At 35.5% G+C, this 50,618-nt stretch overlaps 4 protein-coding genes across 6 annotated transcripts; 1 reads left to right on the top strand and 3 right to left on the bottom strand.

Moving 5' to 3' along the window:
• Nucleotides 1-6,810: 6,810 nt before the first annotated feature.
• LOC113724574 (uncharacterized) lies at nt 6,811-7,653 on the bottom strand. Its single transcript, XM_027247462.1, has one exon. It carries the CDS (start codon nt 7,651-7,653, stop codon nt 6,811-6,813), a length of 843 nt encoding a protein of 280 aa, XP_027103263.1.
• Nucleotides 7,654-11,203: 3,550 nt separating this feature from the next.
• On the top strand, nt 11,204-13,291 carry LOC113727561 (histidine-containing phosphotransfer protein 1). Its single transcript, XM_027251791.2, has 6 exons — nt 11,204-11,597; nt 11,701-11,831; nt 11,949-12,017; nt 12,518-12,589; nt 12,772-12,844; nt 12,921-13,291. The coding sequence occupies exons 1-6, from the start codon at nt 11,535-11,537 to the stop codon at nt 12,966-12,968; spliced, it is 456 nt and encodes a 151-aa protein (XP_027107592.1). The 5' UTR covers nt 11,204-11,534; the 3' UTR covers nt 12,969-13,291.
• Nucleotides 13,292-22,418: 9,127 nt separating this feature from the next.
• LOC113724573 (pollen receptor-like kinase 1) lies at nt 22,419-23,135 on the bottom strand. Its single transcript, XM_027247460.1, has one exon. It carries the CDS (start codon nt 23,133-23,135, stop codon nt 22,419-22,421), a length of 717 nt encoding a protein of 238 aa, XP_027103261.1.
• A 1,552-nt stretch (nt 23,136-24,687) lies between these two features.
• LOC113727559 (uncharacterized) lies at nt 24,688-30,569 on the bottom strand. Of its 3 annotated transcripts, XM_027251790.2 has the most exons (5): nt 30,240-30,569; nt 28,159-28,221; nt 27,031-27,679; nt 25,824-26,934; nt 24,688-25,736 (listed from the first exon to the last, which is right to left on the bottom strand). In XM_027251790.2, exons 3-5 carry the CDS (start codon nt 27,674-27,676, stop codon nt 25,028-25,030), a joined length of 2,466 nt encoding a protein of 821 aa, XP_027107591.1. In that variant the 5' UTR covers nt 27,677-27,679; nt 28,159-28,221; nt 30,240-30,569; the 3' UTR covers nt 24,688-25,027. The 3 variants fall into 3 exon arrangements, with proteins under 3 accessions (XP_027107591.1, XP_027107589.1, XP_027107590.1); XM_027251788.2 differs by having other exon boundaries at nt 25,824-27,679; XM_027251789.2 differs by having other exon boundaries at nt 25,824-27,679; nt 30,260-30,569.
• Nucleotides 30,570-50,618: the final 20,049 nt, after the last annotated feature.

The following is a 50,618-nucleotide window of genomic DNA, read 5'->3' as shown; positions in this document are numbered from 1 at the left end:
ATGATTAATTAAGCTTAACAACAATAATAGAAACTTGATTTATATAATATTTTTAAAACCCTAATACATCTAAATTTGATTTTATTTTTCAAATTTATAAGATTTTTATTTAAAAAAATGGGATACGGATAAGATATCCGGTTGGTTCGATTTGCATAGGTGCATATGAGAATATCCGAATACTCCTGAAACCCGCAAGCGGGATTCTGTGTTTTTTCTATTTCAAGGTTAGCTCGCATGCGGGTTAATGTTATATTTGAGCGCGAGAAGAAAAAATTGGTAATTAGGCTCTTTGGGCATTATAAGTAAATATTTAAATTAATGGCAGTTTTATTACACCAATATTATTGTATTATCATTATTATGATTATTGTATTATTTCTTATGCAAATATAACATTTAATTATCCAAGCAGTTTGATTTTATTTTTACAATTTATAAAATTTTTATCACTTATATAATATTTTTAAAACCCTAATACATCTAAATTTGAATCTAATTTTCTACAAGTCATACTTATAAATGCGAAATCTAACTAAAAAGTTAAATACAATTTTTGCAGGTCAAATTTAACAAATGCGAGCTATTTGCAAAATTTTAAATATTTGCAACATTTTTTAAAACAAAAATTAGAAGCTTTCTGCAAATAATTCCCTACCTCTCAAAAAATACCAAAATAAAAAAGATAAGAGCTCGCATTTGCTTCCTAGAAATAATTCCCTAGCTCTTAAAAAAGGAAAAAAAAAAATTGAGAAGAGCTCGCATTCGTGGAATGCGAGCTCAATAACCAGAGCTCGCATTCCACGAATGTGAGCTCTTGTAAGCTCGCATTTGTGAAATTCACAAATGCGAAGACCCCCCTGACGGAAATTAAACCCAAAATCACCCCTTTTGTAGAATTTTTTTAAAATTCATCACAAAGTTGGAAATTTCTCAATATAAATACAACTTGTCTGGATTCCTTTCACTCTCTGATATCATTACGGTTGCTTTGCGATTACAGCGGCAAAACCTGTTTTTAATGGAGAAAGATGTAGGTGAAATCCATGATTCTCCCCTATGGCTTGAAGAGGCCATGGTTGCAGCTAAAACTTTTTACTCAGAGCTCTAATTGTAGCACAGCAAATGCACTTGTTATCACTCCAAATTAGTAGCAAAGAATGTTAATAGCTTGAAACCTCAGAGGTAGTTAAGTTGCTTTGCTTTATATGCTATTGCTACTGAAACAGCAAACCTTCTGGCCGTTGCAATTTGCAGCTAGCCGTTGCAAAATCTGCCAAATAACTGTTGCATGGCACATCTGGTGCATGCAATTTTTTGTATTGCACTTACCCCCCCTCAACTTTACTAATTAGTCCAAATCATTTATTCTTCTTTGAATCTTCTACTAATACAACTTCTGCAAAGGGTAGCTATGGAATAAAAATACCTTCTCACACATGAAAATAATATTTTAATCTGATTTGGACTGGATTGTTACCACAAAATCAAAAGCAAGGGAGGTAAGTGAAATTTTGAGAACCTCAGGGGATGTCAGTGAAAGTGTCAGAAACCTCAGGGGAGGTTTCTGAAATTATCCCTTCATTTTAGGAGAACTTCTTCCAGTTGTGGTGACGTTTACATATTTCTTCGGAATTTTTTAGAAATGCAGGTTGAAGGGTCTTTGTCTTCCACAGGTTCTTCTTATAGAAGATTGGTGGTCTTGGGAAAGTGAAGTGAAACAAACAAACATAGGTTCAGATAAGAAAGTTTATTAATCAAAGCACGAGAACTAGAGAGGACCAAATAAGACCTGTATACGATAAGAAGGTTTACTATTTCCTGATCGAAAGGAGCCTATAACCGAAGGAATTGAGACACAATCGAGATGAATGGCTGATCTGACATAGCTGGGAAGACTGTCCTCCGACGTGACAACCCTAAATGAGACGAAGCTAATGCATCAACAGCCGAATTAGCCCGCCTAAAGACATGATGCAGATAAACTCCAAGACCCGATAGCAGAGCCCTTATCAGTCGCAGCACACTGCAAAGAGGCCAACGTGCCAAAATATCAGACGAGACCATTGTAACTAATGATTTCGAATCCACATCGGCCATAAACCCTGTGATGTTTCTTTCCTGGCAGTAGATCGAACCAACCAATAATGACATAGGGTTCAGCAAAAACAACACTAGCCTCCCCAAACTCCTTGTAAAAAGCAAAACTAACTTGCCCTCATGAGATGGCAGAAGACCCCCTCCAAATGCTCCAGAAGAAGTAACACTGGCATTCGTATTAAGCTTAAAGGATTGTCCAACTAGTTAGGAGATTATTTGAAACATTATTAGGAATAATTAACCATGGGATTGTAAGAGTTTTTAAGATATGACGTATGTAGGATATAAAGGTATTTGAAAGGATAAAAAGATGATTGAAAAACATGTCTGTTGTGGTGGGAATAAAATAATATTTGAAGTAAAATTGATACCCAATCACACTCAAATATTTTATGTACATGATGTAAATAAAAGAGAGGCAAATTTCTACTGTCGTCACTCCTATCCCCATTCACCTTTGGACGCCCACAAGCTTGAAAAATGTTGGCTGCGCATGCTGAATGAACAGCCATTTTTGCTGTACATTTTTGTATCCATTAGGAACGCCCATCATAATCTATTCATGGCTTTTATGCTGTGGTGAATGCTTAGGATACCTACTCAGTCCTAAAATGCTGTGATGTTTTGGCTTCGAGTGGTGTCTCCTACATTAAACTGGGTCACATCTTCTTTCTTTGGTGTCCCATTAGATGCCCTTCATGTCACACCAGTAGCAAGACTTAACATACAAACACCAGAAGTGGTCCCCTAAACTCCTGTAGTCCTATATCTGACTGGAGGTACAGAGTCATTAATGGATCTCTGGCTATCCATGAATCCAAGGCCTCTTCAATGGAGGGATTTTTCCTCCTGGGTAAAGGGGTAGAAAAGATACTTACATGTGCAAGACCAGCCATTTTGTACTCCATAACTTCTTAATGGTCTTAAAACATTTGCTAAATTGGGTTCATTTGTTTTTTTCATGGGATGTAAAAACTAAAATTATGTAAATTCATCTTAAGACTAGATACCACTTTCAAGCTTACTTAAAGATGAAAAAACATGAATGATCTTGAGTTGTATTGCTTGAAGTACTGCTATGCAGCTGTAGTTTTCAACACTTGTGAAAGGAATGCTCCTTCAGTTTCTGTACATATTCCCTGAGAACTTGCACTGTAAATTAGGAGAATTATTTCTACTAATCTCATATTAAGTGTATCCAAGATATGTTTTTTTTTTTTTTTTTCTACTCAGGGTATCCGGACTTTGGGTATGTCGGACCCGACTAATCTCCCTGAGTCCCGAAAGGAGAGGCTCCATCCCCTCGAACCGGTAACCACTGGGACTCGATCTCTGATGGGGAAGAATGAACAACAGGGCCTTAGGAGATTTCCTGTGACCAACTGAGCTGCCTGGAGTGACTAGGAGTGACTACGTGTATCCAAGATAGGTGCTTCGGGCAAACTTGCCAGTTACTATTCACTCAAATCAGTGGGACAGTGGTTACTACATATCAAGGATGTGGACATAGGTGAGTTGGAATGCAAATTTGGCCTCAGTCAAAATTACCCACATTTCAACTTCTTTTTAACTTGTTAGGTTGCAAGAAACAGACGGAAAAATAGAGGGATTGAAGTAACTCTTTCACGAAAAGTAAAAGATGACTATTAGCAAACAATCCCTTTTTCTTTTACTAAAATGGCTGATCGCTCTGTGGTGTCAAGAAATGTATTTCACCTTTTACTCCCTTACATTTTCTGAAAATCTAGAAAGTAGTCTTTTAGACTTTAAAGGTTAGTAATAAAACAAAAGAAAAAAAGGTTGGACCACCTAGTGTTCTTTTCTGTAGTAAATCCTGAAGAGGGACTGTTGCACATTCTTTAACATTGACATGTGAACAAAAACAAAATAACAAACACAAATCTGTAAGAAGAGTAATGAGACCAAGTCAGAATAGTACTGCATTTGCTGTCAATTTCAGGGTTGGGATTTGGATTTGGATTTGCAGCCAACTGCTCTAATTTGCATTTGCATAGGGAGTTATATCCATAATCAGAATTGCTGTCATCATTCTGCTTTGAATGCAAAATGCAACCAACCCCTGTGGCAGACTGGCAGGCATTAGCCATATATGTAATATATGTCCCCTACAAAATTCACTCAACATAAGACACGTTCTCACTTCTGACAAAACTACAGAATGTGAAGATAAAAAGTATCAACACCAAAATGAATATGATGAAACTGAAGGGTTTAACTTTACACCCTGGTTGAAAGTGTCAAGCCAAAACCAGATGCTGCTAGTGGCCTTTGGGGGGGCCATCTTATATAGCAAAAGTCCCTCTCAGGATAAGTTAAATGCCAACCGCTTAATCCATATACCAAATACCAACCAACCAAAACATAACACCAATAAACCACAAAGGAAGCTAGCTACCAAAAGATTAAAGGCGTTTTGTGAAAATGTCAAGAGATAAGATGAAAAGAAAGAGTAGGTAAAGGGAACATAATTCATGTCTGTTAAGAAATTGAGTTGATGGTGATGGAAGTTCCAGAACATTTAGTATAGAATCGGTTTTTAATATAATTAGAAACGGTTCTCATCTGGAACTTAGCTTACGCAAAAAAAATAAAAAAGTTATTCTTGGATGAAAGTGTTTAGATTGCACATTGAAAATTGAGTCTGTGAAGTGACGCACATTTATAATGGATCAAAATGAACTGTTTGTGTAAAATCAAGGACTTTTAAGTTTATGCTTTAAAATATGGGGATAATATCAGAAACCTCTCATGAGGTTTCTTGAAATATCACTTAGCTTCCCTCACATTTTGGAAATCTCTCTTACCACCCTTTGAATTGACATTTTCTTAACAATGTCAGCCCCTCTAAGCAAAAGTAACAATAGAAAATGCATTTTGGAGGAGGGAGAGTATTTTAATTCCCTTCATACTCTTAGTTTGACTGAATCCTGTGACATGAAAAAGTTGCAGTAGGTGGAAAATGTGAATTAGAGATAATTTTTTCTGGCATGAGCACTGTTGCATGACCGTTGGACATGCAACGGCTACTTTGAGTGCTTCTAGCGGTATTAAAAGGTGAGGGAACCGCATGAAATAGCTGCAAAACTTAAAGAGGTAACTGGGCAAAGAAATGGCTAGCTCATCCTTTGAAGGGCAGTCATACAAATCACCTTCATCATTAAGCATGAAGAACCAGTATTGTAAATGCAACCGCAAGGCAACATTACGAATCTCAGAAAGTGAAAGAAATCCGGATAAGCTATATTTTAGTTGTTCAAAGTGCAACTACTTCCAGTGGTATGAAGGAAATGAAGGTAACATACAGAGCCAGAGCCAAAGAAATGAAGGTGAAGAAGTGCAGCGTACAAGAAATGAAGCTGATTCTGTAGTGCTTCCATTGAGGAAAGCAAATCAGGAATGTAACTTTGTGTCTCAACAGAATGCATGCATCACCTTCTTGTTCATCATCAATCTTGTACTCTTAGCAATTTATCTTTTCATTCAAATCGTTAAAGCAATGACACTTTCTTGTTCTAGTAATAGTAGATGTGTTCCAAGCTGTTTGGAGCCTTACTGGTCATGCATGAAAGAACCAGAAGGCATGTGTAAGTTGGACAAGATGTTAAGCTAAGTGAAAAAGAGTTGAAGATGTGTTTTACTTCATACGTATGCCCCCCAGATTTGTTGCATTAATGTTATACCAAAAGTCATACTTGACAGAAAATGCATTAAGCACATGGGTGAAGTTCCTAAAGGTAACAACAATACTTTACTGCTAAGTTCATTGGAAAACAATAGTTCATATTCAGTACATAATCCTAAGGAATCAGAGTCATAGAGTTAAAAAAAAAAAGCACAGCATGGCATCTTTGAAGTTAGCAAATTCCATACATAAAGGTAATAATTCATATGTTCCAAGATCTGTGGATACCAGTAGAGCATACTTGGCAAGAGTAAATTGCAATTTCCCAAGCAAGTACCAAAACATATGTCTTTTAGTTGTTCACTGGGACTGGGAATGTAATTAACCACTTGGCATACGTTACATATACAACTAATCAAAAGTATGTAGCAATCAACAAGAATCTCAGAAAACATCATCTAAAAACATCATTCTAGATGATGAGGATTGCTAATACCAGATCAGTCTCCCTAAGCAAAACTCATAATACTCGTACTAATTAGAACCACATACTGATGCTGCTATTGTCAATGTGAGATCCCGTATTAGCTAAAGTGGATATTGAAGATGCAGTGACTGTTGGAAATCTTGCAGATGAAGTGACTGCTAGAGTTTGTTGTGGACAAACAGCAATGGAAGGTCTGGCTCTCTTATTGTTGTTAGCAACAGTAGTTCCAACCCTTGCATTTGGCCCTCCTCTCTGAAGCATGCAACAAATTCTATTAATCTAATGGCCTTGACAGTTAGAATAGTTAGCAATAGGTGATGAAACTAATTTCTGGTTAACTATACCTTTCTCGTATTAGTACTAGTGCAGGCAGAATGATTAAGTTGAACATTAGCTCCAACAACATGATTTTGAGTGCTTCCATTACTGCCTTGACTTGATACAATGACCGGGACATTTCCTTGTGCATGTTCCTGACAAATCATGACCAAAAGCTAAGCTCATTTGCAAGGAATTAATATACATAAAGATTCAGTAATTTGACATTGCTACAATTACCCATAGAACAGATCCTGCTAATTCAGTATTGGCAATGCCTCTTCCTAGTCTTCCTCTTCGACTTGCTACCTAATTTGTAGAAGTACTGCTGCCTCTTTTTTGAGCAGCAGGAGCTCCTTAACAAGTTCCTATTATGTCCAAATGCACCACACTTAGAGCACCTGAAACTGATTGATCTCTTGTGTTGAGATGCAGGAGCTCCTTCATCAGGTGCTCTTCTTCTATTTCTTTTTGGTATGCCAGCTCTTCTTCTAAGTGGTGGTGGCAAAACTATTGCTGGTGTCACATCTTCCATAGGAGGCCACCTATTCATATGTGGAATTGGGTTGATCATGAATGCATATGTTTTCAAATATTGATCATTGGGAAAGGCTGCATCACAATAACTTTCCAGTTTCTCCCTTCTATAAATAGCTCCTAGTGCAGCATGCATGCAAGGAATGCCAGTCAACTGGAAAGCCCTGCATTCACATGTCCTCTCAGTCAACTTGACTATACAGGACTTATCGACATCTGCTACTTCAAATGTGTTCTCACTTGCTATTGTTAGTGAACACCTTCTTGATTCAGCTGCAATATCCTTCAACTTACCAATAACATGTGGAGTAACACTAGATGTCCATGTGCAACCTTTTTGATACCTATTATGTAGTTTCTTCATGAATTTTTGCCTCAGTCCATCAGCCAGAGCAAGTATATTCTTTCCTCTCAGTTCTCCAACCCATGCATTAAAAGATTCTGTGAAATTATTGGTGACATGATCACACTTAATTTTAACAGAAAATGCATGCCTTGCCCAATTACACTTAGGAATGTTTCTTAAATATCTCCAAGCATCTATGTTAACATTCATTATTCTTTCCATAGCCTCATTGTGTCCTATCAGATCATAGCTTTTAGTTGCTTGCTAAAAAAATCTCCTTAGAAGCAATCCTAGAAATTTCACTTTGAAGTTGCAGTAGATGTGCCAATAGCAATATCGTGCAGCAGCTTCAGGCACTTGTTCCTCATAAGCAAGGTTGAGTTCCTATACAAAAGTTTTAGAAACAAATTCCTTCAAATACTTGATTCAGCCACTACAACAGCAATGGAAGAAATCTGAAACATGAAGCATACAACCAGGTAACATACTTTCTGTCTATCACTCATGAAGATGAGTGGAATATTGGCTGGAAATGGTCCAAAGAATTCCTGAAAATAGTAAAAAAATCAACTCCAAGCTTCCTTGTTTTCACACTCTACAACAGCAAAAGCTAATGGAAACAAACTGTTGTTCCCATCAAGAGTAACAGTAGTCAACAGAATGCCCCCAAATGCACTTTTCAAATGGCAGCCATCAAAGCCAATAAATGGCCTACAACTTGCCAGGAAACCATCTCTTTGTGCCTTGAAAAAGATGAACAATCTCAGAAATTTAGACTCTATAAGAAGGTTTGGCCTATCATAGTGAATTTTCATGATGCTTCCTGGGTTGTGCATCCTCAAAAGGATAGCATATTTTGGTAACTTTCCATAGGCCTCACTGTGTGATCCTTCTATCTGTTCCAAGGCTTTCTATTTTGCCCTGTAAATTTGCATTCTGCTTGGCAAGACTCAATGCTTCTGCATTTCAGCCTTTACTCCCTTACTTGTCATCTCTGGGTGATCTCTCATAACAGAAATTAAGTTCTTTGCAATCCAATCTAATGTTGCTTCTGAATTTTTCCTATTCATGACACACGTATGCTCAGGTGTATATGTCTTAACCATAAATGTGGTTGTATCAACAACTGGGGATGCATGAATCCTCCAATTACAACCCTCAGTCCCACACTTGGTAGTGCACCTGCTCTTTTCATTTTTCAACCTCACCAACCGAAATCCTTTCTGAATAGCATAGTCCTTTAACACTGCTCTAAATGCATCCACATTGGTAAATAGCATCCCTTTCTCAAACTCAATGTCCCCTCTTGGATTGTAAGTCCACATTTTTGACTGCATGATTGCTCTCATAGGATCTGATTCTTGGTCAGATTTTGAATTAGGCACAACTTGTGCATCCTCAATCTCCTCATAATCAGACAAGTCATTTTCCTCCTTATCACTGGAAGAAATTAAGGCCCTATCTTCAGCTATGACATCTTCCAAGTCACTATCTATGTCATCCTTCCAAGACTCATCAGAACTAGAAGCATAAATCTCATTATCACCCTCACTGTCAACTATAGGAATAGGAGCTTTTTCGATTCCTATGTCTTTCTATATTAGCTGAAGTTGGTTATTCCTGTTGTCTACCATATTCTCTTATGTAGTAGGAATAATATCCAGGTGCAGCAAGAACAAGTTTATAAAAAGATCTTTTTCATGAAGTTTGAACATATTAAGGACTGATTTGTCACTACTGATGTCCATAAAGCCTGTTGTCCTAGGAATCGCACATTTCATATCCATAAGCATGTTCAAATTTCCAGGCAAATCATTCATTGCCTTATCAGTAACATCACCGAGAAGGTCACTATACTGGTAGTTTTTTGGATCAACATTAGGAATTCTGACAGTGTTTCCCAATGTAATGGACTACAATATCACGTGCAATAATTTTTTCCATCCTACATATCAGTGTGTTCACAAGAAAAGTTTCTATCAGTTGCTATAAGGATCACATATTCTCACAAAGGACATAGTATAACACACGCATGCTTATTCAAAGTCAAACTCAGGTTACAAAATAGAACCTTCTAGCAGCTTCTTTTTCCTATTCAACTACACCAGCTTTTCATTTCTAATTTCACTTTTGTCTACAAACCAACTGTATACACTACACTTAGAGCTTGTCATATGTATTGTAGCTTTAAGCTACAAAGCTAAGCTGTTCTTATGTATTACAACTTAGCTTCAACTCAATATTCATCAACTTTTTTGAACCAATAAAATAAAGGTCAAGCATAGTTCATCAAATCAAACATTCTTTATAGCATCGAACATCAACAATATTTAATATAAGGATCACATGCAAAGGCTATGGTTGGATCTTAAACTTGGTCATCAAGTCCAATAAAACACAAAAATACAAGGAAAACAGAGATGTTATAGGCAAATCATGAAGAACAGTTCATGACACCTGCATTTTCTCCCGTTACATGTTGATCCTATCAACTAGCAATGGAACTCGGTCATCAAGTCCAACAAAACACAAAAACACAAGAAAACAGAGATATTATAGGCAACTGATGAAGAACAGTTCATGACACCTGCATTTTCTCCTGTTACATGTTGATCATATCAACTAGCAATGGAAGATTTTTACTTGTTGTGCATCTTAGTTTTGACAAAATCACTTTCACTCCAACCGAACGCATGCAATTCATTGGAGTGCCATATTTCTCCTCCTTTGCAATATCCAGCGAGAGATTTCCAGAAAGATAGCTTCAACTTGTTCTCCAAGCTACAAATAACAATCACAGTTATAAGTAGTATTTCATTCCTCTTCAGTTCCCGGGCATTTAGACGTCTTATCAGAGCAAAATGGCGCCATGCAATACGTACGAAACTCAACTTCTAGGCGGCAATTGTTTCCCGGGCTTTATACAGTTGCATGCTTGCTTTTTTTGTCATTTTTTTCCTTTTATTAGCTGAATAAGGTAACAGCAGATCAAAGGGTATTATTGGCAGCTGATGAATTTTCTTGTTGACTTCTGACCCATTATCACTTGAGAGGTGGTAAGAGAGATTTCCAAAATGTGAGGGGAGCTAAGTGATATTTCAAGAAACCTCAGGGGAGGTTTCTGATATTATCCCTAAAATATATGTGCATTCTTAGCAAATGGCATTTTAATGTAAAAAAAAAAAAAAAAAAAAAATCTCCAACTTGATTTAGATGTATTAAGGGTCAAATAAAAAATTCAACCAATTAGGTTGCAGAAAACACTTGATTTACATTTCTTACTCACCACATTATATGTTCGAGTATTGAAAAGACAACAATGCACTTTCACAGCATTTTAGTTGTTGAATTTTGCCGTAAAGACAGAATCTGCCGAAGAAAATCTTGGAGATATGATGTGACATAGTTTAGCACGCTTGGCAATTCATGCCCATATCTCCATGTACAGACAAATTAAGACGTTGGGAACTAAAATTAAGAGAAAAAATTCTTAAAAAAAAAGTAATGTGAGAGAAAAATGACAGATAGTTTGCATTTTAATTGAGAGCTAATCTTATATATATTGTCACAATCGTATATATATAAAATTTGATTTCAAATTTAATATAAAATTAATTATTATGTATCCAATGATGGGTTCATGGCTTCAATTTGCTAAAAGGAAATGGTTAAAAGAAAATGTTAAACAAAGAAGTGGTGGCATGATGGCATCATATTCTGGATCTTGCAAAACAGCTTTTAATATTTCGAACTTCTTTGTTGCTACCGAAACATTATGAGGTGAGACAGAGAGGAAGGAAGGAAAAGAACAGAAAACAAATCCGGGAGAGAGTGAAAAAGAAGGGGTGGAGACAATCCTACAGACACAGAGACAATACTGGATCAATCATCAATGTACTCAGTCCCCTCAGTTCATTGAATTCATCATCAAATCTTGCCCTGCCCTCTCAGTGTCTTGAGCTTTTCCGAGAAAAAAAATAAAGAGCTCCAAGAGGACAAGTTCATATTAACTTATACAGCTTATATATATAGTCTTCATTCAATAAGCTTCCAACCACTACTTCACAGTACCTGTGAGCTTCAGTTGCAAAGCCAGAACGAGAATGGATGGTGTAATTCTGTTGCAAAAGCAGTTAGTAGACTACTCAACCTCCCTCTACAAAGAGGTAAGCAGGCATTTTAATCATTTGGATCATTTCATGATTATGCCTTCCTTCTTTGATTGGATCAGGTTATTCTGATTATGATTTCTGTTTTGTTTTTGAAAAGGGATTTCTTGACGATCAGTTCAAACAGCTTCAGCAACTGCAAGATGAAAGCAATCCAGATTTTGTGGTTGAAGTTGTGTATCTTTTCTTTGAAGATTCTGAGAGGCTTCTCAATGAACTCTCCAAAACTCTGTAAGCACTACATTATCCGGGCATTTTTCAATGGTTTTGCTCCTCCACTTGTTAACATATTCGATGAGGATCTATTTTCTAGCAGACGTTTGCTAAATCTGATGTTTCTTTGTGTAGGAATCAACAAATTGTGGACTTCAAGAAGGTTGACGCACATGTTCATCAGTTGAAGGGTAGCAGCTCCAGGTAACATTTGCTAGTTCTCATGTATTTATGGATTTCCTTCTTTAATTTCTCTGATCCTTTAGAAGTTCAAGACAAAGGGTTGTGATTTTTTGATCTACACCTTCGGCGTGAAATGGAGAGGAGTACTGATGCATCTTCAGTTAGTTCTTCTGCATCTGTGTCTGTACAGTAATTGTACCTGTTCAAACCAAACTCTATACATCAGAACCATATGTGACAAAAGAACTGTAGGCCACTAAATACATCTAGAAAAATTCAGTCCTCAAATGATGAATTTGAGGTACTTTTCAAGGTTTTCTCTACCACTAATGCTGAATTATCTGAAATGACATTATACTCATCTGACTCTTTATTTTTGAGAAATTAAGGAATAAATTTGGTTATTTTGTAGAAGGCCAAAGGACATCAGATAATTTGATCTCTTCAACAATTTCTTTCTTGATCTCTTGCCTTCCTAGTCATCATTTAACTGAAGAAAATAAACTTTTGTTTTTCTGCAGCATTGGTGCGCAAAGGGTTCAAAAAGTATGCATTGCCTTCCGTAACTATTGTGAAGAACAGAACACTGAAGGGTTAGTTTTTTAGATTAGTATTGCTTGTCCTTACTCTTAGCAGCCCACAGAAAAACTTTAAGAGAAAATTCTTGTTTTTGAATTTTAACAGCGACCATTCTTACACCTGCCCACTTAATGTTTACCAACGTTTACTCTCAATGATCAATGAACAGTGGAACATAAAATATATTGATTTATAGGTGCTTAAGATGCCTGCAACTAGTAAAGCATGAGTACTCCCTTGTGAAGAACAAGCTTGAAACAATGTTCAAGGTAACCATGTGAAACCCCTTTTTTTTTTCAGAATTAATAATTTCATGTTTACAATTATCATATATATTTTTTTTAGCTGGAGAAGCAAGTTTTGGCAGCTGGTGGATCAATTCCTATGCATTGAGATCTACTGAAGTTATCAATTTCACTGTCAAAAATAAACAAAAAAAAAAAAAGGAGTGCCTGTAGCTTGGCTTCTGAAGAGATTTTTTTTTTTAGAAAAACCCCCAAATACCAAGAGGGGTCTATCTATGATGTTTTAGAGATTGAGCTGAAGCTATATTGTGTTGTTTCAAAGTGTGAGCACAGAGAGGCAATGTGAATAGGCCCTTGCAAGTGCTTTTCTCTAGATTACAAGTTGTGAAGTTTTGCTTGCTTTTTCAGAATTTCAAGTGCAATTCTTGATAAAGAAAAAAGAATATTGCAAAAATGTTTGTAGTAGTTCAAGGACTGTCTCAGAATTATTTCTACTTTCATTGTCTTTATTTCCTCATAGAAATGCATGTGGTGTCCAATCACAGAATGAGATTTGTGTGTTTTAACTACTTCCTGCATGTGCATGTCATTTTTGTATGCCAACTTCTTGTCTCATCCGGGCTTGTTAAAAAGCTGGTTGCCTTGACTGTAGATGTTCTTCCAACTCTTAAATACAGATTAACTTTTCATGTAATAAATAGGTAAATTTACCCTTAATAGTCATATTATGAGATATAATTTATAAATATAGGCCACTGGTATTGTTCATGCATAAACCCTTTCATTTACTAGTTGAATGTAGTATTAGATTTACTTTTTTTTTTTTTGACATGTTACTATTCCCTTTGTTCCTTCTACAGTTTGAAGTCAATTTCAACTACTAGTACAAATCAACGAGCTTCATTATTTGTTATCCATATATTCAGAAAAGGAATCTAAGGTTAACTTATTTTGTACAACAGAAGGCAATTCTTGGTCCAATCTTTGAGTCAAATTTGTACATCATCATCTTCTGTTTTGCTAATATCTTACAACAAATAATTGCTTTCCTACTCCAACTTATGTTTCCCTTCCATTTGTTCATGGCCATATGGTTATTGCAGTTCTAACATTTATAATTCGCATCATTTAATTTGGATGGACATTCAATATTTACCATGTTGGCTGAAAGTATTTGGATGTGAAATACTACAAATATATAGTTGTCATCATTAAGAATTACTTTAATAATTTCCTAACAAAGTAAATACCTTTTGGTTTATGTAGTTTGATATTCTAGACTTGCACAAACAGTTTATGAGTAAGTCCAGGCTCAAATCAACACCTAATAATTATTTATCTCGTATCAAGATTATGTGTGATCGTATTAGAACAGCTCTATAGGTTATTAATTAAATGAATTATCAACAAAAACATAAGTTAATGAGAATATTCGTTCAAGGTTTAGATTCTAATTTGGGGAAGGATATTGAAAATTCTTGAAAGGATAACAGACAAAAAGTTGAGTTGTGCATAAAATATGTCCTAACTGGTTGTCTACTTCTTGTAAATTTTTCTATGATCATATAAAATTCTTAGATTCCATCTTGAAAACAAACAACTAAAAGCCCCCACAAAAATAGAAAAGAAGTCCAAAACGAATCACCAGAAAATGGAAGCAAAGAAACGTTAAAGTCTGATTTTATTTGTACATTTCCAAATTAGCTATTCAAGTCTGCAGGCCTTGTGTATGACTCGGGTTCTAACAAACAAAATTTTTTTTTTTTTTTTTTTGTTTGTGTGTGAAATTGGGAGTGATTCATTGATTAAAACTAATAAATCTCTTTTCATCTCAACTGCCAATGGCTTCTAAAAATCTATATTAATCAGCCAACCTTAATTATGGAGTAACATGTGATATTCAATTTCTTTTAAAGCTTGTCCTCGGAAGTTGGATATTGTTTAAGTACTTACTCCATAATTTGGTTTAAGCGTACATTGAATCTGCTACCTTCATAAAGGTCAACTGTTATTATTTGGGATAGCATGTCTCCTGGTCTGTTGGTTGGTGATGTGCTCTAGAAGCTTAAAAAACCATTAAAGGGAAAAGTGCTCCTCGAATTATGCAACTTTGAATTAATGAATACGATTGTTTAGCTGTTTAGTGAGAATCAAAGTCAAGAAACCAATCTTTTGGTAGATGAAAATGGGCGGTGGTTTGGTTTAGAGGGTTCTAACTTCTAAGGTCTAGAATGAGAATGACAATTCCATTTGGTTGAAACTTGAAAGGCGAAAATATATGTAGTGGTGCAATGTTGAAAATCATACATTTCTCTTTTTTTTTTCTTTTAATGCCTACTTTCTGAGTATAGTAGAGCTAGCTAAGCAAAAAAATTCAAAAGAAAAGGAAGATTAACTTAAGTTACGAGAGAAAAGAGACGAAGAAAAAAAGATGAAAAAGTATTTGACTATTGGGATTTTTGGGAAAAGAATAGCAAGAAAAGGTTATGAGCATTCATTTGTTACACTTCCACAAGCGTAATATACCATTATTACACTTGTTTGACGGACAAAGAGAAGAATTTATAAGAACTACCATTGAATAAGAATCATTTTCTCCCCCCCCTCCCCCAAAAAAAAAAAAAAACTAGCTTATCTGTTGATGGCATTACAAAGTTTCTAATTTCTTTTCTTTTCTCTTCTTTCCAGTCCAACTAAAATTACCACAATGGAGAAAGTAGTTTTAGTTCTCTCTTACAACCTTTCTTTTATTCCCATTTGTTTCTATCCAAATAAAATGCTGGTTTTGCTTGTTTTCCTCGTACACCGTATCGATCAAAGGAAAATTTCATTACCTCTCAAGTTTGTTATGATATTGCTGTCACCTACTAACGTTTGTCGTATTGAAAATATTAGTTTTGTTTCTATACATACATACATATATATATGTATATATATATATATATATATATATATATATATATATATATATATGTAGACGGACAGACACACAAGGGATCCTTGTTTCATCTAGTTTTTGTGTAATGCGGACTTGGAAGTAGTTTATATTGATGCCTATAGGCATCTTGACATTGAAACAAAGCAATTTGTATGACCGTAGGTCTACAATTCATGACTACAAAGCAATTTGTATGACCGTAGGTCTCCAATTAATGACACACAATTTGCATGTATTTGACTCGTATTTGAAATCTGATTATAATTATATTATGCAAAATCAGGAAGCCCGTGCGCAACCAGTTAAGGTTACAGCTCAAACCGTTGACTTAGATTAACATGTTTGGACAGTGTGGTCTTTAATCTAATCTATTGAATTAACCAAAAACAAAAAAAAAAAACAAAAGAAAAAAAAAATAAAAGGCAGCAAAGTAGAAGCCCTTCAAGTTAACAAGTTGCAAATTTAATTCCACTGATTTGTGCATTATAGTATATGCATAACCAAGAAGGTTCAAGCCCTAAAACCCCACCTTAGCTTGAAAATGGCCTCAAAACATTCCAAAAATTTGGGTAAAGGTGGGAGTGAAAGGTAGAAAGAGAAGATGACATCAGAGACGAAATGCATTGAGATCTACGCCAAGCAAATAATTAAGATTGGAGTTTGACAGATTCAACGAAACTGAGATTGCAATATGTGATTTAGGATAATAAACTACATATTGGTTGTCTTGCACTCTATTTGTTTGTTCTTCTAACACATGCATGGCTTCTTGCTTTGCTTGATAACAAAGAAAAAAATAATGTGCCTTTCTAGGGTTTTCTTTGGAATCATTTCAAGGCATAATTATATTATATAGGATGAGATTTCATTATCAAGATTGAGAAGGATAAATCTCAAAGTCATGGTCTATTTACCACAGAATTTGCCAATGATCCGGTATTTAATTTTAAAAATAGAGTAATTTCCACTCGATTTGATGTGTCGGATGAACTCTTGTCTAAGCATATATCTGAAAGCAATTGTCTTCATTGCTTCAAAAGGGGGAATTTGCAGTTTGTTAAATTTGCTAACAAATTAAACCCTCAAAAAATTTTCTACTTAATTATACCTAGCCTAATTTAGCAAAATTGTGATCTAGTTGGTAATAAGAATGGCCAAAAAGAAATATGCATTTGTTTATAAGATGAGCCATAATCTTCCAACTAGGAAGCACAAAACATGTATATAAATATGGTTAGAATCATCTTTCTTGCATATATGTACATAAAAAATGACAAAGTACACGAGTTAGTAGTGTGAAAGATTTTCTTGGCTACTTTTCTTTGAAGAATTCTTAACACTATCTTGTTTGGATATTTCGAGAAAGAATTGTTTCTTTACTGATTCTTGTTTCGGTAAGAAGGCCAAGATTCCATCCAAAACTCCTATGAATATGGTGTGCCAAAACACTAACAAATTGCGAAATGAAAGAATTCATCCAAAACCGTACCTAATTGAATCAGCATTTTAATTATTTCTAAAGAAAATTCTAGTCAATGTAATTGAGTTATATAGTTGCTAAAAATCCTAGAAATTTTCTTTTTGAAAAGAAATCCAAGAAAATATCTTAGGAGTACGTTTTTAAAAAAAAAAAGAAATAAGAAACTACAATAATTAGATGTTATAGTTTTAGTTTTTTCATGGTCTAGAAAAATGCCAGACAGGAACTCCACAGAGGGGGTAAGTAATTCGTATGGAAAGCATTGCAGTACTCATGACCCTACTAGACATCACGCCTTCTATTTGTCTTTTTAGTGCCTGTTTGATAATATAAAAAAGTGCTGAAACTGAATTTATTCAGACATTCAGATGTTGTGAGTGTTTGATAAATAAAAATTCACCTGTTGAACTTATTAAGTAGTGCTGAATTTGTATGTATTTTTTTCAGCACAAGAATCGTAGCTGAATGCTTAATTTGATAAGAATCAAGAGATTTACTTCAACTATTTTATCTTATCTACCAAATATATCCCTGTTTGTCAATTACATTCAAAATCCTTATCTGATTAACAACCTAATATTTTCTATTCAAAATCCTTATCTAATTAAACAAAACAACCTAATATTCTCTATTCAAAAATTTTTTTAACAATAGTATTTTTTTGAAGTAATTTTCATCCACAAATATTTATATTTTGATATATATTTTTTTGTGCAGATAAATATTATTTATGAGATGTAGCTTATCCACACACACGTGGCTTTATGACACCATATCGAAATATTAGATATTGGTTGTCTGATTTTTGAAATGCTTCTCGTCCAAAATCGAAAGAAGAACGCTTTAACCAAGCACATGCAAGATGGAGAAATGTAATTGAACGTGCTTTTGGAGTATTAAAAGGTCGTTTTCCCATTCTCAAAACAATGAAACCATACCCTTTTCCCACACAAAGAAACATTGTCATTGTATGCATTGCTCTTCACAATCATTGTCATTTTCATACCTAACAATTTTAAGTTAATTAAATCATAGGTTCTATTTCCTTTTTGGATTAAAAGATAGAAGGACAAAATTGTACAATTTAGCTTATTAAGCATTAAGTTATGAATATTTATCAAACAGTATAAATAGATTCAGCATTAAGATTCAGACATTCATATATCTCTTTTCAGTGCTTAAAATTCAGCAAATTAATTATTTCAGTATTCAGAATTCAGATTTCAGAATTCAAATATTAGATTCAGTGTTATCAAACGGAGCCTTAGACACTAATTACACGAAACCCCACGCCAATACCACGCCTTTGAAAGCTTGAATGACCATCTCATGGAAGGCGTTAAATTTTGCATATGTTCAAGCACCACTCCTCCCAACGGCTAAGGAGTAATTGTATGTTTCATACCTTCAAGATGACACTTATTGCATCTTCAAGTGCAAGGATTCATAATTAATTGCTAAGTGCTCATTAATCAGTTGCTTAAGATCAATTAAAATGATCAACAAAGGTCAATTCACGTGCGTTTTAAGAATAATCTCTCATTAAGGAGAGAATGTGAGGATCCTCATACTTTTTCTTTTTGTCCCCTAAATTGAGACAGAATCATGCCTTTCATAATGAGTATTCTTGTATGATAATTCTGCTCAAGCAGCATTTAATCCTGTGATCAGAGTACGACTTTTAGAGATCTATTCGTTATCAAATTATAGTTGGGAGTAGGAAGAATGTGAGAGTGGGTGGAAGGGTAAATTTTTTTTTTTTTTTTTTTTCAAAAAACAGCATTTAACCTTTCAGATTACAAGACAAGAAATACTAAGAGTCTGTTTGATAACATAAAAAAGTGCTGAATCTAAATTTTTTCAGACATTCAGATGTTTTGAGTGTTTGATAAATAAAAAATTATTTGATGAATTTGTTAAGTAGTGCTGAACTTGTGTGTATTTTTTTCAGCACAAAAATCTTAATTGAATGCTTAATTTTGATAAAAATCAATAGAATTATTTCAATTACCTTATCTTATCTACCAAATCTACCCATGTTTGTTAATTATGTTCAAAATTCTTATCTAAATTAAACAATCTAATATTCTCTATGTAATGATTCTCTATTTCTTTTTTCTCCCATTTGAATGATTTTCACATCTTCTCCATACTCCTCATATAATATATTTCATCTTTTATATTAATTTGATTTAAAAATAAATATTGTCATTTTTTCATACATAACATTTTTAGGTAGTTAAATCATAGGTTCTATTTTTTTTTTAGATGAAAAGATATAAGGGCAAATTTGTCAAATTTAACTTATTAAGCATTCAGTTATAAATCTTTATCATATATTTTTTTTAGTGCTTAAAATTCAGCAAATTAATTGTTTCAGTATTCAGATTTCAGAATCCAGACTTCAAAATTCAGATTCAGTTCCTTACTCTAGTCATGATTAGGGTTAATGATTTTTCATTAGTGTTAATGGGCACAAGGGTTGGCCTACGTCAGACACCAACAGCCGAAAAGCAGATCTGGGCCGTCTGAGCCTACCAAATTAAAGTGCACCGTAAGTCAAGATGAACACTATCTGGAGGAATCTGGGCACGTGGTTCATGTTTAGATCTTCAAAGATCCTTTAAAGCATGTTCCCAGACCCAATAAGTTCGGCCCAGATCCACACGGAGACCAGCTGGCTTGAGAATCTCTTTACCAGATCCAATCCCTTTTGGTATTTTGTGGAAACAAAGAAAGTTAAGCCGAGGAGAGTTTGTTCTAGTAGTTAGGGTAGTAGTTAGGGTTGAGATTCCAAGAATTAAAAATTTTGTACTCTAATCACCTTATCACCTTCCTTCAAAGGAAAGAAAAAGTTCTCCTTATCACCTTCCTGCTTCTTAATGCTTAGATTTGATGGGAAAAGAAAACCAAGTGAGAGAAGATAATTCTTTTTTGATGTTGGGGAGTTGTGGAGCAAATTGAAAAAAAAAAAAAGGAAATGGAAAGATTTGGATGGATCACTCTGGCAGCTATACTTAAACAACAAAAAACTTGGAGCAATTTTTATAAAATACCACTTTTATACATAACTGTCTATTAAACAAAATTTTATTGACATTATGTATGCAATATCATTTCATCTTTTTCCTAAACTCCCAAATAACATCAAAACTAAATATCTTCTTTTCTCTCTTTTTTTTTTCATAACTTCAGAGCTTTCTCTTCTTTTCTTTTCTTTTCTATTCTCAACTCCCAAAGTAGTTGTAAATCTCACCCCTCCCCTAAGAAAAGTCAGATATAAAACAGCAAGAAGAAATCAAAAGTACCCACAAAGGGAAAGATTGTGTAACACTATGCATTCCTCTGAATGGTTTGATCTTTGTGGTACATTTCATCTTTCAAACCAGGTGTTTTTGTTCTTCATCAAAGCGGAGTTTTCGAGTACCTGACATATGATTGGATAAATCTTAGCATACTTAATTCGTATTCAAACTTAAATTTCATTATCTAACTAGTTTGACTCTTCAGCAGAGCCAAATCTTACACTCAAGACCATATGGTCTTTGTAGCATTATTGCATGTTTTAGTTGCACATGTTAATATTTTCTGGTTTGAGCAAATTCCCAATATGGTCATTTCCAACAGTGATAGGTACCAATGGGAACGGATGAAACTATAGTGATCCCACAATTGTAAGAATCTTTAGTTTAACAAACAAAAATAACACAAAGGCTTCTGAGATGGAAATACAAGAAAAGTAACACCCCCAAAATGTAACAAACTTATCACGAATCCATTCTAGTTAATAGCATTTCCTATTGCATGGAATGAAAACAATCCTATCTGACTTTTCTTAGGTAAGCAAGTTAATTTTATTCAATCAATGACAAAAGGATCATCAGGGGCGGATCTAACGTGGGGGCACGGGAATCCACTGCCTTGTTTAAATCTCTATAGTACCCATAAAGTTTTGATATAATTTCAAATATGTCCCTTGAAGTTTTGTATATCCATTAGTTTATATGTTCCTAAAGTTGTCTTTGATTTTGCTTGCTGTTACAGCTATCGTAAAGAGCGCTTTTTCAGCTATAAATGTAGTGAAGAATCGGTTACGAAATAGAATGGGAGATACTTGGATGAATGATTATTTAATTACTTACATTGAGAAAAATATACTTCTTGAAATTCAGAATGAGAAGGTTGTAAACCGTTATCAAAATATGAAAACTCGTCGTGAGCAATTGTAAACAGTTTAGCTTGCTTTTTGAAATAAAATTATTATTACATTAATAATTTTGAGTTTTTTTTTATGTTTTTCATGGAATATATGCATCATTTATACTTGTTGGTAAATTTTATTTTATTTTTTTTAACTTAAAAAACTATAAAAAGAGTAGGTAAAAAATTTTGAAGTTGCTTTTGCTCCCCACTGAGAATTTTTTTTTCTGGCTCCGCCATTGAATTCACCAAGCAACAAAAGTTATAGGGATAGTACCAAGGTCTAAATAGGAAGTGCTTATAAATTCAAGCCTACTTGAGCGGGAAAATTAGTCTATATAATGTTGCAATAGTTCATCTACTTCTTTTATTTTGGTAATTACTCATTTGAAATTGGGTGAAAGAATCTGATCATCATTGTATGTATTTTTTGACAACTCATATGAAAGACTGAAAACAAGGGAGTATCGAACCCCAAAAGGCTGCTGATACATCATTAATGATATAGCTGAAATCAGGCGCTCCATTCAATAGAAAACCGGGCAAAGGTGCAAGATTTATGAAAATCATAGTGCCACCTTATAATAATGATAAAGAGTAACATTTGGATGTGCTTTCTCAATTAAGACCAAAGAACAAAACTTAATTCATGATGTTTCATGTTTAAATAATAATCTTAAAATTGTATGACTTGAGGACAAATTTTGGTAACGGGATTTTGTCCATCCACATGCTTGTTTATCATACTTGAAGGATGTAACAATCATATATTTGAAAACTCAAAGCAGCTTTGTATAGAAGGTTTCAATATTGTTGTATGAATTAATGGCTAAAAAGATCAAATCAAGAATAACCATAGTGACCTTTAATCGTGCTGCATGCCAGAAGCATTAGTCCAAGAGAAAAGTTAACAATTTTCTTCAAGAACTAGCTAATTCGCCAAAAATGCATGGTAAAGACTTCAAATCAGGTGTTCCCCATCAAGATGGAGGAGGGCTTGGGCAAGGCGTTTGCAGTGGCTTTCCACATAATCCAGGATTACCTGAAAAGCTGCTTGCATTGAAATGGCCATGGACATCAGGAATTGGACCACTAAAATTGTTGTACGAGACATTGAATGCTCGAAGATTCAAGTAGTTAAACTCAGGAATTCTTCCACTTAGATCATTGTTATCAGCAAGAAAGCCAACTAGGCCTGAGATTCGCGGCAAATCAGGTAGCTCCCCAGAGAAACCATTGCTTGAGATATCAAGCATTATTAAATTGCTTAATTTGGAAAGGGAACCTGGAAGGATACCTGAGAAATTGTTTCCTCTTATGAATAGGCGCCTTAGTTGGCTACAGTTTGATATCCCTTCAGGTAAATTTCCGACGATTTGGTTGTGATTCAGGCTCAAGTGAGTTAGTGATTTTGCTACACAGAGAGAATTAGCATCAAGAACTCCAATGAGATTGAGCTTGTCTAGATGTATAATTCTGACACTCTTCGATATTGCGTTGCAAACAACTCCTTGCCAAATGCAGGGGTCTGAGGTTAAATTCCAGCCCCAGTTTGCACTCCTGTTAATGTTTCCAGGAGAAATTTGGATCATGAATCTGACTAAGGCTTGCCTTACTTCTTCTGTTTCTGATCTAGAGACTGACAAGAGGAGAAACAACCCCATTAAGGCAGCCCAGATGAGAATTAATCGACCCATTTTTACTCCTACTTTGACACGCTAAACTTGATTAACATGCCCACTTTATATAGAAGTTTGCTTCTTCATGGACAAAAAATTTGCATTGTAATCTGCTGAGATAAAACACTAGAACTTTTCAAAAGGATATATTATATAGCATGACTAAATGAGAAAGTATGCTACACTCATCATAAAATATAGTAAAAAGTTTAGATATAACTTTCTTTCGTTTTTCTCTTATTTTCTCCATTAAAACTTGTTTTGGTTCACCAAAATTGCCTTGCCATTCAAGCAAACTAGAGAGGCTTCCTGTTTTCTTTAATAGTCAACTAAATCACTTCTCTTCTATTGATCACTAATACCAATTTTGGTTATTAAACAAAATTTACTAACCCTATTTTAATTTTTGGGAGAAAAATGCATATTAAGGGCTTATAAAGATGGTTTTTTTTTTCCCTTTTGTTGTTTTAGGGAATGTATATATATCATGCAGATCTTTCTTTTTCTTCTTGTTAATAAGTAAAATGGGCAGATTTATGATTAGCCAATTCCCTAATTAAAAATTTTCTCATTTTTCATATAACTGCAAGTATTTTAAGAAAGATGAACTTCCATCTCTCATAGTAAGGGGAAAAATCGCTGTCAAAATATGAAAATAGAAGCAACATAAACCGACTTGACATAAAACAAAGTTCTGAAGAGGCCAGCACTTATAGTTTTTGTATTTAACTTGAGCATTGTTGTAAGGCGAAAATAACTATGTTAAACTTGGATGGTTGTCTATGTCAGTCATTTGGATAGACAAACTACCTTAAAAAGCAAACAAAATCTGAAAATACAATGGCCTGCTGGCATATGGAAAATTAACAAAGCTAATTTTATAGGGCAAATTCCACTTTTACCCCCTATGATTTAGTGTTTTTTTACATAACCCCTCTATAGTTTTAAAAGCTATACATAACCCCCTCATGATTTGAATTAAAATATTAAAGTGATGGAAATAATTATTCGTAACGAAACTTTTAAAAATATCGAAATTACCCTTATAAATACATAACATACTAACACCATATGATTTTTGTATTTTACCATATAACTTCCTTATAATTTTTAAAATATACACATAACCCCCCTTAGTTAATAAATAATTTTCAACTTCATATAAAGATATTTTTGACATTTTAGGTGATTCCGTTACGAATGATCATTTTCGTCAATTTGATACTTTAATCCATACCATGGTAGGATTATGTATAACTTTTAAAATCATAGGGGGTTTATGTAAAAAAATATTAAACCACAAGGAGGTAAAGTGAAATTTGCCCAATTTATATGATAACAGTGGATATGATGCACATATTGCTGCATATACAACAGAATGCCACAACATTGATATACAGTAAAGTACCACAATCATGCCACGCAAAATATAAAATTGATTGTGTCTTAATTTCCACTCAAAAAAAAGGCAGAGTTTCGTTTGGTTTTAAATCAATACCTCAAAGATACAAACCTGTCCAACAAAACATTCAACATCATACAATTAAAAATGGCATCATGACAGCAAACATTGAATATTAGTGTGGAATGGCCATATGTAAACACATAATAACTTAGCCCGAAGGTATGAGCAACATCGACTGATGAAAGTTCTGAATTAGAAAGCAAAATACATGATCCGTGGACAACTGAAAGAAAGTCAGCCAACTACATATAAACAGAAATGACCATGTATAAACTTCGAGTTAAAAAGACTCATGTCTGGCACTCTTTAATAATCCCTATGAGTCAAAATGGATAGTTCGAAACATTGTGACCAACAGCAAAACAATGACTGCATCGCCTTGGCACATCTTGGATAAAGGCTGTCCATTTTTTTTGTGTATCCTTGCAGTTTTAACTCTAGTTAGTCACTTCTTTGCCAATCTAGTGGACAGTATGGTAAAATTGCAATCTACATCTGCCCAATATCTAGGATGCCTTAAAGGTTGAAATTTACCCGAATAGGTCTGCACATATGCATCCAATGTGTGCACTTCTCCAATCAGCTTTGTTGGATTCATACCTAAACTATAGTACGTAGCTATCACATGAGAACAAGGGAATCGTAATTCTTTCCACTTCTGACAACTGCATGTGCCCAGTCGAAAATTGACGTAGTGTGGATTTCCTCCTCTTTTATCTGGCCGACGAGCTGTGACAACCCTGTAAAAGCCATTGGCCTCGTGGAAAATCTGCACTTCATGCCCTCTTGCTTTATGATGATTGGCAACATACTTGTCCCAAGAATACTTTGGCAGAGGATATCGGCAATCACTTAGCAATTTTCGACTCTCCAAAAAGAGTTCCATGGTCTGATTGAATGTAAACTCAACACATGCCTTTATTGGCAAATAACGAGCATCCCTAAAGGCATTGTTGAAGTATTCTGCCATGTTTGTTGATGTGATGCCCCATCGGTATCCGCCATCTTTGGACAGTGCCCACTGGCTGGGTTCGACTGCCTTTTTCATCAACCACTCATGGGCTTTGGGATTCAGTTCCCATATTTGATTCATGAATTTGTCAAACTTATATTCTTGTCGGGCATCTCCAGCAAGCCAGCACAGATTCTTCAATCTAGACAATTTCAACATGACATCAAAAAGCATATGAAGATGCATTTTTAAATAATGGAATAGAAAAAGTGCAATGCAAAATTAATACCTACGGTTTTTGAATTTTTGGGTGAACTCGCTCAGCACATGATCCAAACAAAAACGATGCATTGCCACTGGTTCCCTCCAATCATCTAGCGTCTTCATGGCATTTATGATGCCTTTGTGACAATTTGATATGACACAAATCCCCTGTATATCATGACATACATGAACTCTAAGCTGTCTCATAAACCATTTCCAGCTTCGATTACTTTCTTCATCGACCAATGCAAAAGCAAGAGGTAGGTGATGATTATTGGCATCAATTCCAACGGCTGTAAGTAACTTGGCTTTGTATGGGCCCTTCATAAAAGTCCCATCAACACATACAACCGGCTTTAGATGTGGAAATGCTTGAATAGCAGGAGCAAAAGCCCAAAATACATAGTCAAATATGAAATTCCCATCATGGCTATGAGGGTGATGCATCCACACTACAGCAGTACCTGGGTTGGTTGCAACTAATTCCTTCATGTATTTAGGCAGTTGAGAAACGGACGTTGGCCAATCACCGTACACCAGATCAATAGCCCTACGCCGAGCATACCATGCCTTCCTATATGAAATATCAATGTGAAACATTTCCTTAATTGCTGCCTGAATTTCTTTAATACGGTAAATAGGACAACTCTTAAGGTGATGCATGATATACTCGACTACTATATTAGAAGATAACTGCATATGGTCAATGCTGTTGGAGACTCGAACACAAGTGTGGCTCTTGACAAAAGAAACAATCATCCACATCATCTGAGTATGCCACAGAGTTGCCCTTAACTGCCAATTGCAAGGTGGGTGGGAGCTTCGGTTCTTACACTTTACAAACCACGTATTTTGTTTGCTCTCACAAACTTCATATTCTCTATTTTGCTTGATTGACCATAATTTCACAGCTCTAGAAACATGCTTCTTGCTGTCAAATAACATCCCCAACCGTAGGTCCATGGTATGCTCGTTCCACACATTCAAGTGCTCTGCATGACCTCCATTTCCCCCATCAAACGGCAATGTTGCACTAACACTGGCATCATCCCAAAGTGATGGTGTCACATTAGAGGGCCAAGGTGAACCTTCATCACATGCTATATGATCATTTGCTTGACCATCCCCGGCATAGCCTGATCCATCATTGGCAAGGTTATCATCACCAGAATCATCATCACTTGGTTCCGGTTCAGAATCTACTTCATCAATTATCAGATCAATAGGCTCACCTGTGGAGGGAGCAGAGAATGTAGGTAGTTCCGAGTGCTGATTTTCTGCAAGCTTAGTCAACCAAGACAACTGCCTCTGGATGGTATGGCTCTCATTGTAGCGCCCACTACTTCTATTACGATTCACATTGGATGCTAGAGGGGCCGCACTGATTGATGGTGCAAATTGGGCAGCATATTTGCCTCCTGTACCACCTACAAAGGGTTGGACCAGTTGGGATGCAATATTCGAGGAGTTCAATTGTGCATATGTATTTAGGGCCAACTGTATGTTTGTCTGGTCAACATGCTGTTGGTCCTCAACATCAATGTAAATCTCAGCTGCATATTCTGGTGTTGAACTTTTCAGGTAGTAGAATACATCAACTCCTTTGTCATTCATCAGTGGCATACCAAATAATATGGCAAAGCCATTGCCATATTCTACTCTGTTTCTAAATGTCAAGTGGACTCTAAATTTATCTCGGTCCAGTTTCATGGCATTATAGATCCTATTAACCAACTCATCATAACCTATTCGTTCCTTCAGTATGAGAACTTTTTGGCAAATCGGAGGATCATACGCTATAGATTCTCCTGACAAAATAATTTTGCCTCCCCAATATAGTAGGACTACTATGGGACGCTGCAAGGACATGGTTAACATATCCTGATAATTGACATTTAATCAGTGAATGTAAGATAAAAAATATTTTAAATAGCATAAATTACCACAAGTAACTATTATTAAAAAATCATTTATGTAGTTTCTTTCTGCCAAGCAGCAAATGAGCAGGTTAGTTGAGTACTCCAAAATTAGTAGACTCAAATAGTTTATTTCATCCAAGACAGATAGTTGCTTTGCTTCATTTTATCCAAAGGTAGTTGGTAATAATTGCTCATTTATCAAATCTTTAACGGTGGACAGAACCAATACTTGTTTCTTATCCTTTTGGCTTTATTGAGCTGCTGTTTGATATTTCTATGCAACTTCAAATGAACAAAAAGCATAAGCCATGTTAAATTTCAATCATAGATGGAAGGTTACAAAATTTAGAACCTTTCATGTTTATCATCTGTGTTAGGTACTAGAAATTGCAGAAACTGAAAGCAAGTAATGATAAAAAAAAAAAGAACAAATCGACAAACCTGATCTACAGATGAAAGACTATTGTTAGGATTTGCAAATTCAGCTACTAATTCATTTGCAACCTGCACAGGCAAACAAATATATATTAATCAGGCATGCCATCTCTGGTTGAAACAGATTAATCATACAACAGAACAAGAGTAAATCATTCCCAGTAAAAGTGGTTTATAATTCTCCAAACAGAACCTAAACTTCGTTCCAAAGCCCAAAAACAAAATACCCAACCAATCCCCAAAAATAAGTTGCGTTCTTTGAGAGTTACAAGGCTATTAGATAACCTTAGCAAACTCTTAAACTCTGTTAAACCCAAATTTTGTACCTGGGGTTTAAATTCTCACAAGGCTATGAGACCATATTTTGATATTGTTATATAAAATTATCACTTTGAATGGCCACCAGTGTATTGTCTTTTTGAAAATCTACCTACCAAATCTGTGAAGTAGCAATAGTCAGATTCCAAAGTTGTTGGCTTGCATATGTTTGTGCTAGTTCACATGCACAACTTTGCAATAAAACACATCATGGTCTCAATATGATCTTTTGATAAGTCATCATGGTCATGATATTGATCCAATGTATAAGTATTGTAATAAAGCAATAAGTGATAAACAACAATCAACAGGTGTCATCAATGTTTGGTCTCAATACGAATTTATAATGTCAGTAGTTTTACAAATTAAATAATCACGTACCTTTGTCAAGTACTAAAGTTTGTCTCCAATCAAAACTACTGTTCCAAAGGAAGTTAAAGTACAAAATAACACCATGAAGCATATAGATTATTTATATGGAAGAGATAATGAATAGATTAAAATATGCACTTAAAATAAATTGTTAAACAAATCGTTTGTCAACAACCAAAAAAAAAAGCAAATTGTTTTCTTTTGTTGAAAAAAGAAATTTATTTTGATTGTATCACCTCTCAATTGCACATTGTCTACGTACATCCCTGCACGGTTTATACAAACTGCATTTTGATCTAAGTATACTTTATCAACATTTATTTAGTGAACACCTAATTCGTGAAATTGAAATATGGTGGCAACTTTTTTCAATATTGCTAGTGAGAAATTGGTGCCCTTCTATAAATTCATGTTGAATTTTGGGCATTTACTCCAAAGTCCCCAAGTAAGACAACTTTTTCAAGTTATGTTCCAATTCAAAAACTTAATCATATGTCACTATATTCAAAATTGGTCAAGTACGATATTCCTCTAATTCCACCAATATTTCTTACTTTTGAAAGATTTACATTTAGATACTAAATCCTTCCATCAAAAGCACAAGAAATACTTTAGTAAAGAGTAATAGTGGTCAAATTAGTGATAATAATTAGCTTACTAGGATTCCATTCAACCAAAACCCATTACCATATATGATCAAGAATGTGAACTTTTAAAAAAAAAATCTAACAGAGGAAGGGTGAGAACTAAGAAATGAAAGGGCAAAAGAGAATTTGAAACAAAAAGTTCAAAGTTTTTGGGCGATCAAGAATATAGTTTCTGAAGTGAGGGATAATAGAATCAGCAAGACAATCTTAACCATTGAAACTCCCACCTACTAAAAAGTCAAAAAAAAAAAAAAAAAACTCAAAAGTTACCGAAAAAAATTCAAAAAAATTAATTATTTTCCCATGAAACAATAACTATTTTTGGATTGACAATAAAAGAACATAAAATAATAAAATAAGCTTCAATTTTCCCAAAGATAGATTTTTTTCTTGGATTGGCAAACTATTGCAGCACAATTACCACACAACTCGTGCAAAACGCAAACAAGGATTCTATCCCACAATCAGATGTTTGTATTAAATAGCCCCAATTCAAAGTTTTCTTTTTTGACATTTTCCCCTAAAAATAGCTTTTGATCACAATTCGAAAACCTATTGCACTTCAGCCGACATCACATTTTAACATTTCAAAATTCTAGAGTTTGATTCAGAGCACCAGATTTCAAAATCCCATTCTACATATTAATCTAGTGTACATTTCTAGAATAATCTGCACTTCACTTTTATCAAGGGCACCCAAAAATGCTTTTAAAAAATAGAAAGAAAAAAAAAGAATCATAACAAGCTAACCGCATGAATGAGGGAGAGACATTGGAGGCAAATGACGAGCTGAGACGGAGGAAGACAACGACGGCGGCAGAGGAGGTGGAGTGGCTGAGACTATCCGAGGAAGAGGAGAATGGCGGAGGTAATTTCCGATGGAGGACTGGCGCGCTGGGTAGAGAGGGTCAGCAGATGAGGAGCAGGGGAGGAGGGCTACGTGCGGCGGTGGCGTTTGTTCGGAAAACCACGGAAGATCGACGGGAGGGTGGAACCACAGAAGTAAATGAAGAAGGGGAGTGCACTGTGACTAAGGTTTAAGCCCGCCATAAAAAGCCCGCCAAAATTTCAGAAATTCACCCGAGGCATCTGACTATGACTGTTTCACTTAGTTCTCTCAAACTTTTAAAAATTATATTTATTACCCTTAATTTGATACTTTTGGTAATCAAACCTTAAAATAGGGTAAAAAATTTAATGAATATCCTAGTACTTTATTGGGGATATAGATTTTTTTTTTAGATAGAGAAAAAGTTGATATCTTTTTTTTTTTTAACTTGTGGACTTTTTTTTTTTGAAGAAAAGTTTATGGACTAGTTAAATGATGGAACTATCATGGTTTGGTAGTGATGTTGATCCACTCTTTTTAATTATTGTTGATTTATTCTTGATTTTGATATAAAAAAAAGAGTTGCAAAAAAAATTAAATGATATTAAAAGCTATAAAAAATAATACTAATTTAAATTTGATCAAGATGGAGGTTTGGGACAATATTGATAGTTCTTCTATATTTCTAATGAAATATAAGAGAAATGAAATAGAAGGGAATAGGAAACAAATTATAAAATCCGTCATTTGTATAAAGATGGCAACAAGGAAATTTTATTAAAATATTAAGATTAGTATTATCATTTTAAATGAGCAGGGGAAATAGGTGTAATTTTTAAAACATTAGAAAAGTTAAATGAAATTGTTATAAACCTTAGGAGAGGTTTTTGAAATTATCCAAAAAAGCTTTAGACCTACCGCATTTTTGAATCGCGGGAGCTGGATTTTTATTTTTTTGGGTAAAACTGCGGCTCCATTCGGATTGGCTATTTTTTAGGGTGTTTTCGAAAAATTTTACTGTAGCATTTTTTCAAATACTGTTGATGTCATTTGGATAGGTCGTTTTTCAAAAACTCATTGTTTTCAACAAACTTCTACGGTTGGATTGATCTATATTTCAAAAACAACTACAATTTGATATGCCATAAAATGCATTCGCCGGCAAATTAATTTCTACCCTCGAATCATGGAAATTGGCGTTGTATTGGGCATTAATTTACAGATGACATTGGCTTGAACATACCTGCCATGGATGTATAAATATACCCCTGTTTAGCCATTGCATGCTTAGTATTCAAAAAAGGACATGTGACTTTTAGATAGATGGTCAGATCATTCATAAAAATGGATAGATTAGGACCATAGCAATTGAAGCGAACTTTAATTCAAGAGTTGCTACCAAGGTCAAATTGAAATGTGAAAAGGAAATAATCTAGAGAGCGTCCAAATAATTGCTCCCATACACAACCAAATATCATATGAACTAAAGTATCTCAAAGGAATATAACGGATGATAGAATGAGCATGTTAAATGTCCTAGTAGCTAACAATTAGAAGCTAGTCCAATGGCGAATTGCTACTTGTGTGAATTGAGATACATGTGAGCCGCTATTGCCTGCTGATCTTCGTTCCAGTTGTCTATGCCCTGCTGCGACAAATCGAAATTTTGACCTCCCTAAACTTTATTCCCTGCATCCTGTGCATCTGCTAAGGCATCGAGGGCTGCTTCTTCGTTGAAGTACATATCATTGGGCATATTATCTCGGATGAAGTTGTGCAGCGTACAGCATGCAAGCACAATGTTGTTTTGAGTTGCTATTAGATAGTTCTGCATTGGACCTTTGAATATTAGAAATCGCTTCTTAAGAACTCAAAAAGTTCGTTCAATAATATTTCTAAGTGAAGCATGCCGCCGGTTGAACAAAGTTTAACTGCTCGCTCATGCTGCATGCCACGAGCATCCCTAAAAGGTGCCATAAACCTAGGCATGTTAGTGTATGCAGTATCCACCGCATAATATTTTCCTAAGCAACCATGAAATAAGATTAGAGTTAGTGTTATAAGTTAAATGTACATAACTACATAACTAAGCCGAAGCAATCCAGGCAACACAATTAATTCCACATAGGGTGAAGTTGTTTCCTTCAACTTATGAAAAATAGTAGTAGGATGGCATACCTTCAGGTGCCATTGGAAACCCTGAATTTAGATCAAGCAAGGTGTTTCGGAGAATTCTAGCATCGTGGGCACTGCCCTCGTAACCGACTTGAATATAAACAAATCGCATGTCATGATCGCAAACCGCTAGAACATTTTGAGATAACCCACAGTACCTATTTCTGTACCTCTCTTGTATCTCTGCTCTCACCCAAGTCGAGACATGGGTTCCATCTAAGACTCCAACACAATTCTATTAGCAAATTGACACAGTTAGGATCTTCTAAACGAATTTCGAAATAGTTAAAGATGTATACCATTTCGTATTTATTTACCTTGAAATACGGCCAAAACAATTGATTATTTATAATTCTGGGTTGTGTGTCATCGAAATTTTTTAGCCTAACGAGATCACGATTAAGTCGCACCAATGCTCGCAGGACACGATGTACATGTTGATCAATTGTCTCCATTGAATGTTAGAAGCAATCAGCTAGAATCCAATGTCACTCATCATGGTCAAGCACATTAGCTTTAAAGCAATGGACTCATGAACCCCAACTCTCTGAGAAGGATAGGCATGCCAATAACCACGCTCAACCAATATATCGCACAGGTGCAGGAAAAGGGGAACATCCTTGCGCATGTTCTCGATAATTCTATCTCAGTGGCCATTTATCAGCTCAAGCATGTAATCCCTGCCAGAGTGTGCACTATCACGAACTCTTCTTTTTCTAGGGGTAGGATTAATGAATGGGTCAAAGAAAATCATGCCAAATGGCACAACCGCCATAAGTATCTGGTTCAGATCGATATCGTCTCTCTCATCGTCCAGTTGACCGCCCTAAATGTGGATTTTGTTATCCATGAAGTTGGCACCAGCTATCTCTACAACTCCCGGTCGATTCCCTGCACATTAATGTCCCAAATACAGAAAAAAAGTTGTCAAACCTACTGCATCCCTAGAAGCCACCACTTTATACATAAAAAAATGTCCATATTTATAAAAACAAGAATACTCAAGAACATAAGGCCAATTTCATATTTCAGGAAAAAAAGATTATTCGGACAACCTGTAATCTGGAAGACAAATTTGGACCAATATTAAAGTTATGCCATATAATATTGGATAAGAGTTATTCGACAACAGATGACAATAAACATATTAACTAGTTATACTGAACTCAAATGCATTCAAAACAAGTATTCAAGTCCAAGTCCATCCAAATGCACAGTCAAGCTAACTAGTTTAACTATAGAGTTATCCAATGGGGATATGTGGTAGCTAAGGATAAATGAAACATCCAACCATGGCAACATTCTTTCATATCACAACTATGAAAAAATGGAAGAAACTAATAAAATTGTTCCGTGATACAGTGGCATGAGCATTTTTTAAGTGCACAAACTCATACTACTTAAATGCCTAAGCAAGCCTTAAATAATATCCACGGGAAAATGAACCAACATAAATAAGATGTCATCTCATAAGGCTAAAAAAGATAAAATGGATGTCGTGAGCGTCTATACTGGGGGTAGGAACCCCCGGTGCCTCACAAACACAATACAAGCTTCATCTGTCTTGCAGGTGAACCAGATGGCCCGCTCGGAAGGGTCCTTTAAGGTATCAGCAACCTTCAGATGCACATTGATGTCCAAATATAGAGCGCATAGCTTTGCCAAGGCAACTTATAGCTCGTCATTAGCATTGTAAGGAGGATGGGCAATCTTTGAAGGTGAAGAGACCGAACCACTGATACTACTGCTCTTTTTGCAACTCAAATAGATCTCAATGCTATCTAGAACCTGGAAGTACTGCTGAAATTGGGGTGATGAACCTGAGAAGAATGATTCGGTCGACATGTTGGCCAATTTGCGTTTTCCTTTGCCCTTCTTCACTTTTCCTTTCCCTTTCCTAGTTGCCGGCACACTCCCTTCTTCATCCAATGAACCGGCGTCTATAACATTCTTTCCCCTACCAGCTCTAGCAGCATTTTCTATTTCCAACTCGTCTTCCGAATTAGGGGGTGATACTCCATGTGCAGTGCTAAAGTCTTCAGTAGCCCCCTGATTCATGAAAACTTCTTCTAGCAAATGGAAAATAAAGCACGGTCTATCATAAAATCTTCCATAGCCCTTGTTTATCTACAAAAAATGGAAGTACTTTAATTAATGAAGCATAAAACATCCCTGGGAACTCTGTACTTGCATCAAAATAAGAACAACATGCTCTTTTCGAGAAGGGGGGAACAATTACATATTTTAAAAAAGAACATACATATGTAGGTGTTGTTACCTGAAGTAGATCTCTCCAGCGGCCATCGTCCATCATGAAATTATAATTGGTTGAGTCCCAACGCATACCAGTGCCACGTTTCTTAAATGAAATGTACATACTGATCAGGTTTTGAAAGGTATAGTATTTCAACCGAATAGCTGAACGGGGAAATGAAGTGCCGGACGTGTCATTAAGCAGTCTAGTAATCTCGAGGACGACATGACTCCCGATGTTATGAGCGGATATTTCTCCGTTCCTATGCATTTGGACAAGGTATTGGGCAAATACAATTTCTTGTTTCGGGGTGAAACTGTTACGTTCCATATACTTCGCTTTCGATTGACTCAATTTTTTTTCTTTTGGATGGCAAAATCAAAAATAGAGGCGACGCAAAAAAAAAAACAACAACAGAGGGTGAAGTGCCATTCATCTATATTATGATCAAAGGCAACCTTGACTTATTGATTAAGTGTAGGATCTTGTCGATAACTCACCTTGAAGTAGTTGGTGAGGCAAAGTTAAAAATCGTTTTCTCCTTGAGCTGACTTCGACGAACAAGTGCTGAATCCCCTACCTCTTTGCAAAGCTGTGATAAAGTGGGCAAAACTATGAAAATGCATCTAAAAATTAGACAAGCTGCACTTAGTTGATACCCTTCCAAGCACGCCAAGTCAAGGGGGGCATATAGTTGCACTAGGATACCTCCAGGGTTGATCAAACAAATCGGCGATCTCAAAGCCAAGTTAAGTAGTAAAGTTGATTCCCTAATCCTCCAACATGAAAATATGTGAGGCATTCAATGTACGAAAATATAGGCTGATCAAGTGAGCATGTTTGAGATTGAAGAATATTAAAAAAAAAAAAGTCAGAAAGAGCAAGAATCCTGGAAGCTTTTGGTCAACAGCCAAATGCACAACAGTTACGTTTGCAGCCATAATTAAACAGAAATTGTGATTGAACCATAACTGTGATTTAGGTGTGCCTTAATAAAGCAGATTTACACAGCCAAAAAAGCACAACAAATTGCTCAGCTACCAAATCAATATACCAAATGCTTTGTTGAGTGCTTTTAGAGGCACAATAACGAGCAGTTTAACACTTTCAAAACAAGAGCTAAACTGATATATAACCTCTAAATGGTGCATATGAACGCATTGCAAGGTTCTAGATTGTTATAGCCGTTAGAACATAAAAGGCAGCTTGAAGAACGTGAGGTGATGACACCAAATTGACAGCAGAATCAGAAACAAAAGCATAAGCAAGAACATAAGCCAATAAACATTCTTTAGGTGCCATAAACGATTCCCTAACAGCAATTTTTGCTAAGCAGTCCTGACATGTAACTATACAGGACCAGGAATTTAGGCGTAACAGTAATTCGAACAGCAAATAGCTGTAGATGTAAGTCAAGGTAACAATGTAACATTTGCACCAAGGTTATATGCCATAACTAGGCTTTTGTTTTCCTCAAAGCTTAGGGTATAATCAGCAACGTTAAGCAAATGGAATGCCATGAAGTCCAATTAGCATGCAGACAGCTCGAACTTTGCAAAACATCATATTCAAGCCCGGTCTGTCATATTACTGCTAAGGCAGACCAAAACTCTACAGTTTTTAAATAGTTTTTGTGACATAGCTAAGTATTTTGAATAAAAAAGGCAAGCACACTGGGAGAATGCTGTCATTCATCACAATACATACTCAACAAATATTCAAACAGCTTATAATTATTTGTTCTGAGCTTCTTCACTACAAAGTCTAATATTTAGGATTTAGATAGATTAAATGTGATTTCCATAGTAGACAAGGTAGCATTTCCATGCAATTTTAAACTTCCACACCAATGTCACTTAATCTAGTCATTAATGACCAAATAATAACAGTCACAAAATTGTTGCTATGTCTAGTGCATCCAAATATCCTTCCAACGTAACAGAAGTAGGAATTGAAACAAATTGCATCAGTTCTAAGACAAAGTAAAAATGGATTCAAGGCTGAAGTAGTTCATAACCTTTGAGTTCAGGACCAAGATAAGCCAAACAAACACCACAGAAAATCCATTAGCTAGTCATTGAAGAGAAACAAACACTGGTGACTAATAAGCTACCATACTCTTACTGTAGCAATTGTCGTGAATAATTGAAGAGAAAGTGAGAATCTGCTTGCCTGACTACAGAAAAGAAACAACAGGCCTACAACTTGACATGAACTAAAGTATGAACCTCAAAACCAAACAAAGACAACCAAATGTCCAAGAATAGAAACAACAACTCAACCAATTTTATGAAATTGTTATCTAAAGTTGTTATTGATTCTCTAATAGCATATTGAACATGTATCGAAATTGTCAAGTGCCTTCTGTGTAAAAGTTTGATAATGTATGATAGGTGATAGCTCAGTACTCGAAATTCTAAAAGAAAGCCAAAAACTAAATGTCAAAATTCAGCCCTAATTTGTACGACAACATTCCCAAATTAATTACCTCCTATGGATCGAATGGGGATCTGCTAAACTTGAGCTGTACTGAGCAAGGTACTGAACAAAGCCAATTGAGCACAATTTGTAAGCACGCACCGTTCTTCAGACCACCTCCTCTCCGTCTCCGTGTTAGTTGCCGTTGATTTCCCTGCAGATGCATCGCTCAACTCTAGTGAATCCGAGATATCATTTACTACTAAGTTTCTGAGAAGTGTTTCACGCTGTTGCATGGGTGGTAGAGCTCAAAAGATTACAAGTGGCGATGGCAGACAAATTACATCGACGGGAAATACTCCAAAGTGGGCAGGAGATTCCAACGGTATAGCTAAAGTGTTCGAAATACAACTGCTAGCCGAATGCATTTCATAGAATGGAAACAGATGTTTTCGTATATCTCACCCAAACGATGTCGTAGGTCTACAGTAATAACTGTAGACCTTTGAGCACATTATGTTGACTAATAGGTTGTTTATTGACTACAACTACTAGTATTTAAAAAATTTGGCGATCCAAACAGAGCCTGCATTTTCAGCCCCATTTTCATAGCAGTAATTAGTAAACCTTTTTTTGCTTTTTACACATAACAGAAACAATTATTTCCTTTGCTGGAAACATCATTAGAATCTTAACACTGGTCTCAGATCAATTCGCATTAAGTTGCTTAATATCTATCAGTCTTTGAAATAAAGAATAGAAGTTAGTTTGTACATGTATTCTTGTGTTTAAATATTACATCTGTTTCATAATTATATATGACTTGAGGACAAATCTTGGAAAAAGGACTTGATCAATTCCTATATATATATATATATATATATAGCTTTACATTAGATGAAGCAAGGGTCTATCGTCCTTTTGTGCAACTTGTGCTACCACGGTGGAGGTAAGATGTCCAAACAATATCCATGTTAATATATATATATATATATATATATATATATATATATATAGCTTTACATTATATGAAGCAAGGCCCTATTGTCCTTTTTGTGCAACCAATGCTAACGACAATGGAAGTAAGACGTCCAAACATCTGTGTTAATGTTTGCAACATATTTAGTTGGCTATCACCTAAAGCTTTTACTCCTTTTGCACACATTAGGCAAGGAAGTGAGATATCAAATATCTTTAAAAGCACCGGAACTAGCAGTGCACTTTTCACTATTATGAGACTTAAGCTTGTTTGTGATAGTTGAATTTTCAGCCTGCACCACCTACCGTTGGCCACCATTCTTCCTTAGCTCTGCTCTCTTAAAATGTTTCATCTTCCGATTTTTTTTTTTTGGGTAAAAATGTTTCTTCTTCATTCAAGCTCTTTTGCAGCCATCCTCTTTGTTTGTGAGAGCAAAGTAGCTACTGGCCCACTTATTATTCACTGATGATGCTGATTTGGAAAGACCTTTTTTTTTTCTTTTTTCATATTCTATAGTTGTGAAATTAGTAAATTTCTCTTTTATGATATCTTCAACGATGTTTAACCTAGTTTTTACTTGCAGATATGTTCTCTTGCATTAGAAAGTTTCAAAATTGCTGGGAATGAGGACATTAAGAAACTTTCTTAATATTTCTAGCTATGGAGTACCGATGTGAACTAATTCTCTGACAATGTAATCTAATTATTATAAAAAATGTTATGACTTTTGTTCTTTGTAAAATGTTTATTGATGGATGCATATTATTAGTTGGTTTTTGTATTAGCTGATCCAACTTAGTCTAAACACAGCTCAAGGGTCATGACATTAAATAAATAGACATTTGAAGCCAAAGCAGGTCTCTTGGTGTGTTTGGTTCCTTTGTGACTTTTTCCTTTACAATATGTTAGTGTTTAGAAGAAATATATTAGTTTGTTTTGCATGGATTTCCTTCTCGACTAATATGTATGTACATATGAAGGAGTTGTACTGTATATTGCAACTCCACCCCAATAATTATTGCACTTAGACATTCTTCTTTCCTTAAGAGACAATGCTTTTAAATTTAGTAGAAGATAACCTATTAGCGAAAACACCTCGAGAGATCCCTTAAAGAGTCCAATATGTAAGTCAATAACCCAATTTTGACCCAAAAATTTAAGTTATTAGGTCTCCAATCCTTACATATTAATCAATTGTTTTCTATCTTTTGAAGCAACGTGGGACATAATCGTTTACTCATAAATTACAAGCTCTTCTCCAAACCCATTTTAATATTTAATACAAGTTCACCTTAACAACTAAATCGGACCCCTGGTAAACCCATGACGCATCTAATTCAACACCAATACCTAAGGTCACCTCTTCTCCCAATCATAACCAATCGGACCTCCTGCCAAATCCATGACCCAGCTAGTCCAACACCAGCTACCTTTTCATGATTAACCCCTCATATTGAATCCATATTTAACCAAATTTACAAGTTCTTCTCCCAATCATAGACCAACCGGACCCCTTGGCAAATTCATGGCGCATCTGGTTCAACACTAACACTTAAAGGTTCTCTTCTCCCAATCATGGACCAATCGGACCCCCAGCCAAACTAATGGCACATTGGTCCAAAATCAGCCAAACTCCTTGACACTTTGGTCTATTATCAAAAAGAAAATTTTCACCGGTCCAATTTCGAGAAGAATCTATTTTCCCATGAGTAGTCCAAACTCACAACTAGAAGCTCTCTTCGGTCCACCAATACCTAAGGTCATCTTTTCTCCCAATCATAGACCAATCGAACCTCCAACCAAACCCATGATACTTTGATGTCAAGAAGAGAATTTTCACTGGACTAACTTCGAAAAGAATCCACTTTTCCATGAGTAGTTCATACTCACAACTAGAAGCTCTTTTCGGTCCACCAACACCCAAGGTCATATTGTCTCTGAATCATAGACCAATGGGACCCTAGCCAAACCCATGGTGTATCTGGTCCAACATTAACCAAACTCCTTGACAATTTGGTCCACCATCAAGAAAAGAATTTTCACCGGCCCAACTCCAAGGAGAGAATTTTCACCAATTCAACTATGAGAAGAATCCACTTGCCCATGAGCAATCCAGACTCACAACCAAAAGCTCTGATACCACTTGTTAAGGAGAAATATCTTGAGAAAGTCTACTAAAGAGTCTAAAATGTAAGTTAGGAGTTCAACTTTGACCCAAAAGTTTAAGCAATTAGGTATTGAACCCTTACTTACGTATTAACTGTTCCTTCTCCATCCCTCGAATCAATATGGGATATAATCTTTTACTCATGAACCTAGCATAACCACTTGACAACTAAGGAAAATATGTACTAAGTTGACTTTGCACATAGGTTTTACAAGTTTTATCAAAAGTTTGATAAAAAGTATATATAGCATTCAAGTTTTATGTGTATGTGAACTAATATACTATGTAATAATTTTATTATGGTATTGGTACCTGTTATATGTGAACTGTCAGGAACTGTACATTATCCATTCCCTTGCTGGAACAAAATATGGAAATTTTTTCAGAGATCAAGAATATAGGCTCAAAATCTGACATTACCCATTCCCCTATTGGATCAAACTACAGTATTTTTTTTTGGAGGTTCAGAACACAAGCTTAAAATCAGCAAGAGAAGCGAGCCCAATCACAAGAGTTGATCCATTTTTTCTATAGTTTCTCCATGCACTCTTAATGTTAGCATTAATTTTGTATATAAGCTGAAAAATCTAAAATTATATCAATTATTACTTAATCAGTATAGGTGCCGCTTAATATACTTCAACATTCTGTAAAAACCATAAAAATCTTTCCCTTTTTAGTCCCTAGAACCACGTATTGTCTTCTTATTTCTATAGCTCATCCATGTATATATTGATCATATGCATAATCATAGAAATATCGGTGCCCTAATCAAGATTAAAATCTTTAACCCGAGAAAGCAACAAGCTTTGAATGATGACTGACATGATAATCCCAAATGAATTAATTGAAGAAATTTTTTCAAGACTCCTTGTAAAAACCCTCATAAGATTTAGGTGCTTATCGAAACTATGGCAAGACGTAACTGGCAGCCCAGAGTTCATCAGAAAATACTTGACCAATTCCTCCAGTTACACCCTTATCCAAGGAATTATCAAGTACGTGGATGACGAGGAGGAAGAAAAATACCTTTACTTTGCAGATTATGATTCTTTCCTCAAAACAGGCTGCGCCAAATTCAATGAACTCAATCTTCTAGTACCACGTCCCAGGTTTGATGAAATCTTGGGTTCATCCAGTGGACTGCTTTGTGTACGGAAAGAGAACCTTTGGAATGAAATCATATTATTTTGTGGAACCCATCAACTAGAGAATATCGACGTTTACCGTTCTTTGAGATTAGAAGAACTGGTAACTCAGAACTACCTGTATATGGGTTTGTGTATGACTTTGTGAATGATGATTATAGGTTATTGTTATGTTACAGATTGCAAATGCTGCTGATAATACTATAGTTTAGGTTAATTGTTTGAAGTTGGATTCTTGGCGAAGGGTTCTGGAACTTCCTTATCATTTTGAGTAGCCGAAGAATGGAAAGCTTGCTAATGGCGCATTGCATTAGGTTGTAAAAGCGACTTCACATCCCAAGTCTGAGGAACTTATTGCTGCAGTTGATCTGGTAACAGAGGAATACAGGTTACTGTCAATACCCGACGACAATTTTTGCGTGGGTTTGGGAATTTAGGCATTTTTGCAGGATGCATGTGTCTAATTTATGATCGTTCAATCGATTTTACCGTTGATATATGGGTAATGAAGTAGTATGGGGTCAAGGAATCTTGGACTCATTTGATTTCTATTGAAGAATGCGACCTGTATGAACCCAATATCTGGTGGTCAAATGAAGACAGTTTTTTGTGGTTAATCACGCTAATAGCTTATTCTAAATGTGGTAGACGAGTGCCTTTGGGACAGGCTAGTCGGCTGCTACTGTGGTGTGATCTTGAGAGTGAGTTAGTAAGTTATCCAGAGACAGAAGTTCCTCGTCATCCTAACAATGAACGTCCTCTTGTTGATGAGTACTTTGAATTGGGTATATTGTTGCAAAGCCTTGTTAAGCTTAGTGGTGAGAGTTGCGAGAGTTGCAGAACAAACAAGAAATCTCGGAAATTGAGAAGGAAGAGAAGAACTAGAAGAAGAAAATTGGTGAGCTCACAAGCTTTCTTTCTTGTTCTAGTAGTAAAAATTAGGTTTAGTTTTAGCATTTTCTAGTATGCAGTAAAAACAGTTACTCCCTTTGCTTGGCATTGTAAAAGTAGGAATTGGATTTTGAAACCATTTGTAGAAGTATAGCTAATGTCGGCTAATGCTTTCTTACTTGACGCAACCAAATGTGAGATTCCCGCAATCTGGTGTGACCTTTTAGGCTTTGTTTGTCTTTTCCTGATTGATTTTGAAGGTTGTGCAATAAGAGACCTAAGGGACCAGCAAGACATGGGATTCTAACTCTCAGTTAAAGATAGTTTTAGGTGAATATCTTCTCTTACGGGGTTTGCATCTCCTGCATGCGTGCATAATAGTAGAATGAGGTGTATAATCTGTGAAAAAAACCTTAATTGGATTAGAGATTCGTTTAACTAAAGGTTGGATCTAAATTTGTTGAAGACAATCAGTAGAAAATTTTGGCAATTCATTTTTAAGATAGTTTGTCAGCTTATTGTAAATTCGTTACTACCAGCCTCCTGCCTTCTTTTTTCAGCTAAGCTCTACAACTTAATCTTCACAAGATTGTGTTTGTATTTCCTATGCAATTGGTTTCTTTAGAAAGGTTTCTATGATCAGTAGGAGTTCTTGATTCACAAATCAGTTTTATGGGGTGGAATGACAAATCTTGGCAGTTGGCACATTTAAGGGGGGAGGAGACCATTATGGTAGTCCTTTTTAGAAATCTATAGGTATAAAATTTACACAGGAGATCATGATGGCAAAAAGGATTGTAATTAAAGGGTCTGATGATTTACATGGTTAGGTGTGGTAAATTTGCAACTACATGGTAGTCCGGCTTAGAAATCCACAAGGGATAGTTAGAATCTATGTATATATATTTACCAACTAAAGCGTGAGATTTATACTGAGTCCTGTAACTCTAAACATAAACTATTTTCTGCCTTTTTAAAGAATTTATTTAACATTTTCTGCTGAAAATTTGGAATGATTTTTCCCCACATGTTCTATTGTTCTCGGATTTGGTTTTCTTTTTGATATTGTCTAGTATCTACCATGTTACACCGAATTCTCTCTTTGTAGTTGCAGTTAGAACTTTGCTACACAAGAAAGTTTTGAAACAGTAGGGAAGAAGACTGTAAGAAGCCTAATATTTGATCATTGAGTCTATGTGGAGTAAATTTGTGACTCTGTAGTGTAAAGATCATTAGAAACCTTATGTCTTGTGCTTTCTTTCTAAGAGCTTATAGTTGGATGCCTAGTACAAAATTGGTATTTTTATTAACTAATCCAGTTTAATTTATACGCACCTGAAGAGTCATTTTGTTTAAACCAGTTGCAGATATCTTTCTCCCGTCATGCCCTCTCTCTATTGTTTCCTATTGATTTGTTCTTTCTCCTATCTTGATGATCCCTTGTGCTTGAATTTGATTATTTTGCATACAATGAACTGATTTTTCTTTTGCTTGGCAAAATATTATCCAATTTAGAACCCTTTAATTTGAAGTCAAATTAAATATTGCTAAGGATTTTTCTAAGCGGTGCTCGATTTAGATGAATACTAGTTAATATACCTTTTTTATCGTATGATTATATATACCCTCATTATATTTAGACATTTTTCTGATGTAACTTCATATTTTAAAAGAATTTGCACTTTTGTGTCTTTCTTTACCCTTGCTCATAGTGGCAATGGGATGATTAGACAGACTTTACTGCTAGTTTGTAAAATTGTGAATAGTGTAGATAAAGGAAATAAGAAGAGTAAATCTTATATATACTGATAGTGTATACAATATCACCGCTTGATTCATGACATGTGTACAAAAATTGAATTTTAAATTCAAATTTTGTATAGTTGTCATTCATCCAACGCTGATAGAGTCAAATACTTAAGTTTTGCCGATGAATCATATATTAAGATTTCAAACATTCTACAAAATGCGAGAAAAAGAGGTGATTTCATGATATATGTGTAAAGCAATCATCCCTTTAAGATATATGTAGCAAGTTAAAACTCTTTTGCACTAACTTTTTCAGTTATTCTCCTTTGACTAAGCTGCAATTTATACAATGCTTTTCACTACAGTCGAAAGCGATCAATTACAAGGGAAGAAAAGGAAAAAAAGAAAAAGAAAAAAAGATCGTGCTCCTCCTAGAATGCTTCGATTCATTTTGGCCAATTTTTGTATAAATTTCTTAACACATGAAAAATTCTTCCTACATTCACAATATTTATTATCTGAAAACTTTACTAACTAGCCAAATAATTGACAAGAATGAATAATATTGTGCATAACTGAAGAAGATTAATCTAAATGTGAAAATTATCCATTAAAAGGATGTCAAAGGAGAGAAAAATCAATATGAACCAATTTTCCCAAACGAGGTTGTCCTAATTTGTTTATGAAATTTTGACACAGACCAGATGTGACTGATTATTTTTGTTCTTTTATAAAAGAACTGAAGAAATTAATTAATGACAAAGAACATGAATGGTGCAGTACAGAATGGTTCCAAGTTTTTGATAGAGCAATGTGTAAACATGTAGAAAATATAGGATCTGATCACAGTATGTTGCTAATTGATTCAAGTCCTTCATTTGGGAAAAAGAAAAAGAGATTTTATTTTGATAAAAGATGGTTAAACAAGGAAGGCATGTGTCAGGTAGCGGAAAGAGCCTGGAATGTGGGGTGTGAAGGATCAAGAATGTATAAAATAAAAGAAAAAATCGCCAATTGCATAGTTGAGTTATTGAAGTGGAGGAATAATTTTTAGGAGAACTCAAGAAGGAGAATTGAGGAGGTGAAGAATCAGTTGGTAGAGATCAGAAAGGGGTCAGACCAAAATAGTAGGGAGAGATATAAAGATTTGAAAAACTAGTTGAGACTAGCCTATGAGGATGAGGAACTATTTTGGTGTCAAAAGGATAGAGTAAGTTGGTTGAGGGACGAAGATCAGAATTCTCAGTATTTCCATGCATGTGTCAAGGGAAGGAGGATTCGGAATAAGATACTAAACATACAAAGAGCAGATGGGACTTGGACTAAAAACGAACAAGAGCTAGGGGCAGAAGTTGAGAGGTGTTATCGAAAGTTGTTCACTAGTTTTGGAGGGCAGTGTTTGGAGGAAATACTTGATGGAATTCCACACTCAATCACTGACCAAATAAACAACAACTTAACCAAAGCTGTAGAAGAAAAAGAAGTAAAGAAAGCCTTGTTCTCAATGAATCCTAATAAAGCCCCAGGACCAGATGGAATGTCCCTTCTTTTTTTCCAAAAGTTTTGGTACCTCATTAAGGAAGACATGGTTAAGGCCATCCAAAGTTTTTTCCATTCTAGTCACATGCTTTAGGCAATGAACAAAACTGTCATTTCTCTCATTCCTAAATTAGGTAACCCCGCTGATCTGAAGCATTATCGACCCATTAGTCTTTGCAATGTGACTTACAAAGTGATTTCTAAAATTCTTGCTAATAGACTGAAAAAGGTGTTGGAAATCTGCATAAGCAAAAACCAAGCTGCTTTTGTTCTAGGAAGACAAATACTAGACAATGTGATTCTCTCACATGAATTTTTGCACCATCTTAAGAACAAAAGGCAAGGAAATGCAGGTTTTTTGGCTTTAAAGCTGGACATGTCTAAAGCGTATAATAGGGTGGAATGGAGGTTCTTGGGGGTGGCAATGAAGAAAATGGGTTTTTGCAACAAATGGATCTGTTGGATTATGAGTTGTACTACCACAGTCACATACTCATTCAATGTCAATGGGGAGCATAGAGGTTTTGTTACTCCAAAAAGAGGTATAAGACAAGGTGATCCACTATCACCTTATATTTTCCTCTTGTGCTCAGAGGGAATGTCTAATCTCCTCAAAAAAGCTGAAGAGAATAAGAAAATCACTGGTATGAAAATTAGCAGAAGAGGTCCATCAATCACACACTTGTTTTTTGCAGATGACTCCTTAATATTCTGTAAGGCTGAGCCCAATCAAGCTAGAGAGCTAATGCACCTTCTAAAGCTATATGAGGACAGTTCAGGTCAAATGGTCAATATTGAGAAGTCCTCAGTTTTCTTTAGCAAGAACACTTCCAATGCCAAGAAGGATAAGGTTTGCCGGGAGTTGGGAAGGATACAAAAAGTCAGCCAAGGGATGTACTTGGGGCTCCCAATGGTGATCACCAGAACTAAGGAACAAGTTTTTGATTTTGTAAAGGAAAATTGCCAGAAAAGAATTAGTTCCTGGAAGAACAAGTTTTTGAGTTTTGCAGGCAAGGAGGTCTTACTTAAGGCCGTGACATTGGCAATGCCAACTTATGCCATGTCATGTTTTAAGTTGTCTTCCAAGCTGTGTAAAGACATTAGTTCTATGATGTCCAAGTTCTGGTAGGGGGAAACAGAGGGGAAAAGCAAACATCATTGGTGTTCTTGGAAGAAAATGACTTAGGATAAGGAATGTGGAGGACTGGGATTCAAGGATTTGCAGTGTTTCAACAAAGCTCTTTTGGGGAAACAGGTGTGGCGAGTGTTAACTAAACCAAACTTATTAGTGAGTAAGGTGCTCAAAGCCAAATATCATCCTAATGAGTCAATATTCAGTTGCAAAGTTCCTAAAACATCCTCATGGATTTGGCAGAGCATTATGGGAACAAGAGAATTAGTGGAAGAAGGAGTTCGAAGGAAAATAGGAAATGGGAGAAGTACACGGATATGGGAGCACAAGTGGATACCAGATTCTCCACAAGGGAAGCCAACTTCAGTAAAGCCACCAAGCTGTCACCTTAATACAGTGGACTAGTTGATCTCCAATTTCAGATGGAATAGACCAATGGTGTTTATGACGTTCAACAAAGATGATGCAAGCAAGTTATTAAAGATCCCTATAAGTCTAACAGGAAGAGAGGATGGTAATTTCTGGATCCATAGTGGGTGGGGACAATACACTGTGAGATCAGCACACAAACAACTGAACAAAAAACAGGATCAGGAGAAGAGTGGCAATAGGAGAGAGGACAGCTCAAGCGGGTGTTATGATGGTAAGCAAGGGTGGAAGCAGCTGTGGAAGTTGAAGGTCAAACAAAAGTTAAAAGTTTTTATCTGGAAAGGTTTGAACAATGCACTTCTAGTTAATAAGCTAATTTTTGCCAGAACTAAGATGGGAGATCCCAGGTGCACAGGGTGTGGAGAAGAAGAAGAAGAAACAGTGGAACACTTTTTTTTCATTGTAAGAAGGCAGAACACGTGTGGAATATAGCACCTAGGATGAGATCGAGGATCAAAGAGGATGTTTCAAGAAATGGTGGAATGTCTTAGTAGGAGCAAGATACAGGCAGGAAGGTTTGGATCATATAGGCCTTACGGTCAACATACTATGGCAGCTGTGGAAAGCAAGGAATGAGAGAGTTTTCCAAGGAAAAAAAAGCAATCATTACAAGTAATACAGAAAGCCATACAAGAATGGGTGGAACACTTGACGGTGATGGAAGGGAACAGGAGTCTGAGCATTCTAGAAACACTAGATGCACTTGACAGGTTTGGTTTAAACACATGTGAGGAGGAGGGTATCAATGTAGAAGTAGCTATATCACACAAAGATGATGGGCATGTGGTTGGTTCATGAGAGAAAGGAGCATGGGGAACTGTCTTTTGGACTATGCAGAAGTAGTGAAACTGGCAATGGCTAGAGCAAGAGCTCAACACTGGTCAATTGTAAGGATTGGAATCACGAATCAACAATTGCTAAGACAATTACTGTCAAGAAGATCCAAGGATATCAGATTATTTGCACATGTGGAGGACATTAATAGCCTCAGATCAATGTTTAGGCAATGCTCAATTTATTTGCTCCAAGATGAACAAAGAGATAGAAGTAGATAGATTAGTTCATATGCTACAGGCATTCAGTTAGATGAGGAACGTTTGTTTCCTTAGTGTCTTCGTACACTATGTATAGTGTCTTTGGGTATTTACCCATACTTTTGTAAAGTTACTATGGTTTATCAATATAATCTCTTAACGTTTCTGGAAAAAAAAAAACAAAGAACATGAATGGAAAAACACGAACATTACCAAAGATCCATAAGTTAACCAAATTTATGGTGGTGACGATTGTTTTTTGGGGGTCAAACTGGCAAATTTCACACACCCCTCATATATGTACAAAGTGTTATAAAAGCTTTACCTTGTGGGCAATGACCTCTTGTCACTACCGTGGAATTGTGCTAAGCATAACGGGAAGATGTAAGACTACCCAACAACATCATTTGAATGTTTACAGCATATTTAGCTAAGGTATTACCTAAATTTAGTTTCATTTTGATCGAAATCGCGTGGTCACGTCTAACTACTATAGAGTCTTCTGACTACAGAAGAAAATTGCTTTCCTTAATCGTGACCATCTGGCGTGGGCACGCCTAATTGCTGGGTAGTCTTCTTTCCACCAAATTAAAACTTCCTTCCTTAGGCGTGACTACCTAGCGTGGGCACATCTAATTGCCAGCTTCCTGCCACAAAAGCAACAAATCACTAAATGCAACTAACACTTAACAGAAACTCAAAAAAATAAGAAAACTAAAATAAAGGCCTTGGGTTAGGGGTGGCAATTCGGGTCCAAATTAGGTTGGCGGGTCGGGTTCGGGTCAACCCGCCAGAAAATCTGTTGACCCGAACCCGACCCGCCAACCCGTGACGGGTCAGGTATGCTGACCCGAACCCGAAAATTTCAGGTTGACGGGTTGGCGGGTCGACCCGAAATGACCCGAAACTTAATTTTAATTTATTAATTTATCACTGTAATTTCTAATAAAATCAATTTCTCACAAAATTAATTACATAATCAAGTAATAAAAATTTAAATAAGTAATTCCAAACCAAATCTAAAATAAATTAAACACCGTAAAAGTGTTTTATCCCAAACAAAATATAAAATAAATTAAAACAGTATAAAAGTAAAAAATAATATAATATATTATTTATCCAAATATAATAATTTCAACTTCACACAAATTAAATAAATTCATTTATGATTAAGTAATTAATGCCTTTGAAAAAAAGAATAACTTAGGTTAGTTAGATAAAATTATTTTTGTATTTATTAAATTATTTTTATTTCGTAAACGGGTCATATCGGGTCATATCAGGTCACCACGGGTTGACCCGAAATCGACATGTTTTCTTTTCGAGTTCATCGGGTCCAACCCGATTCTGACCCGAATTCCCAAAACCTCAACCCAAACCCATTAATTTCGTGTTAGGTTCGTGTCGTGTTTTCAGGTCGTGTCGAAAATTGCCACCCCTACCTTGGGTTGCCTCCCAAGCAGCGCCTTTCTTTAATGTCTTTAATTAGATATTACCATATTTATTCAAGGAGGATAAAATCGTGTAACTCGTTTCAGTACTTCATCTTCTATGTAATCCTGATAGCCCTCATAAATAGAGTAATTCTTGAACACATGAGCTACGGTCTTCCATGGACTAGTAGATGGTGCCAAACAAGTCAACAAGGATTTTAATTCTTCACTCACTCTTCTATCACGAACACTTACTGGTTCGAGATATTTTGCCATTGCAACTCTTAACTTATTTCTGTTATGAAACTCAAAATCTTCTGGTATAATAAAATCAATTTCACTAACAGAAATTGAAAAATAAGAGTCAGAAGAATATTGATAAAGGAATAGAGGAGATGTCACCGCATTTGGAGATTGTTCACTGGATTCATTCACTTGAACCATTTGATATTGGACTTCCATTTTTTCTAATTCAATTCCCTTTTCAACTGCATCTTTAGATTCTTTTTCTTGAGACTCTTGCAGTTTCATGTCATTTGTCAGGATAATTGAACTTTTATTTTCTTTAAGATCATTGATGGTCTGTGAGGGCAATTCTTTATAAATTGGGAAAATCAATTTGCTCATTGTAGATGCCCATTCACACATTCTTTTTTCCATCTCTTTAATCATCATTTGTGTCTCTTGTTGAAATTGATATGTGTTAGTAGCTATTAATTCAACTTTTTTTAAAGAGACATACCTGACATGAATAACGGTTCTTGAGACTCTAGCTGTTGAAAATCTATTGGCCTTTGTTCATAATTAAAATTGGAATCATCCCACCATCCTTGATCATACCCGTTTGAATAAGGATCATATCACGTTTGATATTGAGGTGAAAAATTTTCAAAAATATCGATTGGAACACTTAAACCATTTTGAAATGCAGGACATATGTCGGTTGAATAAT

This window comes from Coffea arabica, chromosome 2c (genome assembly GCF_036785885.1).
Source record: "Coffea arabica cultivar ET-39 chromosome 2c, Coffea Arabica ET-39 HiFi, whole genome shotgun sequence".
Lineage (NCBI taxonomy): Eukaryota > Viridiplantae > Streptophyta > Magnoliopsida > Gentianales > Rubiaceae > Coffea > Coffea arabica.
The sequence above is the reverse complement of the archived record's forward strand: the minus strand, read 5'-3'. Positions and strand labels throughout refer to the sequence as shown.

Bases quoted from the DNA above. Each gene is read 5' to 3' on its own strand.
- LOC113724574 (XM_027247462.1), bottom strand. From the start codon at position 7,653: ATGGAAAGAATAATGAATGTTAACATAGATGCTTGGAGATATTTAAGA.
- LOC113727561 (XM_027251791.2), top strand. From the start codon at position 11,535: ATGGATGGTGTAATTCTGTTGCAAAAGCAGTTAGTAGACTACTCAACC. The intron at 11,598-11,700 runs GTAAGCAGGCAT...GTTTTTGAAAAG, and splicing joins CAACCTCCCTCTACAAAGAG to GGATTTCTTGACGATCAGTT. The intron at 11,832-11,948 runs GTAAGCACTACA...TTCTTTGTGTAG, and splicing joins AATGAACTCTCCAAAACTCT to GAATCAACAAATTGTGGACT.
- LOC113724573 (XM_027247460.1), bottom strand. From the start codon at position 23,135: ATGGGTCGATTAATTCTCATCTGGGCTGCCTTAATGGGGTTGTTTCTC.
- LOC113727559 (XM_027251788.2), bottom strand. From the start codon at position 27,676: ATGTTAACCATGTCCTTGCAGCGTCCCATAGTAGTCCTACTATATTGG. The intron at 25,737-25,823 runs GTATTAATTTTG...GAAATTGTCTAG, and splicing joins CAAAAATTCAAAAACCGTAG to ATTGAAGAATCTGTGCTGGC.